Source organism: Ischnura elegans, chromosome 11 (genome assembly GCF_921293095.1).
Source record: "Ischnura elegans chromosome 11, ioIscEleg1.1, whole genome shotgun sequence".
In the NCBI taxonomy this organism is placed as follows: Eukaryota; Metazoa; Arthropoda; class Insecta; order Odonata; family Coenagrionidae; genus Ischnura; species Ischnura elegans.
The window spans coordinates 65,310,969-65,383,057 of NC_060256.1; positions in this window are offsets into that span (position 1 = coordinate 65,310,969).

Sequence of the window (72,089 nt, forward strand, 5' to 3'; positions counted from 1 at the left end):
CATACATTCGGCAGGAATTTGATTCACTTTAAAAAAAAACACACTGGTATTTCTGTACGTTTTCGGTAACGGTAAAACGGCGTGTTTTGCTGTCTATTTTTATAAGTTTGGCTTTTACAAAAGTATTCATATATATTTGTTTGTTCTTTTTTTAAAGGAACATGGACACCAACGCATTCGTCAGTTTGTATTGATTTCTTAAAGACTGCAATGATGTCCCGTATCATATGCCGTATACGTTTCAAATGAAATAATAACTACCCGGGGTAACGGAATGGGACAAAATTGTATTGAAGGATATTTCTATCGGAGATATCATCTCCCCCCAGTGAAACCTGGATCCTTTTTTTTCAAAGAGACGAAGGAATTATTGGCAAATGAAAAGAAAACCTCAAACCGTATATTTCTTCTACCCTTCGCCTCAACTCGTATCGTCGTGAATCACGCATGCTTCATCTCACAAATGCGTCGAGAAAACAGAGGAGAAATATCGGCAGGGATTCTCAGCCAAGCGGTTCTGAGAACATGCTGGTCTGGTCCAGAGTCGTTGCTCGTTCCGTTTTGATTGCTCCCGTGCCAAAGCGTCCACTAAAAATTCTCCGAATCCCATCGGTGCGATAAGAAATCACTTCAAATTGAATCAGACTGGCTGCTCTCAAAGCCATTAGGTACTTTCGGTGTTACTCTATTTTTCGATATCTCTACCTCTTCCAAATTGTGGATATATTCTGGTGGTTCTCGGGCGTATAATTCTATGAAGCCATTAGTTCTTCCCGTCTGGTTAATTGGTTATAACTACCGTTGTCGCTGACGTCTCTATGCACCAATCCATTATCGTCATCTCGAAGGCATGCTCCTAGACATTGCGTCGGCAACAATTGAGTATCCGATGGGTTATTTGAACAACTTTCAAAGAGAAGATATCGGACTGTAATCCTTGAAAATTTTGATGACAAAAGAAGATATCGTAATGCCTACACAGTTTGCTATATCAGCTTAATAGGTACATTGGTGCTTTGACTGTTAAACAATCATCATCAGATACTAATGACGAGTGTGTAACGGGTATTTTATAACATTAGAAATACGTACAGTAAACTGTAATAATATTAATTGAGGGCGATGAAACATCTTCGTATATCATTTCATATGTTTTTGCAGGACATACTCGCGCAAAAAATGGATTTTAATTGAAAATTTTGCTTTTTCCGAACTTGGCGAATTTTGAGCCGGATTTGGTCAAGGAACGTTGTACATATGGACATGAAAATTATCTTGACGCACGAAGGTCATCCTTTAGGCTTCGGCAACTCCTAGTAGCCATTCTTTGTACGCATGATTAGATTGGTTGCGTCTGGAAGGCCCTTCTAAATTCTCCATTCTTGAAATATGTTTTCATGTTTCAATTTATTTATCTAATTCAATTCATTTATGGCTTAGGAATTTAGTCATTATTGGGGACAACGAAACTCAAGTTCCATGGTGCACGTGTTATGACTCAGGATGAATATGTATACAGTAACTTTATCGGTGGTTAAAAAAATTTGTCGCTGGTGATACTGTTCATACAGATTATTCATCTTTAAGGAAAACCTTTTATAATCTCATGTAAACCTCTTGCATCAAGCCATTTATAATCTTATTTTAACATAAGTCCACCACTCCAAGGGTTATTGAACTAAATCATTTTTCTTTTCCAAATCCTGCGAAATATTTTGTCAAAACAAAGGAATTTTCATATTCCATATTGATAGGCTCTGTATTTTGTTATCAAATTTGTTCCCTTACAGTGTTATCTGACAAACGACTTTTTTAATTATAGATAATTGATAGCGATGCGGCCATTCCGGAATACACATATATATAATTTAAATACCGTGCTGAAACATAATCAAAGGTACACTTGTTTTGATGAAAAACCTAATTTTCAAAAGGGATTGTTTTGAAAACCTCTCATCATATTGCTGCAGCATCAGAAATAGGGAACTTTTGATATGGATTTTATGATATATATATAGATGCCACGTAAATTATTAGCTTCGGTTTGAGGGAGGTAATTGAGAGGGTTATCTTCATTGTTTTCTGATGAACCGGGAAGTTTCATGACAAATGTACTTGATTATGCTTGATGAACAACATTCCCACGTGTATGGTGGCAGTAAGCATCCCTTAACTTGCAGTAAAACGTTATGGGGTATATGAATGGCAACATGTAAATTTCATTAAAAAAGTTAGCAAGTAATATGGAGTTGAACTGGAGAACTTGGATTGTATTCAACAGTGAAGGGGTTGGTGAATGTTTGAGTGATGGCTCAAAAGTATGAGTGAAAGTCGCCGAATCCGAAACATTTTTGACGGAGTGTGCTACTTGATTAGTCGGTACCTACTTCCAGTATAACGCGTTATACGTGGAATGGAGCGTTTGCTTATAATTCTCTGGGCACATTCTTTTTAAAGAAATTACGAGTTCAATTTCCTGTGAAGTAAATCTAAAAATCCCACCCCGATAGGCTTGACCCCTGATTGTGAATGCTGCTCTTGAAAGATATAGTTATAGGCCTGAGGGGGTATTATTTTGTAATGTCAGACGATTGTTGTTTTCCGAAAACATCTTTCTTTCCTTCAAATTAAAGATTTTTTATTATATTGCTCCTTCAAGCAAATTGCACCTTTCCTCTATTTCGCAACAATCTCTTATCCTTTAACAGCCAATACCAAATATCAGAATATAAATATCAAACGTTACCATTGATATATTAAACAAATTATGTGGTTCCCGTGGGAACTATGTGGAATTTTCCGTTAGTGGTAAACGAGGAAGTATTTGAATTTTTTGCTACATTTTATTTTTTTATTACAGCCGGTTTCCTATAGGCTCAATAATATTCAGGCTGACCGTGCAGTTAATAAGTTACATTAAAGTAATATTTACATAAATAGTTGTTTTACGATTTAAACGCTTACTTCGAGGAATTCAGGCATCGCTTGGTATTTATTCACCTGTGTACTAAGGCTTTTATATCTCTCGTCCTGTTCAGCATGTTTGCGTACCCTGTTAGACCGTGGAAAATGGCGCATGCGCTTTAAGACTGGTAATGAGCAATTACTTTTTTCGTGAATTGAAATATTGAGCAATTAATTAAGAATATTATTTATCGACCAATTTTGATACCTATTTATCCTCAACTAGTCTATCGAGAAAGTTTCTTGCGAAATATTTCAGGCTTTCACGGCGGATGGAATGGTTGAAATATTCTCGGGTTTTACACCCGGTCACGTGGTTCTTGTTGATTGAATTTCCTATTATCTGAGTTTTCTTCTAGTATCCTAAGGACTGAGGTAAAAATTCTCCTTGATAAGGCTCTTACCTCAGTTCTGAGGATCTTGATAAGGACTCAAAAATAAAAAGTGCTAAAATTTTGCCAATTAAGACAATTAGACCCGGTGAAATACCGCTTTACTCCATGGCTCGTGCGTTTAAGGCCGGTCATGATATCTTTAACCCTTGGGCTGCGGGAGTTAACGGTTTTAGCTGCCAGCCAGTGCGGAAGAAAACCCCTGTGCAGAAGGCACACTCAGCCAAGAAGGCTGGTGTAGTAGAATTGGTGATCCTTATTGTGAGGGAGAGTGTCCAAGTGCATGATACCCAGGTAGCAATCACACTATGGGGTATATTTCGCAGCGAGCGTACTAAACGTATTAAAAAATTCCCGCACTCTTAAGGGTTAAATCCTCGCGGAATGTACCCCAATTTCACTTCAAACGTACCTATGTGCCACAAGGGTGCCTCGTTTTCCCCTTTTTTTAGGGGTGAATCGTATCCACCTCAACAAATTTAGATATATTTTTATTAATTATTTTTCAGACACGTTTTATTATTATTTTTAGACACATTTATATTAAAAGACATTCCTATTTCGCGCCATTTATCGCATGTATAGCGTAAAATGAGGCGGGGTTGCCTACCCCTTAAACCTGCTTTCGGTGATACGATAAAAGATAATTTTCTCGATAGTTAAAAGCAATAGAGCTCACGTATTTTGTATAATATATCAAGGAAAGACAAATTTTATACCCCATTGGAAAAATGAGTGCTTGCTGAATCCAAATTTAAATTATTTACATTTTTAACGTTTTTCGCAAAAATTTCGGAATTTTAGGACAAAATGGCGAGCAGAATATATTAACCGATTTTGAAAAAAAATATCTGTAATACCCACCTGAGTACGCAACATTTGTCGGGTATTACGAATCACTTCTGAAAAAAAGTGGGATAACGAGGCACCCTAGTGCCCACATGTGTGTCCGTATGTGGATATACCCCTGATCAGGAACCACTCTCGTGACTAATCGATGAGTAAGGACTGAATTAATCCGCTAAGTATCGGCCTTCTCAATCTCACCGTAGGTCCATTCATATCCTCAACCCTTTCCTATCATCCCAACCCCCTTCCTCGACCCCATCGGCCCACCATCTGTTACGAGATGAGTCGACGTCTTTCTATCTGAATAGGACTCATCCTTCTGTCCTACTCTTCTCTCTCCCTCCCTGCTCAAATCATCCTGGGGACTCTCCTACTTAATACCATTCTTGAGGAGACAAAACGCCTTCCAACCGCCCCTCTATAGATCGTCCCCAATGCCTTCCCAGACTCCTCGACGGCCCCCCTCCTTCCTCCTCCTGCCAGAGATCTAACCCTCATGCCCTTCATCTTCCCCCTCCAGCTGAAAATCTCTCCAATCCACTCCTGGAACGACTCCAGCGTCCTTTCCAATCCACCCACTAGACCCACCCATTAAAATCCCTCACTCCATTCATCCTGCTTAATACGATTGAGCCGATATCCGATTCCTTGCGAGGGATCGCAGTTTTTTTTCCCCGTCCCACTCCCTGTTATTATTTCTTTAAGAATGTTCTGACGTGACTGCATGGCTCAAAACAAGTGCAATTTTCATCAGAAAAGATTTTACTGCTATTTTAATCGCGTGTTTTAAATACAAATTGCGGTGTGACCCAAAAAGAATGACTCCAATTTAATTAAGATTATTTGTTAGAAAGAAGGGCCAAACATAAAAAATATGCATACTAAATTACTCAAAAAAGACAAAAGTTTATAAAAATCCATCATAAATGCTCAATATGTCCTCCATTGGCTGCGCGGACGACATCTAGCCGGTATCTGAAATCATCCCAAAATATTAAATTATATTTTCTATTGGTAAAGTTAAAGTTACATGTTCTATGAGTTATGAAAAAGTAACATTTTATAAAATCTATGGTTTGCAAGTTTACTTTGTGGAATTGAAATATGACAGATTAAAAAGTAAACTTTACCATCTTTTACACAGTATTTATCAATAGTAAAATACTCAACCGGTTTCAACCTTTTCCGGTCATTATGAAGAGGTGGCCTGTAAAGATCGATACAGGTTGATTATTTTATTTAAATTTACACTCATGCAATATTTCCTCACGATATTTATGATGAATACTGTGACGAATACAAAAAACTTCATTTGTTAATCTATCAAATACCATTCATAAGGTTTTTACTGCCATTATAATCGCAAGGGTTAAATCAATATTGTATAAAATTTTCATTTCATTAATGATCAATTTTTTTAAAAATTCGTATTATGGACATATATATTATGAAGTCGAGTACATGGATATCTATTGACAAATTAGGATTAAACAGTGCTTGAAATTTTAACCAGAATGAACATGACAATAATTGACCTTACCTTTCTCTGTCCTCCCAATAATTCAATCATACAGTCATTGGGATCAAAGATTTATTTGAGCAGTCAAGCATGAACTGGTATCAATATAAATTATTTATATTTTTACTTGACATATTTTTTACTTGCAATTATGAATGCAAATTTTTTAATAGTTCACAGCAATAATGTTTTTTTACAGTAACACAGTAAAGAATGAATAAATAAAGAACTCAAGAAAACGTTAGCACTACAAATATTCACTGATGTAATATGAAATACACGAGAAATCACAATGATGATAAGTACCTACTCAGCAAGAGGAACGCCAAAACTGATGAAATTTAAGATTTTTAATGTACATTTGGTTGCTTTCTGCGATGAGGATATATCTATTTTAATTCACAATAATAAATTCTATTTTAACACTCTTTTAGAACTTCTTAAACCGCACTGATCGCATGAACAGAATAGTATATATCTTCAACTTGCTTTGCGTTGTTTTCTTTCATTAGCATTATTGATTTTTAATGCAAGTCTGTTTCTAAAGTTTTCTCGGAGGATAAACGCTGAGTATGTAGGTATACTCTGCCTTTTAGTCCCGTGGACTTTTGCATGTGGAAAGAGTGAAAAGTTATCTCCGGTTTCGTCCCCCTTGTAGTCTTGATACCGATAAGGACGCTAACTGGATGAGATCCAAAGGATTTTATCGGAGTCGGGGATCACCCTCCTTCCCTTATGCCAATGCAAGCACGTTTTATGCGGGAATGGAGTCGTCGAGACAGTTTGAAAACTTCGTCTCATTGCAAAAACGAGGCTCGGAATGGGAGGGAGGTCTACCCGGTGAAAGATACCTCCTTTCTTAATTTGTTACAGCTATTTCGTGGGATCGATGTCAACGATATGTGCCCATGCATTTTGAGCAGTACTTTAATACATTTTTTTTACATTACAGTTACGCCATTAGTGGAACGATTGACTTCAATATTCTATGTTCTTCTTGAAATAAAAGCATCTGCTCAGAAAACTCTGGTTATTAATTTTGTCTCAAAATTATCAAGCCTTTGAATTTGAGGCCAGTTTTAACAATTCCTTACGAAAATTATTTGTTTTCGTACAAAATGCTTAAATTTGATGTTATATGAGCTTACGTTTAATTTTATTCTAAGTGCTTCTATTCCATTTATATAAATGTAATTCCGCTTTGAAGGTGACACTAGGCTTTCTTGTGCAGTCCTTTTGAATAAGGGCTTTAAAGAATAAAAAATGAAGTAGTTTTTGTTCTGTTTAGTCCTTTTATGAAACAAAATTTAACAAGTAGGTTGAAGAAAGCATTAAATATTATATTCTGAGATAATCTCATATTAAATATCGATAAAAGTGGCAACAAATGTACGTTTCTCTACGGCTCGTTGGTTATTATGCTATTCCGATGCGACGCTTAAAACAGGAATAGAAATTCTCATTTACATTTTTTAAGTAATCAAATGCATTAGTGTGTATTTGTGAGTAATGTTAGACTTGCAGGCGTAATAAAATCAAAATCAAACTTTTTGAGTGTTACGTAGGTATCTAAAATGAAATCGTACTTCAAACCTTTTGCAATAATATTGTGGTAGAAGGGATTAATTATATGCTGCAACGTATCATCTGTTAAATTTTATCGTTTTTTTAGTGCTATCTGTCCAGCCATGGAATGATTTTTCATTTTACTCCCCAAATAAACGTGAATAGATGATTTTTCAATCGCGCAATTTTGGGTGGATTGCGTTGCATCGACGAACAAATTAATTTTCTGGGAAATTAATCCTGGGAAAGCCAATGCTTTTCGCGTCTTTTCTTTACCCCCATCCTCCTCGCTTCCTCCTCCATCGTCTAAATACCTTGAATATCGAGTCGAATATCAGGGCCAAAGGGATGGGAGGTCGCTCCTTAGGAGGGCGCATGGATCACCCAACCGTGAGAATCGCAATTTACCCTTCAATCGCTCCACGCCCTACAGGCCAAGTCACATCCACCTCGGCGAAGCTTTCCCCCTTTAGCCGAAGCCCGCCGTGGTCGCTCGCCTGGAAGCAAAGCACAATTAAGTGGTTCCCTAAGAAGGTCGTCCGATGCGTAGCTAGTCCTCTGAGGTCCTTAAACCGGAATCCTCTCCAACGGCCGTTACCACGCTCTTCCTCGACAAGGGAGTTTCGTTCACCTCTTTTTGCTGCATAGCTTCCAAGTTCCTGTGAGTTTTTCCCTAGTTAAAAGAGTTTAAAAAAGCGAAAAAGTATATGGAAATTTTTATCAAGAAAACCGTATATATTTATTTCGGTTATTTAAAAATTCGTAAAGAGGCAATTATTTCCATTCTTCTATTCTATTCATGTTCATCATAAGTCAATAACGTAAAAAGATAGGTTTTTCGCAGCTCTCGATTCCAATATCCTATCTGTCACTCTTTTTACGTTGACGTTTTCTGCTATTTTACATCCATGCAAAATATATCCATTTATTTTTTTCGTCAGGTTATCATGCCTCGTGATGTGGCCAATTTAGTTGTCCCGACTTTTTGTTATCGTTTTTGGAAGATCCTTCTTTTTTTGCTCTATCCTTATCAATTCAATTATTTTTTTGCAATATTTGCGTTTGCAAATGCTAAAACCTTACGTGTCTCAATATGTTTTCCTGGTCAAAAGAGGATGTTTCAATGGGAACAAAATTTACCGTAATAAGGCATCTCCGTTTATTACTACTGAGCAGAAATGCTGTACTCTCTACCTTGGTCATGTTAGCGTCCATTTGATTTGCAATCAATTCGAACTGATTTTTTTATTCCAATTAGAGAATTTAATTATTAAAGTTTGGAAAAACGTAAATTTACGAAATGCTAACGTAAGATCTGACAATCATCTTTACCAAAATAGAAACTTTTCACTCCCACGTATAGTGGTATGCTCCTTGTATTTTTTACTATTCGACATTTATATATAGTATACACTGACTCTGATACACTGAGTCATTTTTCAATCAAATAAAATGATGCTCTAATGATTTTAGCATGGATTATTGTGGGTTAGTTCTGGTATAATTTATTATTCTATAAAGCATTTTCATAAGGTTTCACAAAAGTTGCAGGCTGCTCAAAAGCCGAATTCAAGTAGGTTTGAGGTAAGAGAAACAAATATTATTAAAACGTTTGGCCCTGAATGGAGAATTTAATTATAGCATGTAAAAGGATTTTAAAGTAAACATTGATTTGAATTTCATTGACATGCCAATGCCTTTTGTGAATTTTTTCTTAAGTAGATACTAAATGCTTTGTAAGTTTCCTCTTCTTAAGCGCCAAATATATCTTCCAATTTGAGAGAGATTCGCAACTTTCAAAGACAAAAGCTTTTAATTCATTCCTTTGTCATGTCCATGTCCATGTCCATTTGATTTGCAATTAATTCCACCTGGTTTTGCAATTCCATTTGGAACATTTAATTTTATTAATTGATTTTCACGCCGCTTTGCTGAGGCTTCCAGAACAAGACCCATTGCCTAAGAATATCCTTGAAAGTTTCAAGACGCTGAAGTTGGAGAAGAGTAGAAACTGAACTTTCCTTAATGACCTCCTTCCTGAAATATATCCCCTAAGGACACCGTCGCTAAAGGTCATCAGGTGCCTGATTTCACGCGAATGAGGCATTCAGTATAGAATGGCATTTTCTTGTTTATCTTAGGTATATAAATACATTTCTATAGAGAAGGACACATTTTAGATTACGCCTGTATGTGAACAGTATCATAAACATATTCCATTTTCACCTGCAAGTAAATCAACTATTGTCTATGGGCAATTATTCTGGATTTTTTTCAGTCATAGACTGCGTAAGGTATTCCTAAAAATACATGTACGAGTCAAGTGTGTAGTAGTCTTTGAAGGAAAAAAGGAAAAGGATAGAATCGATGAATTGTTTAAGTGAGATAACTTTTCTATTTGCACATAAAAAACTAAGATGCCAAAGAAATATTTCGCAATTTATGTGAGACCGCAGCTGATACTGCGAAAAACGGAAAATTATTCATTTGAACAAAAAATATTAAGGGAAGTGCAATATTAACGACAAATATTGTGGGCTTCCGGTACCGTCACTGTGAAAAAAAAGATCGTGTCCAAAAATAATCAAGGATAAATTCATGCATTGAAACAAAAATAGGCTACACTTCTTTGAAAACATTATTTCGTCTTCAAATTCTTATCTCAGTAATTATTTAACGAATTTCGTGCGGTCGAAATTTTTTCAAAAATTCGTGTTTTGAAGGGGTAAAAAATCTCTGTCGTATATTACCATTTAACAAAGACTTTCACCCTGGATAATTAGGCCTTTGATGACGGTAAATACCTTCCGATTAGTGTTTTGAATGACCCATGAGGGGAAAAAATCTTCTGCGTGCCAGATTATCTATGTAATTGAGACGGTAACCGCTGCAATCAAATTTTAACGACGTTATCAGGATTTTGAAAAAATCATTCATCTTGATGTTCTCGTTTCTGTAAAGTATTAATCCGGAAAATTCTTAAATGGGAGACAAGAGAAAATTATCCAATTCTTTTGGAATTTGCATGTTTGTAAGCATTAGGCCTATATAATTGGATGCAAATGATGCCGATTATACGCATACAAGGAGGAGAAAAATTTTTGTCAAATTATTGATAAATAATAATTTGGTGTGCATATTATTAACCACTATGGAACGGAATGGATGCCATAACATTACTGATTCACTAATTCTTAAATATTGTTCGTTATCCATGACGAAGAAAACAAATGGTAATTTCCTCACTTTTTAATTCAACAATCAACAACCGACCATGGTTTCTACACATTACGTCATTTTCAAGTGTTGAAATTACATTTTTTGCTATTCATCATGGTTATAGCGAACTTCCACAAAATCAAGCCTGAAACTATTTTATTTTGCTGGAATTTTTCCGCATTTGTAAACGTTATGTATATTTTGGGAGTAAGCGGCCATGCTAATTTAAACAGTTGATTATGAAGTTATGCTACTATTGTTGTCATCGCTATATATTTTGGCTAAATTCATGCTGATGCATATATGAGGATTGATTGCGCACATTTACCTCTTTGAATATATACGATAGAAATATTAATCAATGCATAATCCATCTTCGATTTAGCTGAAAATGGCATGCAATTCCTTCCGCTTATTTTTGTTATTATAAGCAGTCATCAATCTTCTGATTGGTTTGAAACAGCTCTGCATTGATCTCCTATTGGCTAGTCTGTTAAGACCAAATGATTTTTCTGCTTTATATCCCTAATCACCTGCTCATTAAATTACATCTTTGCTCTACCTCCGGCAATCTTTCCTTCCCCCTTCCTTCAGCGATAGGCCATCTTTCATTATGTAGAGTCTTATTTTTAAAGTTGTTCGATTTATTTCTTTGGGGTGAGTATATGCATTAAGGTCACAGCATCGGTTCAAAACTAATCATCCTGTTGACTATACCATTCCCTTACCTTCGTTTGACAATTTATTAATTCCACTGCGGCCGCTGCTTGACATACCTCCTGTGGAAATGGAAGAAATAAAGACCTCGAGACTCACTCTCAGTACCTAGGTTCATGAGTCAATATATATATTTCACGAATAAACTAAGTAAGTATCAAACATGGTTCCTCCAAAGCTCAATATTACTCGTATTCATTCCAAATATCGCGCTAATTATTTTGAAAATGTGGGAAATTTTATCTTCTCCCATACATTGTTTCCTTTGGGACTGTAAATGTGTAGATCATCTTATAATTCTAAATATTAGGAAAATATAATCAAATTATAATGAGGATCTTTATGTCCTGGAAATATCTCAATGATATATACATTTAAATTTCATTTCCAATCACCTTGCACCTTTGCATTATATCATGGTAAATGCATAAAAAGTTGTCTTCCGTTTTGAATGCCACTTATTTCAGTATATTTATGTGGCTGAATAAATACAAAAAAGAAATAATCTTTTCCTGTTATTTAAAAAATAATTTCATTTCTCCCTTTTGTTTGACCATCCACATATTTGCTACTAACCAGTACTACAAGCCACGCAACGCCGACTTCTTACGTCATCATCATGTTGACCGCCATCCCTTTCCCCTAGGCTCGCAAATCTTTATTCTGTTGTGACCACTGCCTCGTTCACTTCCAGTGAAAAGAAGGAAATAAAGACCTTTAGCCTCAAAACGTAGTCTCTGGGGTTCAAAGCGAGACGAATGGATGGACCGTGGAGAAGGTATAAGGAGGATGGACGTCGGATTAATTCCAACCCCTTTTATATACCCAAGTAATAACCTCGCCACCCCCTTAGCGACATGGCCTCCGTTTCCAATTTTTACCTGGCCTTGTCGCTTATTGTCTTTGCTGCTCCCTTAGGACTGGCACACCGTTGGACCATATCCTCAAAACGTGGTGAGAAGTTTCTTTCACTATTGGAAGCATTATTCCTCAGAAAGATAAAATCTTTATCTTTCTGAAAGTAAAATCTTTTTCTTTCCTCAGAAAGATAAATGCAATAAGGAACGCCTGCATTTCTATGCTATACAGCACCGAGATATGCACTCGATCGACACACATTGATTGTAATGGATGTTATTACACGAGGGTGGCCAGCGACGTAGCCACACTTTGGCAACTAACTAGTTACCGAGCCCCGTCGCCATTCCGGTCGCCACTGGCTACCCGTACTGGCAACCCTGCGTTGTAGCATGCGGAGCTTATTACAATAGGTCGCCAGTCTCACGTCGCCACTCGGTCAGCACACATCGCTGGGTATTGAGAAGAAACGGAAATAATTCTGGCAACTAAAATGAATACATAGCTGACTACTACGTTTTGTTAGCCGGTATGTCGCCAACTACTGTCAGCTACTAAGGGCCGGGGGCCCTTATTAGACGAGGCATACGGAGCTAATTACACTAGGTCGCCAGTCTCACGTCGTCAATCGGTCAGATTGCACGACAAATATTTTTATCAATACGAAAAAAATTCTGGCTACTGAACTGGCTACATAATTGGCAACTAGATTTGGTGGCCAGTGCGTCGCCAGCTACTGCCGCTGGCGACGTCGTCTGGCTACCTCGTCTAATGAGGGCCAGGTTCATTATCATCATAATTATAAGTCAACAATTTGGAAACTGTTTAGACGCCGCTCTCTTATTTTGCTTCCCTATTTGCCAGCCTTTTCATAGCGACGTATTCCTTATCTTTTTCATCCTACCGCTGTTCTATATAACTAATTCGGGGCCGTCCCTTGCCCTTCTTCCCATCCACCAGTGCTTCTAGGATGTATGACCTAGCCTCCTCTCTATTGCTGCATACTAACATCTGTATGCTTATGAAACAAAACTCAGGTACATAATGTGTTTTATAATGAAATTTCTGAAATTAATCATATAAAAACAGCAACAATTACCTTAGGTATGAAAAATCTTACCACATTTGATTGCAATGCACGATGATAAAATTTAGGAGAAAATAGTATTATGGTTCGGTAGGGTAGGTTGTAGGGTGTTATGATTATAATAATGAAAATCTATTTAATGTTACAAGGTTAAACATGGACGATAAACATGTGAAACTACCCATGCCCTGAATCCGGAACTCAAACCTGAAACCTATGAATAGGCAGTGGAGTGCTTAAACATTGTTTTCAATATCGAGATGAAATTTTAACGGTATAAAATTAGCCATTTGTGGACAATAGTTAAATTTTCATCTCGATATTGAAGACAATATTTATGTTCACGACTGCCAATTCAAAGGTCGTGGATTTGAGTTCCGGGCCATGCCCGGATTTCCAGATAATTTCATTATAGGATGTAATTCATGTAGTAAACGAGTCCACGTAATAAGAATAGTATCAAGTATTGGCATTCCAACTAATATTTTTACGCGTTGAAATAGTCATTATGAATAAATTTTGATGAAAACCTTTAGGTTTTGGATCTTAAGAATTGGACTATTATGGGCTAATTGAGTTGCGGTAAGGTGGGAGGTAGGAATGTGTGTGGATTGAGGTATAGAAGGGATGGAGAGAGATGTGGGTGCAAAGCCGGAGGTAGAGTGATGTTATGCATGTACGTCGTATCTATGAGGGACATTCGACGTGTTTAGCCATCGACGGTAGCAAGAGACGCCGAGGGAGTGAGGTTGTGTCATTGCTTCCCTGGGACGGTGTTGGAAAGGTGGGCGGGCTAAGGGCAGTGAGGTTCCGTCGTGTTATGGGGGAAGGAAGAGAGAGGAGACCTTAGATGCAATTAAGGGGCTATGGGACCCGGTGGTCTGGAGGATTGTCGTTCACTCTAAGAAATCCCCAAAAGACGATGAAGAAGGAAAGAAGGAGGAAGGAGGAAAAAAAAAAGCTTTAAAGGTCAGCCCACGATGAGAGAGTAAAACTCCCGCTGGAATTGGCTCTGTAGTCAGGTCACAGAGGGCAATGGGGGAGGGTTGGGTATGGGGGTGGTATGGGATATTCCCCAACCCCCCCGCTCATCCCTGTTGGCCTCTCCGCAAGTTCTCTTTCCGCACCCGAGAAGAAGAACCCAATACCTTTCTCATGCCGACCTATTCCCTCCTCTCTCTCTCCCTCAATATTTCCACCCTGTTCTACCCCTTCCTTAATTTCGGAATTCTTCCCTGAGCGGAGGAATCCCGACGTTGACGTAATATATATCCGTATACATTTGATATTGTTGGCGGGCAATTAATTAAATTTCGAATGTTTTCCTACGAATTCTTGAGCTTATTTCTTAGAGCATTTATTTATGTCAATTAAATACGTTTCATTAAATGAAAATTAATTATGTTAACCTTGAAGTGCATCATCGATAAGGGCTGAAGAGATATCTTAAGTTAAAATTTCTTGATTTCTCCTCATATTTACTCATCGGCGTAGGTGTTGGTGGGATTAGAATTATAGCACTCGATAAAATTATTTCATAAGATATTCATTCATATCCCATAAAATACGCTTAAATACATTAAAATTCATTATGTTTTAATAGTATATCAGATCACCATCGATAAGAGCTGAAGAGATATCTCATGACATAATTTCTTGATTACTCCTCGTCATTACTCTTTGACGTCGGTGTCTGTAGGACTAGAGGTATAGCACACGTTAAAAATGTATCCTTAATTATTACTGATATCCATTTACAGACATTCTCATAAAATTAAAATTGATTCTGTTTAAATATTCTTGCAAAACATCATCGTTAACAGCTGAATAGATATCTCCAGGAAAAAATTCTTGCTTTATCCTTGTCATTACTCTTTGGCGCTAGTGTTTGCAAGGTTATAAGTATAGAACACGTTAAAACTATTTAATTAAAGATTTATATACAAACGTATGCAATAAATATGTTTCATAAAATGAAAATTAATTGTGCTTTAATAGTCTACCATATCGTTATTGATTAGAGCTGAAGTTATATCTCGAGGTAAAATTTTCTTGCTTTCTCATTGCTCTCAAGCCTCGGTATTGTTGGCGTTTGAAGTATGGAAAGTCTTAAATGTATATATTTAAATATTTTTAATCCAATAAAAATATTACTTAAGATATTGTTCCAGATCAGAAAATATTTATAGAACAGAAGTATCTGCTTTATCCTTGCCAAAATTCAGGCGGTGTGGCCCAATGCCCGCCTTACAGCCTGGAGGAAGAGGCTCGAACCCTGCTTTGATTGGATTATCTTAAACAATGATGTGCTAGTTGGCGAATTATTACCTGACTAAATTCCTGAAATTTATCCTTAGTTACCCTTAGTCCTAAAATGTATACTGTTCTCATAATTTTAGATGCTAGTTAAATTGAAATCATTCAGACTTTTTGCTCTCCTTTCATAATTATTGATTAATGAAGATTCAAAAAAGTCGATGTATTAAAAAGCTAATTTATGTGAGCCAGTGTAATTAGAAATGTTGATTAATGAAAACCAAGAAAAAATTGCAATGATGAACTAAGGTAAAGAAGGGAATTAAGTCCTTATGCACCACAAAATCTTGGGTCAGAATGTATCTCTTGCCATTGCTTCAGTAAAAACAGGAAGTCAAGTTTCATTACTTCAGAATTACGCCCGACGAGAATTTTTTGGTCGCAATATTGAAGAGATTAGGAGGAGAATTTGGTTGATGGAAGAAGTGTTTTTGCATCAAGAGAGGATTGGAATCATGGAAATAATATAAAAATTTTACTGTTACTGTTAGAAATTCTGGAATAAAAGAAGTTTAATAAAAACTATTATACATGACATTCCACTCAATCTGTGCCATGTCTTCATCTAAAATAATGTAAGAAAATAATGATTTTGGATTTGGCTACAATGGTTGATTCGTGCAATGTAGATAGTAGTACTATCAATTTACAATTTGCAATACATGTAGTATTAAGTGTTTCCAAAGTGTTACTTTGCGTATTTCATTCAATAAATCATGACAAAAATTGTATTTTGTACCAAAAATAGAAGGTCATATGACATTAATCACTCATATGAGGATTAATTAATCCCTCTATTTTACCACGTCGATGCATTTAGTATCTCATTTGTTTGAGCCAGCATTAGTTGATTTATTGCTTACTGAATATCAAGAAAAATATTCCAAAAATAATAAAGTATTAAAGCTAAAGTATGGAATTAAATCCTTGTGCATACGGTATTAGCCCGCTTGCTCAAAGTTATGCTTGGGTTAGGATGTATATCTTTCCACAGGTAAAGTTAAAACAGAAAATCAAGTTTAATTACTTGAGTATCACGCACGATTAGAATTTTGTTGCCGCAAAACAATAAATAATGCAGAGGAGAATTCATGACTTATACTACACTGTATCTACTACAAAAACTAGTAGGCTCTAGTAGGGTGGCTTACAAGGCTAACGGAAGTTTTCAGTATCCGTATTATCTCTAAGATGATTTTTTACATAATTTACTAATTATAAATGAATTTTTGCAAATATTTCATGATTCTTAGGCCTAAAAGTGGTTGGTTCAGTATGAAGGTGTGGTGATTCAGTGGCGAGTTAAGTAACGAAGGCATTACTAAGGCTTGTATTAATGAGTGGGACTTTTCTAAAGAACAGCATTTATAACACGCACAATAATGGTAGAACGCTAATGGACAATGTGTGGGAATTCTCAATATCCCAAAAAATAACCTTCACAACTTTCCAAGTCCTTCTTTAGGGCCCAAGACTTGCCTCGCACGAAACTTCTCCGGAAATCCTTCTACCAACTTCCTCCAATTTCACCCCGATTCACCCATTTTCCATCCTCGTCCCCCTCCTAAACTCATTACCAATCGAACCCTCTGCTCTCTTTCGATTTCTTATCACCGTCGATCTCTTCTTTGTTCGATCCGCGCACATTCAACTATGCTCAACTACAGCGAGCGCTTGTATAATGCTTTTTTTACCTTTTGCTTAGTGGACCAGGGTTCAAATCCCGGCGGTGGCGGAGATTTTGGAGATTGCCACATATTTGCTTGAGTGCTTCGTAGAGGGCACTTGAAGTTCAGCACTCCGTCCGTTGAATGGGAATAGTGATGTAAAAATTTCGTTCAAAATCGATTTTCCGAGCAATCGATTGTTAATCGAAATGAAGCGCTCAATATTATTTGGTTAAGTATCTGTTGTTATCCAATAAATACTTTCATATAATGCAAACTTATTCTGTTTTAATAGTCCGTCAGAGCAGCATCGATAAGAACTGAAAAAATATCTCAAGGCATATTCCTCTTGCTATCTCCTCATAACTCTCTAGCCTCGGTATTGGTGGTTGATAGAACGCGTAAATGTATTTGATTAAATATTTATTTTAATCAAATAAAATAAGTTTCATTAAATTATTCTGATTTAATAAGTGGTGAGCGACCCTGCGATTTTCCAATCACTTCGTTACTTGTGACTGCTACTCATCAGTAACGGTGATTCTTAACTGTGATTGCGATCACCGACGAAAATCACTCATAAAATCAGTCGTGATTTGTGAAGCTGCTATTTCTGCTATTTTGTCCAATTCCAGTGAATGAGCTCTCCGCAAAAGGAAGAAATAAACTTATTGAAAATTGGAAAATTAGGCAAAATATTTTTTTTATTGAGACAATAGTTCTGATTATGAGTTTATATTACGATCATAAAGTAAATTTGATATGGTGAAGGAATTGATAAGTGGCAAAAGTTAAGTTACCGTCGGCATTTTTCAATATATTTTATATTCAAATCAGTGGCTGCATATTACGTGAAGAATATCTTATTCATCATAAAGTATGAATAAGACTGCTTTTATTACACATAAAATTGCTGTAGTTAGCAGCAGGCGAGGATATCATAACCGTATTCACAGTCGCAGTGATTTCGAGTATTTATAGTGATTTAGTCACTGGCAGTGATGGCTACTTCTCATCAATAATGTGTAGCGATATATCGCACATCACTTGGTAGCGGCCAGTTCCCGAATCCACAATCACAGTCATTTCGAATATTAAGTCACCGGCAGTGTCTGATACTTTTCAGTAACGGTGGTTTAATAGCGATATATCACTCATCACTGGTTTTAATAATCGTTCAGAGCATGGATGCCGACTTACAAAATATATTGGGGGGCCCAAACCGGGGATCATGCCCCGGGACATTTTATAAGTAGTGAGTTTTATGTTTTTTTAAGCATTTTAGAAGAGTCATGTGATCAATTAGAACCCTGATAACTCGAATCTCGATATCTGGACACTCCGGGGAAAATCAACTAGCCTGACACATTTTTCGTCACACTCATAACAAATTTTTGAGGGGGCCCGGGCCCTCTCAGACCCCATGGAATCGGCGCCACTAATTCAGAGCATCATCGAAAAGAGTTGAAGAGATGTCTTAGGATAAAATTTCCTTCTTTTTTCTCATTATTACTCTCCGGCTTCGGCAAACGCAACAAAAATCGAAACCAAAAGATCGATTAATCGTAAAAAATAGACGGTTCTTTTAACGGAGACCTTTGAACCGAGCGCTCTAGGGTGAAGATATAAACACAGGTAGGATTCTTTTTGGGCACACCCAGTATTCTGGGAAGAGACAAAAATTATTGGGAGATCAAAAATAAATTAACATCGTATCCTCTTATTTTCTAATTATTATTTTTTAGAGCCCATTTCGATCCAAAGTCACATAAATTCAAAATATTCATCCCAGGGAAATGAAACTCAAATATATGATAAACTCTGCATCGTTCTATCAGCGGAAAATTTTATGAAAATAAACAGTTTTTAATATGGTTATCACAATTAGTCAATGTAATAACACAATCCTCACTTTTAGGCGTATAAATTTTCTTATTCATCCTCGTGTAGTATTTTTTTTACCTTGAGCGCATGTACTTCAATTTCATTGCTCATGAATTAAAGAGAAAGATTTTTTTAGGAACGATATTTCGGGCTTAATTAGGATTCAAAAATTTATTCTTGGCGTCACATCCCTAAAGAGGGGTATTTTTATATCCCATACCTTAACAATCTGATATTTTTTTCGAATTCATTTAAAAAAGTGAAGTTAAAAGAAGATAAGTCAATGAAAAAAATTAAATGAAGAAAATATTGGTGGCATTGGAAATAATTTATCTGGGAGTAAAGTTAATAGTTGTAAGGATGAATAAATTTTAGAGTTTGGCAGGTACTCAGTGGCGCATTGTGTCTTATCTATCTAAGGAGAACTCTATTGCACTTAAATTTAACTCCTTTGAGAATTTCCCGATTCGAGACGGCTTGGGTTACTTCGCTTAGGGTATGTCTTCTTTACCTGGCAATGTATGCATGCATAAATTTGAAATCCCCACCTTATCCAGAGTGAATTTTAGCTACTTACTACTGATCGCGTATTACCAATGCATAATAAGAATATGAGTCCCTTAATAAGCCTTGAATAATTCATCGTAATATTATTGCCAAGCCATTTTAAATTTCCGCGTGATAATATTCACAAGTTGCGTACCGGGGTATTTTAATTCCTAAGAACGCCGATTCTGGGTGTAGGTGCTGAGATTGGAAATATGCCTTTGGTTTAAACATAGTTAAAAAGCTAATGTTTAGAATATAACTTTACCCAATCAAACGCTATGATGCATCAATTCATTATAAATAACGAGCAACAACTGAAAACGTACTAATGAATACGTATTGTACGCTTTAAAATTGTTTAGGTTGACGCGCCTAAATGACGAGATTCTTCGTCATCCGTCCGGAAAGTTCGGGAAAAAAATGACGAGTATTCCCGCCATCCGTACGCATTGAGTTCATTTTGACATATTAGGCATGGAGTTCTATTTCACAGTGAGTAACCATGCAATATTTGCAATTTAATATGCTTTGAGAATTAATTTTTTCATGAAATCATTAAAGCTAATGGAAAAAACACTTTGCTAAAATAACTTTAATCGTTTGCTAAAAATTAGCTTCACATGTTCTGCCATCAACAGGGAATATTTGAGCACTTGTAGTGATACTCCCAATTTATCATTACTTAATTCATATCCACCCATACCGGACCAAAGTTATTTTTACAAAATAGAATTTAGTTTATCATTACTGATCTGCCTTGCACTGGAAAAATGTTTTGCATTACCTATACAACGATAGAATTTCATACTATAAATGCAATTGTATAACCTAAAAAAATTGGCTCAAAGTCCTATCGATTTTGCTCGAAAATATTTTAGAGTATCCGTGAGCATTTTCTGTGAGCATCGAAATAATTTATTCTAGTTCAAATGGAAAACACTGTTGTCAAAGAGTTATTTATTTTATCTTCTACTCTTTCGACGTGAAAATTTTGTTTTTCCCGTAATTTAAAAATGTCGATATTCTTATCGTCCATTTGTATTATGTTTTCGTAGAGGAAATATAACGCTTTGTGACGGAAACTAATTTTGAAAATAGGCCACCTGTTCTCAAATTTGCTATCGAGGAAAAATTGGCCAATTTACATTATTTACTCCTTACATTTGATTGCGCTCGGTATCGATTGTTTTTTGCGCAATTTAGAACAATTTTCCTTTGAAATATTTCCAATAGGGGAGGACCTCAATTCTTTACAAGAAGTAATTTCCCAAATTGTGTCTTGATTTGGAATTTTTTTATCTGGTGTGACTGACGAGATTATATAAATATTTTATCATCGCTGGATCCTGGCTACTGGAAATAATCTCGCAGTTTTTCGACGATATTTTCCCGTATTTCTCATTCATTTTATCTTTATTGAATAATAAATCTGCCGGGGCATGCTTATGAGCAGTAGGCATGAGATACTTGCTATGTAATTATTTTTATGCCAATTTGTGAATAGAATAACCCTAAAATATTTTTGGGCAAAGCTACCTTGCTGATTATTTAGAGAGTTGCATGCAAAAGTTTGAATGTTATAAAATGAATGTTTTGAATTTTCGAAAGTTATTAAGTTTTGAATAAATTAGTTCGTTGATATTGTTTTTATTAATTTCTAAACTTCTTGGATGCAGGCCAGCTAATTAATTATCGTGGCTTCTTAAATCTTGGTTACGTTTGTAAGTCTGGTTACAGAAAATTCACCAATAACTTTTAAAAGGGGAACTGACCACTGTTTTAGCAGTTACCCATATCTTCATTTTTTGACAAAAAAGCGTAAGACTTATGTGCACTAGATGCATAAGCTATTGCATTTGGTAATAGTGGAATTATAAAACAGCGACTGTTGTATATGAGTGTTATCTAAGTATCATACTAGTTTAATCTTGCACTTAACGCGGTGCTTCGCGCACATATTTTTGCATTCTTTATCGGTCATTTTTTATTACTCCTAGTGATCTATCCATATTGATATTCAACCAAGGTGTATCAACGACGCTATGGGATTCTTTTTTGTTTTCTTTTACCATTTTTGTACTATAGCACTTTTATATTCTTTTATCGAGCGTTAATTGTGCCTGAGGAGCACAGAAGTTAAATTTTTGTTTAAAATCCCTCATGTAATTATCGAGAAAATTGTTTTTGCTTCTAAACGATTCTCCTGTAATGATTCAGAGGTCTGAGTGGAGAGCGATAGTGAAAGTTTTTAAATGTCCTTTGAAAATTACTTTCAATCGCAGTTTATCAGCAATGGGTATGCAATATGAGTCGTTTACCTCCTGGTAGTCCACTACATTAGTCAGAAAATTCCATCTTTCCTATCGCTCGGAAACCTTGCACCGCTATTGAGAATAAATTTAGCATATTTATCCAATGGTACCCGCTCTGCTTCACGGATAATTAATTTTTTGCTGCTTTGTTGTATAGTTGACGGATGAATTCACACAGCTATTTTTAAATCATCAGGGTATAGCTTCATAAAATTCTTTTTCATTACATGCTGCCGGCGTGAACACAGAATGTTATTAAACTCAACAATAGAACTTTGGACGTCGTCAATTTTTGGTAACAACATTTAAAATTTTTACAATTTTTAGGTTGCAAGCATTTATGTACACGATAGTTACAGATTTGAGGTTGCGAGAGAAATGGCTATGAGATTTTCTGGCGTATTAAAAATAAAATACCGGTCCTCTTTTTTCTCGGGAGCATTTAATAGAGAAACGAAATAGTGATTTTTTTCTGTAATAAAGTGGAATAATTACAATATTTAGCTACAAATTTTCCTTCGTTCATATCAATTGTTTTGACCTTTTGCTAAAATTCATCCATATATGGGTCATATATGTATTTAAGTGTAGAAATATACTTTTTAATTTACATAAAAAAGTACCGTAGTCTTAAGACCGTTAGGTCAAAAGTCAATTTAAGTTTCTTTAAGTTCAACATTTTAAATCTAATTCATTTTCAAGTAACTTTGTCCATTTCCACCTATTTCAATTATGTACTCAGCAGTAGTTCAGTTATGATTTTTTTTCTATGAATATGATTTTAATCCGTAAAATATCATAAGTCGTGGATGTGGTATAGTAGATATTATTCACATTCGTCATCATTATAAACCCCGAAAGGAATTAGTTGGATATTCTCTAGTTGGTAATAATGATGCATAGGGCGTTTAGCCAAACCAAATTAAAACATACTAAACCATCCCAATATATGCAGAGTTTTGTTTACACTCCGAATCTTCCTTTGAGTCCTCTTGGTATTGATAGCTAAAAAAACGTGGCAACTCATGATAATTCCAAAATATGATACCGAAATACGGATTTATGCCGAAAGACGCCGAAAGTTATGTTCGATTATTATTTTTGTGACCCATCAGTTCATATTCATAGCCTATCGGAAGTAAAATATCTTCAAAAAGAATAATATTACTTCGAAGAAATAAATAAAACGCGAATGTGGAGGGAAAATATTCCTTTGGGATTGAGTAAAGGGAAGAGTACGTCAATATCCTTGTATGTGGGCTCAAGCTTTGGCCCCCGAGAGAGAATCCGTCAGGGAATTCCATGGAAACTGTTTGTGGGGCGATAAAACGATCAAGCAAATATTCGCTAATCTAGATGGCGATAAAATATATATCTTTCGGAGGCGCAGAGTTCGCGCGGAATTGCTTCTAGGACCGAAAAGTTCTTATGGCTTCCTCGGTCATGCTCCTCCGAAAACTGCCTCCATCCCGCCCAACATGTTCACTGAGTCGTACATCGTTCTCCAGACCCATTTCCACGCCTCCTAAATAGCGCAAACTCCTCCCGTTGCTTCCAAATAGCAGAGGGGCCCGTCCTCGCCCAAAAACCCTGTTACCACACTCGACGAAAGCGTGGAGGCTTGCCCGCGATTCCTTCCGCTCCATTTTTCTCCCTTCTCTTCCCTCATCTCACGAGCCGTGCGTCATATGACCTCTTTCACCGCCCCCGGGAACCGATTACCCCTTTTCCCAGCTAGAAATCATCTTCACCCTTTTGCACCTACTTGTCTCCGTCGTAAGACTTCGTCTTTTCCTCCAACGCGTGCCTTCATATGCTCCTTATCTTATGATCTTCTACTATCCCTCACACCTCCTGCTATTCCGTCCTTTTAAAAAGCTTTTCAATTTTTATCCTTTTAAGAAATTCTTTTTCTTAATGTCCAAATTCACTTGTAGATCCGTTTTTTTTGTTCCGCTTAAATTGTCTAGTTGGAATATCCTCAAGATAAAATGTCTGGTAGAAATGTACTGTCTGTACAAATGCGTACCCTTTAACGTATGTCGGTATGGAGCTATGCCATATTTAAGGCATGCTTTTCTGCAGCGGCGGATCCAGGATTGGGATCCTGGGGGGGGGGGGGGGGTAAATAGGGGTAAACCACCAAGTAGTAGTGGGGGTCCGAACAAAATTACCATTCTATCTAGTGTTATTTGGGTATCCAAGGGGGAATCCCCCATAGATCCGACACTGCTTTTCTGTCATTAATGAATAGGTCATCTAGTGCTTCATGAATTACTATAACAGGTTTTAGACAAACTGGCGCCAGGCAAATTTTCTTTTATCATGATTACAAAATGTTTTCCACAGTATTAATTCTTAAGGATAAATAAAGTAATATTGCGCCCCAAGGACCCGAGTACCCGACCCGAGAGGAAAAAAATATTTCCACGATATTAGCTCTTAGGAATAAGTAACTGCAAATAGCGCTCCATGGACCCGATTACCCCTTCTCCCAGCCAGAAGTCCTTTTCACCCTTTTGCACCGACTTGTCTCCGTCGTAAGACTTCGTCTTTGCTCCGAACGCATGCCATCATATGCTCCGTATCTTATGATCTTCCACTATCTCCCACTCTCACCCACATCTCTCATGCTATCCCATCCTTCTACATAGCACTTTAATACCTCACCTTCGTAGAGATTCTTTTTTAATGTCAGAATTCACTTTTAGCTGCTTTTTTCATTGTTTCTCAGGTATTTCCTCAAGATAAAATGTCTATTAAAACTGTTCAGACCTGTACGTATGCTAAAAACCGTCAGGACCTAAACGTATGCTTACCGTGCGTTCGTATGGCTAGAATGTGGCAAGTATGTCTAGACTATGGTCCGTCAGACTAGCTAATTAATTATCGTTGCTTCTTTTAGCTTGGTTACGTTGGTAAGTTTGATCACAGAAAATTAATGATTATTTGTAAAAATAACTGTCTGAACCTAAACGTACGCTTACCGCACGTCCTGATGGAGGTCTACCATTTTTAAGGCAAGAATCTCGGTCATTAATGAGTAGGTCATTTATACGTTATTCTAACAGGTTTTACAGAAACTGACGACAGACTAACTCACCTACTTATCTTTGATGTAAGAATTCGTCTTTGCCCCGAACGAATGCCTTCATATGCTCCGTCTCTTATGACCTCCCACTGTTTCAATTCCTGTTCTTTTTTCATATACCCTAGGTGCTATTTGTGGCTGGAGTGGATTCTTACGAGGGAACTTATAGTAGCCTTAACGGAATGGATACAGGAGAAAACTCAGAGCTGGCAGAGCTGGCAAATATAATTTGATAAAAAATAATATGGACTGTCGTTAAACATTTGGAGCTGTTTTGGTGGCTCAAGATTTATTTTGATACAGCAACACACTCATGTTTGAAAAATAGTTAAATCATGCGATATAAACATACCATATAGTTAAAATATTCAAGAATACATCCTTTTATCGTACATAGAAATTCTATCTGTATGTCTATGATACTGATGTGTTACGATTATTCTCTTTATGCACAGGAAAAGTTCACCACTCATTGTTAATGATAGAAAAATTGAATGGCAATCCATATGAAAATAAACCAATTGAAACATCCTATCGTGCTCTATATTCCCATTTATCCATGGTGATTGCAAGTTTTCAGGTAAGGATTATGAAGTGCTATAGCTTTACCCATGTTTAAAATAGCCAATGCAAAATGTATCCCTCCCTGCCTCATGCATCTACCGTGCTTCAACATTTCTTTGCATAAATCCTTTTCTGCCATCTTTTGTGACTTAGCATCGGTTCTAATTACTCTGCATACATCTTAGACTCAGCCACGGTGCAGTTTGTAGGTGGTGTATTCCTTCAGAACGGTTGTACATATACTTGTGTGCTCTACACTATTTTCACTTAATTTTATGTATTATTGTCTTGTTTCATGTTTACCTATTTTCACTCAATACCCACCATAGCAAAGTAGTTTTGGGTAACTCAGTATAGATCTCACCCTGATATCAGCTATTGGAGCACAATTTAAGATTTACTACTGAATGCTAGGGTGAGCCAGTTGATTCCCCTTATCCATCTGTACAACTTTATACCTTATCCCAAAATATTGTGTCACATAACCGAGTCATAATTTCATATCCGACTACTCTCCTTTGCCATTTCGGCATGAATGTTTTCGGAATATTTTTAGCTACAGCTGCGCATATTTTCCAACTTTATTGCTTGTCTCATTCATTCAGTTTACAGATCATACATCCAACGTCTCAGGAACCCTCGGGGAATACCTCTGAAACCTATTACTTACCGTCACCACCCCCTACACCTCCGACGTCACTTCGACTTTTCCTCAACGCGTGCCGCCATCATCATATACGCCCTCCATCTCTTATGACCTCCCATCCTTCGTCATCCCAATGGCTTCACCCTTTTTCCTTCCGTTCCCTTTTCCTCGTCCCTTTTTGAGCAAAAGGGTTCCCTTCTTACCCGCTCCATCATCTCCCAAATAACATCACCCATATCCGAATACACTAGGAGCGAGGAGGCGGATGTCAGATGCTGTTTATTCTTTTTTTTCCTGTCTTCCGACCCGTGCGTTTCTCGAGGTTATCGGCTCCTCTTTTTCCTTTAGATCACAAGGAAGTTCTACCCATAGCCCCGTGCTGCTTAACATCCCTATCATAGAGAGTCAAGTCTCCTGTGATACTGGAATTGACTCCGCGTCTATCCTTCTGATTTTTAGTTCCTATTCGGCGCCGGGGCTTTCTCTTTACATATGCGGTAACATTTGCGTTTTGTAAACATAGAAGGTGCAAAATATATCTTGTCATTATTTGCATCATATTTGATTTTATATTTCCTTCCAATACGTGGAAATCTTAACGGAGCTGCCTAAGAATGAAAATCAATAACTACAACGGACTCCTTTCATTGTAAGATTGAATAATTAATTGATCTTTTAATAATATCTATATATATTTTATTTTTATAAAAGGTAGTTATGAGCCTAAAGTTAAATAATGCTATAGCTGAGGTTTTACTTAATTTATTTTTTTAATCTTCAAGACAGGTGTTCCTTTATCGATTTGCACATATATGTATTACCTCACTTGGAAAGCTGCGTTTCTCGAGGTAAAGGTTTCCCCTTTTTCCTTTAGATCACGAGGAAGTTATATCCATAGCTCCGTGCTGTTAAATATCCCTATCCTAAGGAGTTAAGTCTTCCATTCAGTCCATGATACTCGCTAGGAATTGACTCCGAGCCTATCCTTCTGATTTTAGTTCCTGTTTGGCGTCGTCACTTATTATTTGCTTTTACGGTAATATTGCCATTTTATAGTCCTCTTTGTTGCGATATTTATCCTTCACCATCAATCACAACACCGTTGGTTCTTTATTCCCTTTTAACGAGTAAAAACCTTATTTGGGATGCATAAGAATGTAAATCAATGATTACAACGGAATGCTTTCATTGCAAAATCAAATAATTTCTAGGCCTTTTCATCATACATATTCTTTTAGTTTTAGGAAAAAGGAAATTTTAGGTGCAAAGTCAAACAATCCTATTGCTAAGGTTTCACCTCATTGCTTTTTTCACCTTATGGACAGGTGTTTCTTTTTATCGATATACAATTACATGTAAAACTCTTTGATTTCATTACCTCACTTGGAAAGCTGCGTTTCTCTTGGTTATTGATTCAGCTTCTCCTTTAGATGACAAGAAAGTTTTACCAATAGACCGGTACTACATTCACTGTATAACACGAAAATATTCCAGGTTGGGTACACACAGTAAAAGACACAATTAAAGAAAAAAAACCACAAAACTAAATTTTCGGGGAACCTTCCACCTTCCCCAGGGTTAGGAAAAAGACTGTTGGTAAAGGATAAGTAAAAAATTAAATGGGGTTGAATCTCAGCAATAGCATTATTTATATTTAGATTCATAACTTTCTTTTACTACTTTAAAAGCATGAGAATAGATACATTTTTTTTTGGAAAAAGTAAGTTATGAGTCTAAAGTTAAATAATGATATTGCCGATATTTAACCACATTTATTTCGTTATTTCTAGGATAGGAGTTTTTTTATTAATTATCACCGATCTGACGCTACTTGCACTTGTTATCAAACTTGACAATGTGCTTTTTCGAATTCATCGGGTCTACTTTTTCCTATAAGTCCCAAAGAAATTTAAGCCCTCTCCAAGTGTTATTTATCATCTCTATCGTAGGGAGTCAGTCTCCCATCCAAACCCCGATGCTCGAATGCAGTGCATTACTTCCTGGAATTGACTGTGTACATAGGTATCCTTTCAATTTGCATGACTGTTTAGGGCCTGAACTTCCTGCTGTCCCTTTCCTTTCAGATACCAATGGCTTTTTTTAGTCCTAGGTACTACGAAAGTTACCTTTCCTACAATTGCATACTATATCGTTCTTTATAATTCTCTAACATATATATTTTAGCTTACAAAGATGTCTTAGGATGGAAACTGTTAACCAGAACTAAGTCCTTTCATTTTTATGGTAAATTCTTCTTGGCATTTTTCAATTGATATTGAATTTGAGACGAAAATATTAGGAAAAGAGTAAAAAAAAAGATATAGAATTTTAAATAAAATAATGCCTCTAATTAAGACGATTTTACAAATTTTCAGAAATTAACGATTCGCAGCTAAACATGAGAAAAAATGAGGCACCCGAATGTGCGCCCTTATAAATTTGTGTAACTGAATACTTTAATTTAAAATATACTTCATACAACCTTACATAAATATGAACTAAGGAGGTTTTTCCCAATGTCCCTCACGTTGTTGTTAAACAACCGAGTACAGCTATGAGATGACGAATCCTTGACACGTGTACTTGAAGTGGCACACGGATTAATTAATAACTTTGGCACGTGAAGCTGAGTGGGCTCAACGAACAATTCCAATGCGAGGAGTGACGCTACTGGGTCGATACAACGCAGTCTAATTAGATCTGACAAAGTTGCAGGTGTGAGAAAAAGATGAGTGTCGCATGTGTTAACGGCCTGCACCATCGGAATATTCCCTTTGATTTAGAGTCTTACTCTATTTTCGGCAGCGGGTACCACCTTTCCATTCGTTAACTCGTATCTTTTTTTGAGCTTTGAAAAATATTTATGCTTGGAATGATGTTCATATAAATTACCACTAAAACATTAGTTAAGCACATACTGGCCATTTTCGCCCCCTCATACTCCAAGGTAAGCAAAATTAAGAATTTACCACACCCCTCTTTACCAATGGCTTGTGTAGGAGTGTTAGTGATTTTATTATTAGGGGTACATTGACTAACCCTCTTGTTAACTAACTTTTTTGTAGTCTATCCGTCACATTATCACTATAAGAAAATTGCTCAGAGTGCTATTAAGTATTTTAGCAGTATTATTTCAGCGCATTAAATTAATTAAAGCATTTATTAGATACAATGGGTCGTGGTAGTAAGTAGTGAGGAAGTGCTGATCCATTTCTTCTAACATTTAATAGCGAATAAGCTATTAAATCACTATCCGTAAAATTTGATACCTTTATTTAGCATAATATTTTTTCTCCTGCGCGACGATTCAGCTTCTCCATTGAAAACACATACTACATGTAGACACACATTCAGGAAATAGAATGGGCCAATTACTTAAGACGGTAGTGATTTGAACTATTACTCAAATTATAAACTACCAACCCCGCCAATATTTGTGATTATAATAATTGTAAAAAAAACTTCCGAAGAAAATAATCCGATACCCAAACTTAAAAAAGTTGCAAATCAGGTTACTATGATATTATATTTGAATCGATTAATACCATTATGGATAAATAAACTATAAATTACCGTATTAATAGATGAGGACATGTATTTAAACTAATAACATCCGAGTTTTGTACCACAGTTAATATTTCCATTCCTTGTAGCTGCAGACTCAATTTTGTTCAAGTGACATTTGTTATTCATAGTTTCCGACTGTCTTTTCCTCTTGTGGAAATTACCAGCCCTTCGCTTCACGTTAATTGAACCCCAGTACGTACTAACAGAGAGGTATCTCTTCTTTGGTAGTAACTTTTAACTATCTTGCCCTCAACTCCACCTCTCTTTGCTTTTAACCACATTGCACAGTGCGAGTGAACATGGTCATATCCTCTGCTCCACTGATTCCATATCTGCAAGGGATGTCTCGAGTCATGCCTTCTTCGTTAACCTCCGAATGCTCTTTGAATGATCGTTAAATGGATGGCGTGGAAAAGTTCATTTCCTCTTTCAGCGCATCGTGAAGTTGTTATGCCATTAATATGTCCGCTGAAACTCTGTCAATGTTGTGTGCATTTTGCATTTTCCTCTAGCTTGTCTTCTGTGCGAACGAAGCTTCCCGGAATTGACCTACAGTGGAAACAAGGAAATCATTATCTTATCTTTTTGAGCAAGTATCTTTATAGGAAACTAGCAGACCACCTAGCGTTTCTCGGGAAGGATAGTTCACAGAGAAGTTTGAAAAATTGAGCTTGGGTTTCATGATCATAAAGGATTTTTATTTTTATGTTTTCTTTTTGAAAGTGTCTAGAGGTGTGCTTACATTGCAGGATGTCTAACTGTAGACGGGTTATGACATTACATAACAAACGGTAATGAGAAAACAACGCAAAGGATGCATTAAACGCAACCGAAAATTGCACTACGATGTTCAGGAGCTCGAGATACACCTATGGACTAACTTCGGTCGCAATCCTTACAGCCGCATGGAAACGCATAGCCGACAGACAAACGGACATTCTCAATATAATAATAATACTCAAATCTTAAATGAATGACATTTTCTTTTTTATTTAATAGTAACACTCAAATTGAATTAATTATCCAATTTATTTCTTGTTACCTCCTTCTACCATATTGGACTGTGGGGTCATGCTGTGAATTAGTGCCAATTTGATAATTAACTTTATTCGACAACATAATCTAAATTTCACTCTTTCTTCGTTCTCATTTGCTTATTATGATCGCATAGTTAACCAATGCATCCAAAGATTTATATAATTCGTCTGCATTACTCATATACAACACACAAATAAAGAATTTGTTGTCTAGAACTCAAATCTAATTTTTGAGATTAGTAAATGCAAGGTACATGCTCTTTTAGATCGATTCTCACGCTTTTGATAACTTCTTTTTCTCTGACCTGATGCGGTTTGATGTTTTTGACTTGAAAATATCTGAACTTTGAGGGCCATAGAAGCTTGGAACACATGTAAAAGAACTTTTTGATTCTGATTAAAACCCTTTTTATTAGCCATGAGGGAAATATATGTTCACCTATTTTCTTTAACTATTCCATGTTATTTTTTTCTATTTTTGCTACCCCGCTTTTTTCGCCTGCATTGTTTGCGATGATGTGACTTGTTGTCACGGAGACATGAAAGGCTGCCGTATTTCATTAGTGGGATTCTTTACAGCTTAGCGTGCAGCTCATTCGTAACTATCCCCTCGTTTTTTATTACTTTTTTTCTGTGACTATCATGATTCCCTTCCTGTTGGTCTCAAAGGCTTCCGCCTAGACCATCTTCATTTACTCTTGTGCTACGCTGCTTTATGTCACAGCGCTGAAAAGAATTTAGGCTAGTTTTATTTGTTAACTTTAATGGAAGCACTGACTCAACCTGAAGGTTTGTTTGGATAGGTGAGGGTAGAGGTGAACTCAGACTGAGCCATAGATGTGTGAATTTTCACACATGTCGGGGAGGAGGATTAGCTTCTATCCCTGGGCAACCGTTCACCTCATGGGTTTATATTTAGTGCAGGTGCAGTTTATTGACAGGCTAGGTTAGGTGGCATAAAAATTTCAGGGGGGAGGCTGTCCCTACCATTTTATATTTCATACTTTTATGGTCCAGTAAAAATAGACCTGATGATGCTACTATGCAAAAAAAAAACGCGCAGCTTGCATTTAAAATATGAACGTGGAATGAATTTGTGTTTCATATGTTTATAAAATATGTGTTTTTTTCTATTTATTTGACGATGGATACATTGCACATAGACATGGTGAAAACTATTACAATCGTTTACAAGATAATGGTGTTATACTTCAGTTCGTTTAAAGAAAGCCTTCTCAGGCGTTACCTTACCCACATTTTTCTTATTCAGCGGCGATTCCCTTATTTTGAGTTCGACTGGAAAATACAAACTCCATTCGTCCTACCAAAGCCTCCAATCAGTCAACCAATTTTAAGGGTAACAACACAAACAATGATCAATAAATAAAAATGGACATTTCAGTAGTGTTCTTATAGACCTGTCCTTCACGGCTTGTGAGAAATGCTAATTAACGTTGGTATTAGTCAGAAAATCTATCTCGTATCGTACTCATTGTCATATTACTTTCAATTCGGCGTCTTTTAAGTGATATTTGGTTAGTCAATCACACCGAAGCTCGTCAAAATAATTTTATAATGCCGAGGCAATATACACCCCGCCCTGTATAGTCTCTTACTTACAAATAGAATTTAACTTAACCTTCTGAAATATGCAAATATGTCTATTGACAATTATTGTGGGACCTTTTCTAAGGAACAAGCTACTCTCTTTGTATCTGATTATTATACGGCGTTAATATCTCTCTACATTTTGGTTACCAGGGAAAAGGAAGCCTACCGCCTCATAAATTTCCGACCAAATGCACTTTTGAAATATCTAGTTGTTGTAAAGGCAGTGCCTTCAATTTCTCTTGTTAGTACATTCTACTTTATGAAGGAGGTTACGGTATTTCCCAGATAACTGATATCATGTTTTTTTCATCTATATGGAAGGACCTTCACCCCCCAAAATGAAGGCTAAAAGTACATAGTTCTTTGTACATTGTAAAGTACATACATACAAAAGTACATTGACTGCGTCGTCAATGTATCTTAGGAGAGTTTACTTCTTTATAGCAGTGGTTACGATATTTCCTTAACATTTGCCTTCATTGACCCGTTTATGTTAGCTCCAACTGGTCGGTCTGTATGGTCGTGGCCATTCGAATTTTGCATGAAGAGCTCTGTTACCATCACAAGGCTTTGCTTCCTAGGACTTGTCTCCCTCCTAGATCCCCGTGAAATCCTATGCAATCGCACGCAAGCCGGAACACATCGCAATACGCCAGAAGACTCCAAGCTGTAATGGGGTCGTCGCAAGTACCGGAAGCGGCACAGTATTTCCTTTACCGCGAAGCAATATGACTTACTCAGTCCCCAGTACCCTGTGATGTGACCAATTCCAACCTCTTACCGTGAAGCATTCCTGACAGACGTTGTCGTACTGGCAATTCCCGTTTTATCGCACGAATGGAATCGATATTTCTTCCCTGTAGTTATCTCCTCTTTCTACGGGAGACCTTGTCCGTTATCGTGAGCTACCTGAAGGCTATTTGTCCGTTGCTGAATATGATTACCCAACAACGCAATGGGCGAATGTTGCATATACATGGTAATGAACAGGATATTTAACCCATAAGTTAATTTAAACATAACTCTGAGAGACCGCTGCGTTTCTAGAACTATGAATATTTTTAAAATTAAGATTTCAAAATATCTATAATTCTCTTTAGATTCATATTTTTGCCTAACAAGGACATCCCACTCTTAAAATTTAACGTTCCTTTTATTAATTTCTGTTTTGCAATTGAACTCGATTAGCGGTCTGTGAGACCGCACGTCACTTACTAAGAATGCATCAAGAAAAGGAATAAGCGGGATAAATTTCACGGCTACTTACTACTTAGCCTTCCAAATTTAACATTTAAGGCCTTTTTTGAATCTGGCGAAATATTGATGCATATATATAATAATTATAACTCAAGCGTTTTTGGCATCAGTTTTTTGATCCTGCTTCAAATCACAATTTTTTATGACAAATTGGTTCGTATTGGGAGTGTAAAATTTTAATATATGTTTTGAAATAGTTAAGCATTCAAAGAAAAATTAAACAAAACAATAAAAATGGCGTAGCAATATTTTATGAATTTTTTATTTATTGCGGTCTCCCAGACCGCACGTCACTGGTAGTGCAACAAGAATTACACGTCACCGGTTAAGGGTTAATATAAAATGAAGTGAGATCTTACGGCTGGTTAAATAAAATAAAAAAATCAGTGGTAGCTATTTGTAACTTAACAAAAAAGATATCCACTCAGAGGAAGCATGAACGATTGAGGGAGCGTCATTTCCGCAGGACAAAAACCTTAATGGTTTTCAGATGTATTGGAAGTCAGCCTTCAGTTGATAACTATCACATAAAATTTAATGTAACAGACCAATATTCCGTTACATTTTGTGTCAACTTAAAAACCATGTGATTCTTTGCTATGTTTCAAGAATTGTTTTTTATTCATTTATTCATTACCACACAAAAGATAACAGCGCTTCTCACCCTTTACTTCTGATAAAATTTAATAATTAAGCGTTCACTAAAGGTCATGTCTTGGATAGAGGCAACCTACCCTGATGGGACTCGAACCCGTGACCTTTGATTTTGAATGCTAAGATTTACCCAACGAGGCCACTCTCGAAACTTTGCATTTGTAAATCTATTGTTAATGGTACGCATCACTACTCCATTTCTCTTCCTTTGTAATATGTGATTGAGAGGAATTACTCGCTTAAATTTTACACTTTCTTCTTGAAATATAATAATTACATAGACTAGATCATAGTCTTTATCGTGAAATTGAGAATTTTACTGTGTTATTCTATTGGATATATAATAATAATAATAATAATTATTATTATTAAGGAACGGATTAATTTCGGCAGTAGTCAACTCTGTGTCTAATGAAAATTTCAAGACTAAAACGCATGTTTTAACTAAACGATTCATTGCGGAAAAAGACAAAATGTGACCATATCAGGAAAGATGATGAGTCTTTTCAATGCTTTTTGGCCCCCCATAAAGCTCTTTTTGACGAATTCCTGAAGCACGCACAAATTGGGTCAAGCGCATGGTGAAATAATATTCCCAGTCTTGGCTGAAAAAAAAGGGTTCGACGCGGATCCGCCAAAAAAAAAATCCACCTCAATTTCTTACCGTGCTCATCTCCTGTGTCGTGGTATAGGGCCTCCGCATCCCCTGAAGGCCTGCTGCTCATCCGTTTTCAGCGCCCTTATCCCAGCCACCACATTACGCCCTTTTGATTTTTCTAGTCGCCACCACCCTCTCCACTGACACATGGCTACCTTTTTTCGCCGCCCCCCCTACTTCTCCCACTCCGACCACTCAGTCACTTGGCGTCGCAAAGGGCCCTCCAGGGCTTTTTCAAATCGCTACCAACCCATAAACTCACACACGTGCGTTTAAGCACATACAAGCGACGCGATGTGATACCAGATTTGTTTAATCTTATTTCGATACCGATATAATGTTATGGAATAATCTTAACCTTTCAACTTGGAACTCATCATCATTGGCATCTTTTAAGAGGAGGCTACACAAAGCACTTTTCACTTCACAACTAGCTGGTAAATATACATGACACTGAGCAGTGCCTACGGCAAAGTGATATGTATCACTGCATGCTTGTTTATATGTGTTATATTTTATATCTTAATTGCATGTGTAATATTTTTGTATACTTTGTACCTCATTGATTACGTTGTATTTTACAAATAACACGACTTTAGATTTCACACAGTAGGTTTTCGCAGGTTTTTAACGCCCCCCTTCTTGTGCGGGCGTTTTCCTGCAGTGATTTTTTTCACTGAAGGATACTACACCCTTATCCTCAGGTTTTTTCCCACAAAGAGAAATCTTTTTTCCACAAAATTTTCACGTATAGTTATTCATATTTTTGACATCTCACAAATATTGTATATTGTACTTATAACCTTTGTATTGTAAACGCTTGTCTATTATTTTTAATATGTTTGCATTGACGCTATGGAGGGGTTAGGTAGAAGAGGGGACTTCTTAGTCTCAACCTCGCCCGAATAAAGAGATTTTATTATTATTATATACTTCCTACCGAATTCGCTGGTTTTAACAGAAGCGTGGTATTTTTTGCATGCGTGGATGCATGTTGCGTGGCTACCTCTGCCATAGAAACTTTGGCCTACAATCAACTCACTCGGTAGAAACCCGAGAAGATTTCACCAGCACGGTTCACCTTATTCAACTTATAGGCCCGTTGTATTGTAACGAGTTTTTTTTTCATTTCCATGTTTAATTTCGTTATTATAGATTCCACTGTTTTCATAATACATATTTATTAATTGAATCATTCAAAAACAGCCAAAATGGCGCTTACACTGAATATAAAACTTTAAATCTGTAGCTTTAGCAAATATAAAATATAAAAAGAACTACAAAAAGGATATTTAAAAAAATATTCAGAACATGGCTTTTTGAAGCTGCCTCTTGAATGATATGATGGGTATTGATCCAGGGAGGGGTAAGTAGTCGAAATGGTATTGAAAAAGGTAGGGAATCTGTAAAAAATTGATCTTTGGGGGAGAGAAAGACGAAATTTAGATTCGTGTAGTGGGTGATTATAACGACAGGAGCGGGTGGGAATGTGGAGTGAAAATAAAGGGATTATTTCTGAGGATCGAAAATTGTCATTTAAGTCATTGTAAATAAAGGAAGTATCATGAATATTCCTAGGAGTGGATAGTGGGATCAATGAAAGGGCAAACGTTACTTCAGAGAGAATATTATAGTTAGATATGCGAATATATTTTTTTATATGGGACACAATGTGGTCGACGTTCTTAATATTTCTGTGGAAATATTGCAAAGTTTCTTTCAACTAATAATATGTTCCTTATGTAGGAATTTATATTACAAACTGTTCTTCTCATGTTTTATCGTTGAAAGGCAAATGGGGAAGAGCTAGTTTTTACAATTCTAGATTGTGGTTGTGTGTGAAAAATGAAGAGGTAAGTTTTTTTCAGTTTGTTTATCCGTCTAACAGCTATTCCCAACCCAAAATCAACCACCAAAACGAACGCTGATGACATCATCAACTCATGCCGAGCGGGCCACTTCTCCGTTAATTCTCACCATTGTGCATGGACCACGGGAAATTTGTTGATATGTACTCGTTTTTGATGTTTTGTTGTTGGTGAATCAAAGACGTTGTTTTGTTGGGAAAGTTTATGATTTTCCACAGCCTCTTTTTGGCATGCAATCTCTCTCAGAGAAATTGCGTTTGGAGTCAGATTCACTTTGGCAAGGGTCTTTAAAATATCCATCAGACATTTTTGGTGACGTTATTACAGCTTTGGTTCATTTGATCGTTCTATAAGAACCTTTCACTTAGTGAAACAAATATTAAAAACGTGTAAATATCAACAAATTTCTCGTAGTCCGTACACAATGCTGAGAATTAGCGGAGAAGTGGCCCGCTCGGCATGAGTTGATGATGTCATCAGCGTTCGTTTTGGTGGTTGACTTTGGTGTCGCGAATAGCTGTACGACAGATAAACAAACTGAAAAACACTAACCTCTTTATTTTTCTCACACAACCACAATCTAAATTTTAAAAAACTAGTGTGAGACCCAGAATAGGATGGGATTGAACACCTTTGAGCAATAATAAGTCTGCGGTATGATATGCGGGCACAGATATTTTGTACATTTGTTCATTCAATTACTTTCAGATCGATTCAGATCAGAATTTTCGGAAACACGTTTTTTTTTTAAATGGTGAAATGAAAACATTCATGGAGAATCTTTAATAGGGTGGTTTCCTATTATTTTTTTATTGCCTAAATCGAAAGATTATTTCTCCTGGAGTACGTATTTCACGCTTTTAGATTTTTAAACGACGATACCTATTTTTCGCGATTAAATGAAAAGTGAAAATTTTCAAGCGCGCGAAAACGCGACGCGTAAGTAGGAATGATGGGAAAAAGTCCGTGCGACGCATTTCTGGTTCCCCCTCCCGCCTTGTGAGGTGACCTTGATCGAGGCTCTGAGCGCTGATAGGACGCAGGATGCTAGCGGGTAGCTGAGTACCTTGCTGGCTGGTAGCGCTTGGCTTAAAAAAGGTTTATTAATACCTAATCAAACGAAGAAAACTTTCCGACCTTAGCCAGTTTTAATAGGTGATTATTAAGACATGTTTCCCTGAGCTCTGTGCCTCAAGCATGCATTGGTAACCTCAGACGATGTATAACTCCTATCCTCTCGTGTAGAAACTAGGTCCCTGTCACCTGGAGTGGAATCGCATGGGCGCCAATCTGGCCTTTTTCAAATGAGGATAAAATTTGACCCTTGCCATTCGTCTAAACCGGTATTTCAAAAACCAAATAATTTGTGTATTATGAATACACTAATGGTGGGTAACGAATCGCAATCAATGCCTTTCGTTTTCTTTGATGGAGGAAACTACCCTATTCAAGATTGCCATCTCTTCAATTTTTCCAGTAATTAAGGGGCTCGCCCACCCCTCTTAACCCGCCACTGCAGATGAGGCGTCGGAGAACATTGAACCCAAGTGGTTGAAAAATGAACTTCAGCCACGGATCAGTGACCGGGGGCAGTCTCCCCTCCAATCCGAAGAGCAGTGATTATAATATGGATGACCAAGGGAGAGAAGATTGCAAGCAGGGGTTCAAACGCTTAGGGCGCCTACTGCCCCAGGCGCAAACGATGGAAAAATATCTTTCCTGACATTTAATGTTCTAGTGAAGTCTTTTTGGCATTTACACCGGTTTCAGTCATTATGTCACCAAGGTTTCCACGGGTGAATCACCCAAATTCATCATGGCGACTGAACTAGTTCGAGTTCATTGAAATCGTTGAAATGAATTCATAAACCATTTCTGGATTTGTTCGTTTATGTATGCATCGCACCGCTTTTAACTAAAATTGATTTAGACATAAGAAGTAGCCCCAAGAGTAAAAAAAAGTTTCTTTGAAAACAAATTTCAATAAATCTGGAGATTTACGTCATACGCATTAAGTGTGCGTACTTCAGTACGATGACTGATAGGCGTCAGGGAGTTATAATGACTTAGTGAAAGATTTTGTCCTGTTGAAAATTCTGAAATTCTCTTCAAAGTAGGTATTTTATTAAATTAGAAAGTATCTTTAAAATAAAAAAAATCCATAAGCTTTATTTACAAGGTAAGCGGAGCAAATATTTTGTTAGAAAAACCCTTCAAAATTTTATTTCATTGAACACAGAAATTATGAAAAATCATGAGTTACCACAGCGCAAAAATTTGCATGGAAAAACGCTGAGCCACTACCCCTTTCTATTTAAGCCAAATGATTTTTCCAAGGCAAAGCGCACCCTTGTGTGAATACATCATCGGAATAATTTATTGGGAAAAAGTATGCGAAGCATAATTAGGTCCACTATATTATCTATGCTAGCATGTTCCTATGCTAAAGAGACAACTTGAAATTTCAGATGGAATGGCTTCCTCGAAGTTTTATAGATATAGTTTTATGCTACTTGGCTTGAACACTACTGTAACGAACTCCTCTGCATACCGAATCTATGGAACTTTTCCGCGCTGAAAACCTAAAAAACTTTGGTTTCAGTGCATTCAGTAATATCGTAAGGAATAATTAAAGTTAACATAAACGACCCAAAGCTGGAGATTCAATTGCAGGTTTAAAGTATATATTCACCATTATAGTTGTTAAATTCACAAAGATCGAGTGCTCCGATATCTGTTATAATCGCAGGCATCATTCTCAGCCGATACCACCTAACCCATGTGATTTAACCACATACGTGTGTGTATGTGGCTTATGAGCGACTTGAGGTCTTCGCTTTCCGCTCTTCAACTTTTTATTCCGTCTTTTTTTCGTCGATCACTCCCGCGCCATTTTCTGCGTGCTCCACCCGCCGTTCGGGTGGATATTTTTCTTCCCTACTTCCGGCCATTCTCCCCTTTTCAATCTATCGCTTACCGAAGACGTCAGCTCAGGCCCCAAGCCGCAAAGTGGTTTACTTATCTTGACGTATCACGGATCCGTTTTTACCCCTTCCCCCACCCTCTCATGTCACCCACGCCTCCACCGTGGGAACCCTGAAACCCTTTCATGACCCCACCATCCACTCACCCTCTCTGCCACTTTTATTTTTTTATCCCACCCTTACTGGATGCGAACGCATTAAATGAATTTCGAATTAAAGCTGGTTCACCTCCACGACCAACCAATTTCAAACAAATACGCATTCTTATCTGTAATGGTGAAGTTATATTACGATGGCTAAGTCCTAACAGCACGTATCTCAAATTCGACCGGTTTGAGACAGGTATCTTAAACAAAGTTTTTATAACATTAAAAAATAAAATACAAGCAAAGAACAACTCTTTATTTGCAAATGAATGCTTCACTTTCAGTTTTATGAACTTTTGGCTTTTGATTTCAGTGTGCATGTAAAAGAAATTAATCGTTTTATTGCTCTTCTGAAAAGTTGCTATTTTTGAGATACGTGTTGTTAGAACTTAGCCATCGATTATATTTGCATGTATATATACACACTGAAAGTCACGATCACACAGAGACATAGACACAGAAAAAGAAAAACTTTCACGAGAAAAATTAAACTCGGTAGCTTTCGAAGTTGTTTTTTCTCAGCCTTTAGAGTTACCTCAAGAGTTACCAAAGAGTCTCTTAAGACTGAGAAAGAAGTTACATCTTCGAAAGATCCCGAGTTTTATTTTTCCGGTGTTAGTTTTATGTGTCTATGTTTTAGCGATAGTGACTTGCATCATTAATATTGTGTGCTACCTGCAACATTTTTCCATATCATTGCATGTATATGTACAATGATGTGGAAATAAACATACTTTACTTTTGAAAAGGTAGCAATACCAGTTGTGAGGAACTAACTCCGAGGAATGTGGAATTGCCCACGAAAATTTAGTCGTGTGTGTGTGTTTTTTAGTGTATCATCCATTGTTTTTTATACTGTTTCTTACCGAACCTGAATTATATTTGTGTTAAATACCTCATTGAGAAATATCAAGAAGTATATATGTAAAAGAGGATGTCTGTTTGTCTGTCCGCTATGCATTGCCTTACGGTTGCAAAGATTGCAACTAAAGTTAGTCTATAGGTGCATATCATGTTCCCAAAGTTTTTAGTGCTGTTCTTGATTTTGTCCAACACATATTTTTTGTCGTTTTTACATTATCGCTTATTATGCTACGTTATATGGACAACACAACTTGGACATCCTGCCGGATAGGCACACATCTTGACACGGTAAAAGAAAAATATAAAAATCCGTAATGATCATGAAACCCAAGTACCTCTCAGGGTACTACCTTTCCCAAGCAACGCCGGGTGGTCTGCTAGATATTTATAAAAGTTTTTCTCAAGAATAACGTGTCTCAATATCTTAAAGCAGAGTAGTGATCCCTACCATGAAGATTATTAGAAGATCATACCTTTTTTTATAATTAAGTGACGTTTTCAGAATTGTTTTTGGGTATTTTCTTTATTTGGGAACGGAATTTTTATAATCGGTTAATTTCGAGGGTTGGCCGTGCGATAAGAAAAGTGGTAAGTATTTGCAAATTTTCATTTATATTACTTCGTCGTCGTCGGTAAGGAAAATTGCAGGCACACCAAGTTCCAATTGTGGTGAAAATAAATTGAAACCATAAGTTGCTGATACAAAAATGTTGAAGTTATTTCCATCGGTGTCAATTACACCCCCATTGAATTTCAGTGTGGTGACACAACTTTGATTTGAGGTGTTTTTGAGGTGTTTTTGCCGGCCTCGGTGGCGGCGGGGTAGATTCCTCGCCTGCCAAGCATGAGGTCGATGGTTCGAGTCCCGCCTGGGTTAGTTTCCCTTATATAGGGCATGGTTATTCGTGTACGTGTCATTACTGAATTTATTGTACCGCTTATTAGTCAAAATATTATTTTTAAACTTAATACATTCCTTCAATAAAATTCAAATTATGCAATGCGAATAGGGATGCGTTAGCTATGCATTAGCTTGCGGTACTCACGTTGGCTCTCCGAATGCCAATCATCAAACTTCGTAATGGGACTTAAGGGGGCTTTAATATTATCATGTATGGAAATGTCACACGAGGGACCGGGATACAATGAGGTTAATCAAAATTTACTTTGTCATGGCTAGACATTTTACGGCGTGTACTCCAGAGTAACGTGAGCAGAGGACTGTAGTAAATATTATATATTAGTAAGACGGATAGTTTTATGGGGAATAGGCTAGTGCCAATTGAGAAAGTTTTATATCATACAAAGTCACTATTTTCTGTCAAATAACGTACTCTTCGACCGTCTTAATTTCTATATTTCTCCTTTTGCATTCATAGTTTCTAGCCTAAAATCCACAATTTAATTCCTTTTTTTCTGCTATTATTCTTTATCCCTTGTCCAGTTTTTTCTTTCTTCTTGTGAGGATATAACAATCCATATACCCGATTTTTTTGCTTTTCACCCCTTTATGTTTTACATGCGGTATTTCTGCGGCTTTTCCATACTATCAGTGGGTAGATGAGAGTGATTAGAGGTGAAAAATTATCCAATTATTTGGGAACAGGCAATGTTAGAAAGCAAGAAATTGACACTTCTCCTGGTTTATAGCCCCAACCTGATCTTGTTTCTAAATAACTTCAGTAATGTATTACTTTCGCCTATTTCATTGACTCAATACACAGTAAAAATGTGTTACAGATATGTTCGTATCCTGTATCAATTATATTTTATGGGGGTAAACTGGAAAATGGAAAATAAGCTTGAGAAGATTCAAAGCAAAATAACAGAAGAATATTCACAGAAGTAGACTTTTCATAGTTGGTTAGTACCAATAACGTTTATGCTGTACTTAAGGCATTTTATTGAGAACAGGAGAATTCAAAACGTTTATGACTGCATTTTCGTACGATGTAAAATTGCTTCCATTTGTTATAATTTCCATTTTAGAAGGCCTAAATCACGACGTACACAGTAAACCCCATAGAAAATACGTGGTACTTCAGCTTTCTACGCAGTAGCAAAAGTAGATGCGAACATTGGAATCCTAGATAAAACATTAGGACGCGAGATGGAAAAAGTCAGGAAATAGAATACTTATCAATGTGCATACAAAGCTTCTGAAAAAATTTGCTTCATAGAGAGAATTAAATTCATAGAAACTAAATTTTCAAGCAAAATAGCATGAAAACATAAGCAATCACCCTAGACAGATAGTCCGGCCTAGCAGACACATCAAGGGATATTGGATTGTGCAATTTCAATCTTGGTCCGTAACGCAACTGCCTAAAATAGCCATTTTGTATGATTAATTAGGGTATAAATGCTTAATTTTGATATAATTTCAGTCTTACCGGAGAGATAGAGAAATGTGTGTGTGGTTGGTTTTATTGCTAAGCAATCGAATACGGGTATTAGTGGTTGCGTTTGGACTCCTTTATCTGGACTCGTTTACTCTACTTACTCTGCCTTCGATCCCAGAGTGAAATGCCGGCATGATTAATAGGTGAGGATGAGGCTCGTTCATGACTGCTGACTTTTGGCACTGAATCACTGGGAGCTATACCATTTGACCTGCGGGGCAGCTTGTTCCGTGGAAAACAGGAAATCCGAACGGAGGAACATCGCAGAAAGATTCGCGAATAATTAAGTTTTTTCTGCATGGCCACATTCATTCACTTAATTGAGACTAGTATTGCAACGTGATATGATATTCCTACTAAGATATGTATTTTGCACCTGTGACAGATAAATAAGGCGAAGGGTTGAGGAAAATGTTGTTAGAATATCGAATGATTTGTATAACTTCTTGCCTATTATCCTTATTTGGGGGATTTTGTGTTACACTAGTTTTTCACGTGAACAACGCTGTAAAATTACTCTTGGGTTTTTTCTATTGCGAGTACATTGTTTTTTTTTGCATTTTGTGCAGTAGTTTTTGCTAGTTACTTTTTTTATTGTTTCACACCCTTAAAAATTTTGTGTAATACTAATAATGATGAGTAATGGTGAGGAAATTGAGTATAATGTTCCCTGACCCATTTACAGTTTTTTATTACTTGTTTCTTACATTTAATGGATATAAATTATTATATATTTATACCAGAAGAATGAAGTTGCTTTCCATAAATGCTTTCATTATGGCATCATGTTAAAACTGTGGCTTCATATTGTGTGCAATTTTGTGAGGGAATATCATAATTCATTTATACTACTTGCAATTAGAATGAGGATGATCGAAGAAAATTCTATAGCCTATTTATCATTAAGTGAAATAAGGAAGAAAAGATATCTGCCTTCAACGTACCAACGCTGATAATTTTCCGCCTCCCCATGCCGCCCACGGCTAGGCAGAGTTGAAAATCTCGAGAATTGAATATCTTTGAATGTTGAGCTGGAAATGATAAATTCGATAGCAATTGTTTAAACAACATGTTGATTCTTTTCGGCTAGATTTTCTAAATTATTTTTGTTCACGTTTCCGTGGTAGAAAATAGTAGTTCTTGCTAAACATGATATATCAGCCGAATCACAATTTTATTTGACACCTCATTTAAAGGCCATTATACTCTTCGGAATAATAACTAACTTGGTCCCGATAGGAATACCGACTTGATCTTCTGTGTATATACTCTACAAGAGTTTGAGAAATACTTATTTTTGTCGACTAAGAAAACGTGTTTCCCCACAATGATGTCCGGAAACTATTTCTTTTAACGCGTGGATATAAATCAGGCGAAATCTTCTCATGCCTTTTCATTTATTGTATCAGGTAATGTATTTCTATCAATAAGGTCATTATGTGCAGTATGCGTAACTTAGAACTCCACTTCCGAAAGTATATTCTGGTAATGTAATTTCTTGGCACAGACAAGATTTTATTTGATCGGGGAAAATCTGTAGAGATGGTTAGCATCTCTTAAATTCGGTACTTTTTTACAATATAATTTCATTGGAATATACAAAGCAATTACTTTTATTCCGAGCACATCGTAAATTCACTATGTTGCCAAGAGAACATCGACTTTAATCCATGCCAATCTTATTTTTCCTCCTCTTATATTCCCTGGTTTCTTTCCTGAACAAACTGGTTCTTCTTTCTCCCCCTTTCAATGCTTAGCCTCTAGCTTTTCTATTATCTCTGACTTTTCCCCTTTATTCCAACCTACCTTTTCTTACGCGACGGTTTAAAAATTGAATGCCTGGGGAGAGAAGATTTCCGCTCCGTTTGCTCCCTGTTGGGAAAAATACTAACTAATAAAGGAAAGAGGAAGAATCGATGGTCGTGCGGTCGTTTTCGTTGGGGAGTGAAAGCAATTAGGTGTCCTCTGCGTTTTCCCAATGCTACCCTCAGCAAACTCCCACTTTAAAAAATATAAATGCCACCCATTACATTTTTCCTTTTTATTCCGTCTCTGTATTTTTCCCCTAGACATTGATTCTTTTTAAAGCCGAAAACGTTACGCAGGTTGTTTTGCCACCCTATTTTCAAGAGACATTTTTCGAGTGGACTTAAGTTTTTCAGAAATAATCCATAAACAACATCTCAAAGTAGTGCGGCTGTAACCTTATCCCGGCCATTGAAATATTGGTCACTTAATACTCGAATAAATAAATGCATCTAGAACTTTTTAGACAGTAGATTTGATAAAAAGCTTACTTGTGGAATATACTAAGAATATACGGTAGATGAGCCAATACCAAGACTTTGTCGTGAGTAACAATAAGAGACAAATTGAATGGACCGTATTGATTTCATTTTACAGCAAACTGATTCATTGCGTTTTATTGCATGTGGCAACATTTTGTTCAATATATGGTTGAAAATTGGCGCGATGATAGGATCTTGGGAATTGCAAAATGAATAATAATGTTCATTTATTGTGTAGCGCAGGCGGTATATCAGGATTGGCTGATATCATTCATCCGGTAGAATTTGATAACATTTCTTTTGCCGTCTGGAATTGCAGTTAATGCCTGGGCTTAAAAAAGCATATTCTAAATATTTTAACCTCTCCATGGCATGACAATAAAGGTTATTTTTGTAATGCTAACTGGTTCATTTAGTTACTCGCAATAAGAGAAAAACGAAAGAATGCATGTAGATTGATTATTCGGTTTGTAGTCTCTATTTCACTACGCATCACCATCAGATATTATATAATTTTTACCTTGAAGTTGCATGATTGTGATTAGATGTGCTTTGTACTGCTATTCTGCCATGCTTTTGCACGCCCTAAAATAAAAGTTTCATATTGGCTGTAAAAATAATTATCAGAATTATGGCAATCTTTTGAAAATTTGTATAGATTAAGGGAAAATTCACCCTGAATAAATTTCATACCTTTTATGGTTAAATTTATGGTTTTGTGATAATTTTATTCCAATAGTGGTTTGCTTTTTCATATTTTGGTTGAAAATATTGCGGTCCCTGAGATTCTATGCACTGTACTGCAATATTTCACCTGTTTTCCTTTTAAAAACTCACTAACATGGATAATGTTTTGACTCATGTCGACAAGATTTATTATTATTGTGCATCCAAGTGAAACTAGTGTTTAGCTACCACAATATATGATACGAGAGTGCTTTGATTTCATTCTTAAAAGTCGACGGAAAAATCCTCAAAGCATCGTCTTTCTTTCCCTTCCATGCCAGGTCCTTTCCAACCCCACCTCCTCCTTCTTTTATTTCCTCGTTCGCAATCAACCACCCTTCGCAGCACAATCTATTCTTCCCACACCCGCTCCACAACCCAAAACCAACCCCGTCGGCACGGGCCTCCGTTTGAAGACCACGGATCATGTGAAGCTCAATCGCCAGAATAACACGCTCAGTTGAGCGTTCAGCCGTCAGGGGCACTGCCGTAATGCCTACCTACGAGACCCCCTCTCCCCAAAGTCTGCACGGAGATCGAACGACCCAGTAGCTGGAAGAGGACGTATCCCTTAATTTCTTCGCGTTTTTTGTGAAACCTTTCACCATTTCTCCAGGTCCCGGGGTAAGTATCGGGTACAAAAAATAAAATTACTCTGAAGATCAGTTTCACTTTTTCTTCCGACGATTCCCTTGGGTATCTAAGTGAGGTGGATTTTCATTCCGATTCACCTGGTAGGATTGCGTCATGCAAAATCGGAGCGTTGATTTCTTTCGGTTTTCCGGCTAAGTTAGACTGTCCATCTTAGCACAATTATTTCCTAAAATATTATTTTCCGTTGCTCGCAGGGCCCATGATAATGCGGCTAATATATTCCACACGAACTGCTGACTCAATTTGAGAGTATTGAAGTCGAAACAAGGCGAAGATAGAATAGAAAAAATCGGTCAAAAATCAATCTGATTTTAGTCCATGAAACATACCCTGGCATGTCGTCAAACAGTTCGTATTTTTGTCCATATTACGTTTCAAGCCGGCGTGGGTATACTTGGAATGGGCTTCTGGAAGATTTTGTGGTGATTTAAGAATGAACCACGGGGTTGCAATACTATGAAGGTTTTAACAGTCAACGGCAATAGAGGAATCAAGTTCATAAGTCTGCTATTTTGGTTTGACAATTTCTGTCTTTACAGATTTCTTAACAGATAGCCTTTCTCATCGATGCTGATCGCTAGGACCGTTTTTGCTTTCATTTTTTGTGACCCGAGTTAGGCAGCGGTGCTCTTTCAAATCCTTACTTAGCGAATGAATTACGGAAATCAACTTAATGGAGCTGTCTCTTTCAGTGCAGAGTTGAAAAAAACCCGTAATGTTCCGGTCAGCTTGGGCGTGACATAAACATCATTGAGCACCCCTAGTCATGTCCAGATAGCTTGACCCCAACTTTTCCTGCCGTCTCAAATATATTTTTATCTCCTTTTGCTTGGATGGAAGACGTCTTGCAATGGCCTGCAATTAAAGTTCTTTTACCATGTGTTATTGCTTATTGAACCTATCACTGTATTTCTCTAGCTGCTCACGACTCCCACAAACTACTTTTGGTGCTCTTTCTACGACACACAAGAGCAGTGTTTTTATTGAGCATAAATCCATTTATTATTAAACGATGACCCGGTACTTTTGTTTTCGAAAAATACCTCGCCTATTCTTTACATGACTATGCCCGGTAGACCTCCAGTTATAAGAATTTTGTCACCTGCGCTCTCATCTGTAGCGCGGAAGACCCTTTAAACTCATACTGCCGTCGGGCTTTACAGGCACCAATACTTTATGCAAAGAGGAGATTTTTATGCATATCATGGTGTCTAGAAAGGACTAATTAAATCTCTTAGCTATTGTTTTTAGGCATAAAAAATATTGCTTAATCGTAAAAATTTCTATCAATTTCTTTTCTTTTACCAAGAGCACGGAACTGTTAGAAGAATTGTATTACAAGGATTTATTTCCCAACCTTGCTTAGCCAGAATAACAATATTGTTAAAATAGTGTTGTGAATTATAATACGAGGAAGAGGGACTGATATGGTATCCTTTATCACTCACTATAGAGAACATATTTTCTGAGAGTAATTCTTATTATTTGACTTTCTTTCAAATTCAGAATATTTTTAAACAAATTCTTAACAATTGAGGACGTCTTCATTTTCCTCAAATCCTGTAGAAACTACGAGAAAACGCTCAAAAAAGGAGCTGAACTTTACATTTTACGTCCATATGCCAACCATGGTGTCCTTTTTTCAAGCGGATATCCTGCAGCTTGCATTAAATTACCCTCGAATTCATCATTTTGATCTTAGAACAATACTCGTCGAGTTGATCGTGGAAAGAGACTGGCGTTGAACATTTTCCCCCATGGGATTTCGGTAATTCTTTCTCCGTATTCCGTCAGGTGGTACAGCGTTTGTACACGTGCGCCAACATCGGGATCTGTGTATTCGCACTCGCGCAAAAAATAAGGCCCTCTCTCTTGTTTATCACGGCGCTGTGTGCCAAGTCGTGCTCAGCGTGAGCATTTTCCCGGGCAGCCTTGTTTGTACTTACTTGTTTTCATCGTGCTCCACCAAGTGCAGTTTGTTCTCCCTGTATCTCTGAATAAACGTGTCCCGTTCATTTTATTTCCGACTGCCTAACGTGAATCGGACGGCGTCAAATTGTGATCTGCATTAGGCACATGGACGGAGGATATCTCATCTCGCACAGGACACTGCTTTTCCCTCGTTGACCTATACTGTACACTAAATGCATTATTTCAACTGCGTTGAGATTAAAGAATCCACCTCCAGAATACCATTGAATGGGTCACGCTCCTACACCCGCTTCTCTGAGATAACGTATAACAACTACCCTAACAACTTTTATGAAATGTGGCACGATGTGGTGGAAGTTCTTAATTAATTCAAAGTCGAAATTTCAATAGTGGAAATATTGAAATGTCTGATTTAAGCCATGTTACCCTAACGGTCGTATATTGTATGAATGTTTTAAAAAATATATACTTGCCTTTAAGTTGGTTCTCCCGTAAATTTGCCTTTCTAAAGAATTGTTTCTGAATTGCAATTCCTTTAGAAAGGGAAAATTTACGGAAGAGGGAAGGGGCAACTTAAAGGCAAGTATGTATTTTTAAAAACATTCATACAATATACTACCGTTACGGTAACATGGCTTAAATTAGACATTTCAATATTTCCACTATTGCAATTTCGACTCTAAATTAATTAAGAACTTGCTGAATGATCATGCGAATGAAATTTATTCGACGTGTATAGCGGCCTTAAGGGTCAGTTTGGTTGCTAAAACGTAAGGCGCTCGGCTGTTGATCGAAAGATACATGGTTGATATCCCAGGTGAAGCCTTCGAAAGCCGCTGAATAAAAATCTAGATGTAGGAGGCTGTAAAGGGAAAGTAGATGGTCACCTTCTCTGATTACGTTAAATTCGCAACATCGTGGTGTAGTCTGGGGTGAGATCCACCCTATCCAATTCAATTAGAGTTGAACCATTAGCAGTGAGTGAGATTGGGGTCCCTGATAAACTGCATTTGAGCGAACTTGTTCTAAAATCAAACATTTTTAGTTTCGCTAAACAACATATATGTTTCCACGGATTTGACGGAAATTAATTATATTGAAATTGCCAGGTTATAAAACAGTCATGCTCGGAGTAAACTTCAATACTTAACCGCAGTATTTTATTTATTATTATAGTAGTAGTATTATATTTATGCTTTAAAAAGGTATACCTACGCTTCCAAAATCGACTAAAAATTCTGGGATTATTGCTTTATTTTCCAGCAGCTGATCAAACAAGTTCCTAATTTCTCAGAAAATATTCCGGTTGAACAGGTGTATTGACTCTCTCTCTCTCATGAGCTGAATCGGGATAATTTGAACGCTGCCTTGGGATATAGAATTCCCCAAATAGCCTTGTGGTCGTCCCTGTGGTTTATCCTCAATACGTGATTCAGATAATTCGTAATTTCCCGCCCCTAATGGGAAAATTTTCATCCTTATTTCGGTCAGTGGTAATGATTTTGTGATCAGGTCCCAGGAGAAAACCGTCGAACTCTCTTAAGGGCGAAAAGTCATTTTCACCTGCTTCTCATCACAGTTCATGACATTTCTGTAATTCTCAACGGTCTAATATTGTGTCATCAATATGTTTAACAGCAATTATTTACTCGTTCTTTGCAGATTTACCCTATAAAAAAGTTAATTTACGTGAAATTCCGTTAACAATTAACTGCAATGAAAAATACTCAATGTTGAACGTATGTGTGATGTGCAATGTTGAACTGCTGTGAATTTTAATGTTAACAAATTATTTCCCTCGTTTAATCTACTCAGTAATTTTTTTATCTCTTTTTTGACCGTGCGGTGAATTATGGTAAAGTTTATTTTAGCTTCCAACATAAATGGAAAAAATGGAATTACTTACTCTCAGCCATCGTAATTCGTAGCCATATAAGTATTTTCGGTGTAATTCTGGGGGAGCAAGAGCAGTGGTGGTGACCTAATTATAAAAATCCATACAAATCGCCTCGAATCTGTAATAAATCAGGAATACTTTATTGGCTAGCATTGTTTTTGAAAAATTTTGGAAAGCAGGAATTGTTTCTGGTTGTCAAAATCGTGCAATTAATTTAAAGTAGGTATAACATGATTGAAAAGATTACCTCCGCACATTTAAATTAGGCATTTTTATCAATAAATGAATTATCTAAGACTCAAAATTATTCTTTTTTATAAAACGAAGTACATATTAGATGCTAAAGGCCTTAATTTAGTCGCAATTAGACAAAGTAATGAATATTAAGTGGAGCTATGCTTAAAATAACGTGTATTTAACTTTAAATCAGCAACGTGTGTAGAATGAAGAGTCCTAAAAAAGAAATTAAATTATATTTTATGCTCTCTACAAGTCACTTATGCTAATTTTAATTGAGTTCCATCCACAAGCCTTGTTTCTTAGCCAATCAGTTGATAATAATTGCATTATCGATTTAAACTCGCAAATACACTGAATTTACTGCAATTTTTTCTGTAATGGATGTTTTGATGCGTACTATGAATACAGCTGTGAGTGATAAACTCTCGTTCAATCGATATCTGCTAGTTTTTCCCACCTTTTTTTTGCAGAAGTAAGCAATTTCATATTTATAATATTCTTAAATTTCTCATATATTCCCACCTTTCTGTGAAAACTAGCCTCAAAACTTGGAGGATGGGGAGTGTACGCGATGGGTACGAAGATAAATGTTTCGAAGAACCAGGCGGATCTCGATCATTGAAAATGCAATACTTCAGTTTGATGATATATTACGAAAAAGGAGAACTCTCCAGTTCAACCGTTCTACATGGTGACCAAAAGCTGACTGCATGCCCATGGCACTGGAACACGTGGGGACAGTTACACAATTTGACTTACTTATTCAACAAACATTTGACTTACTCTGAAACAAGAGAATAACGAATAACCTTAGGTGGGAATTCAAACTGGAATACAAAGACTTCAAACAGGGAGTGTGATAGCACAGTAATTTGAGCGCATGGTTGTTGAGCAAAGGGTCTTGAGTTCAAATGCCGTGTGAGTTCTTCTGAAATCTCCAAAAATTCGCAAATTGCGAGGTGGCTCAGGGAATGCAAATGGCCCCCCTACAATGAATTTGTGACATCCCCACGTCTGTTGCTAAGGCTGGAGGAAAATGAGGCTTAATCTATCCAAAGCCACCTTCGGGATAAATTACTGAATGGGCGAGTGATTTAGATAATCCGCTTTATATTACGCTTACTATTAATTCCCACTTTAAATTTTAGAGTAATTCCATAAAGCATCATTTAATTATTAAAATTAAACTCGACCTCTGACTATCCCAAATTCCTTTCTCTGGTCAATATTAATTAACCTACTTGACCCACCCACTCGCTCTCCCTACTCCATCTGCCTATACCCTAGCGCCCACTTTTATATCCTATCTCCTCCCTTCTAAATTCACTCCTTTTTTCCATGCATCCTTTTTACCTGTCATGCAGAAATTTCGTCGTACATGCTTTGTCCTACCGTTCAGCAACTTTTTTTCTCTCTACACTGGTTTATTCTTTATAAGTTTTTATATTTTTACTGTATTTTGTCTCACTCATGCTTTGTGAAAATTTTCACGATGAATTTGCGCCACGGCTGTGTAGTAATTTGAGTGTACCATCTATCTATCTTATGCACAGAATATCATTATATGATACCAAGTATGGTATTGTTATTGGGCTTTATTTCATTATTTCTTTATTATTTCTTTTTTAACCATTGGAGACGTTTTCATTTTACTCCAATCCTGTAGCAGCTACGAAAGAAAAGGTAAAAAAGTGCAGTATTTCACGTTTCATGTCCATATACCTACCGTGTTGTCCTTTTTCAGCAATGTACTCTAACGGATTTTCGCTTGCACGAAATTACACTCAAATTCATCATTTTGATCTTGTAACAATATACGTCGAGTTGGACGTAGAATGATTATTTAAATAAATAACTAAATATATAGGATAACTAATATCAATTCGAGGAATGTGATTTTGTATGAATGGCGCAATTTCCGTTTCAGACGGTCTGATTAAAAGTCATGGAGACGTATACCTCGCTTCCTCTCGGTACCCTAGGTGAATTTTGCTTCCAAGAGCTCAGTAGTAAGCCGATCGAGTGTCCACGACACGGCGGCTTTAATCCATTGATTAAGTTCTCTTGGCTGCGCAACCGTTTCCCCCTTCAACACAGTGATGAGCGATATCGTGGATTCTTTCCTGTGTAGACGACGGGGTAGAGCGACGATGGCCAAAACACGCGACACTATGGGGCCTGTGGCTGAGGCAAAGTGTGCGGGCAGCCGTCCAGGGTGGGATGGGTCGGAGAGAGAAAAGGGTCGATGCTCAGGAAAGTTTCCCCGAATGAGTTATTACCCCTCGGGACGCGCCAAACAACAGATTACAATCGTTCCCATATGCCAATGTCTGAGCACTGCGAAATGCGGTCGCAATTTGGCGTCGATTAAAAAGGTTTTCATTCCGGACGTTCGATTTAATTTCCCAAGTGTCGTTCCCCAAGTTAAATATGCGGCCGGAATAATAAAAGTGGGAATGAGTTTTCTTCGTTCCCATCAGTAATTTTTTTTTGCAATTTAGACAGATGTTTTAGTCGGATCTGTTTTGCATGTTTGGACAGCGTACACGGACATAATTGCGTTGAATTCATGACACACCGAAGTTCGGGCGTTCGATGCTCGGAAATTTTATTTCTTTCTGCCTAAAAAATACCCACGTCTTCAGAAGTTCTGGTCGTTGACTATGCCACTTCTTCGCTGACGCTGTGAAATACGATTGGAGCCATGAACATCATATCATAACTCAGTAATTTTTTCAGCCATACTCTTTTACCTTCAATTTTATTGCAATTTAGTCAGACGTTTATCTCTTTTGCATGTTTGGACAGCGTGTAGGGACATAATTGCATTAAATTCAAGACAAACCATAGCACGGACGTCTAATTCCTGCGACTTTTATTTCCTTCTGCCAAGAAAATATATTCAAAAGTCCTTTTCCGTTTACTCAATCCAATTCTTTGCCAACGGTGTGAAATAAGATTGGAGCTAAGAACTCAACATCAGTACTAGTAAATTCCACATTTTTTCAGCCGTATTAATTGCATTGTATCTCTTGTATACCGCGGAAGACTGTGCTTTGATTTTTCCCTTATTCAACAATCTTTAAATTGGTGTGTAAATCAATTCAACAATCTTTAAATTGGTGTGATACAACTCTCCATTTCGCTCTTCTATCTTCTAGCCTGTTTTTTTGCCCTATTTCTTCTGCATTTTATCCTTTGTAAACTGCCCCTAAAGGAATAGGGTAATCTAACGCCGGGTCTCTCTCCACCTTTCATTTCCTATGTTTTGCACTTGACGCTGCTTGCTTCCCTTAGCTGTTGGTCAGCTCCTCTAAATACCATAGCATAACTTGAAACTTTCATTCGGGGATCGGTGTAGTGTGGTGGCTAGAGTGTTGGATTCCCACCCTGTGGGCGCGGGTTAAAATCCCGGCGGTGGCAGAGATTTATCAGAGACCTCTAACGCCGATGCCGAGCAGGCTAATGCCGACGCCGGGATTATATCCACCCTTCCTTACCTACCTTTCCTTCACAGCGCAAATTACCTAAGCTGTCGGTCGCCTCCTCCAAATACCGTACTATATTTCTATTCATGGAAAAAAATCGGAATAACAGTTCAGTTTATTTTGATTAGTTTAAATTTATCTTGTTATTGCACGGAAACCACCAAATAATAATTCTATAAGTGCATGATTGCGCTGGGAACGACTTTGGTCCCTGCCTTTGGTCCCGGAGTATGTACGTTCCGTGTGTTTGTTGCTAAGTCTGGGCGAGCTCTACTATGTTAGGAATCTATATTTGGCGTTGGATCTATCCCCTGCTATTTAAACCAACCTTCGAGTTGTATCAATGATCAATGTAAGTGGAGTATTCAAATTTTTTTACATGCAATCATTATGGTATTCGTATTTTAGTCGGTCGATAACACTCGTATCCATTTTTGCTCTGCATGCGTCTTACGTGAAATCGTTGTAATGATAGTGTGAAATAAATCACGAAGTAATTTTTCACACAAACATTCATTGTTTCGACTAGTATATAGTCATATAATAAAGTTCATAATATAATAATATAGCATATAGTTATGAAGTCCTAGTCAAAATCATGGTTGAACAATAAGGGTTTATGTGGAAAATTACTATGGGATTTATTTCGCATTATAGTAATATGGCTCCATCAAGTGAAGCCTGAAAATTTGATATATATTTATAATGATTTTTGTATAAAATATTTTACCGCGTTTATCTCCACAGTAGCATAAATAGAATAAATATTCAACAGTTTATCGGATGATTATTTTGAAGGGACAGGGCGACGTTCGCCTTACACTATGCTTACGGTGGTGTCTTCTCATTAAGCTAATGTATTATGATTAATGCTAATTAAACTTATGCTACGTGAAACAAATCTTGATCCGACCCACCGTTGTGAAAAAATGGAATCATTCCGTTGAGAAAGTTGTCATGACAATGGGCACTAATTTTGTTGATAGGTTTGCAGCTAAAGTTTATTTTAACTACGCTTCATACGAAAAGAGAATTATTCGGTGCGGCAGTAAATTTGGAATTTTTCATTTCTGAAGTCACATAGCTTAAATGTGGATATTGATGACGTAATTTCAATTTTCTTGTGAATCCCGAATTGTGGTTATCACCGATGGGATTAGGAATTAGGAGACAATTGAAGATAATTACATCTGAGTTAACTGATCAAGTGGCTTCATATCGCATAAAAGTTGCAGAATATCAATGGCTAAGAAGACGAGATGCTTGCACCCGGGCTGGTATCTGTAGGCCGCAGTCAATGGAGTCTCTGACGGAATAATATTTTTCAAGGAAGCATGAAGAGCAAGACTTATGCGAAAGCGGATTTCTCCCTGTGCTATCATATGAGTATGCTAGATAGGTATGCCAATATCAGCATTACATCCGAACAATCTGTTGGTAAACTGGGGTATATGAGAGGTCTTCATATCAAAAAAGGAGTACTTAATTGAATGATATTGACTGTGTGGATATATAAACCCATGGTGAGTAGTAACTGGATTTTGGCTGAATACTAAAGCAACGGGTGCTTTAGTGGGAGCACGTTGGAGAGGTCTTACCTACTATGAATTGCCATCCAAATTTATTTATCGACTAAATTGCATAAAATTTCATAAAATATCATACCTATAATGGAATTCAACAACATCAATCATATCAGCCTCAAAAATATCATGATAAAAATTAACTTATTCAATACCATGAAAATTGTAGGTGATGACGAGATGATTACTAGTCTACTATAGCAAAGGTGATTGATTGATGCTGAGTAATTATGTTTGTCTTTCCCGAGAGGGAGCACGTTAGCCTATAGGGGGCTATCTCGCTTCGTCGAATATGTGGAATTACACGCCTGTTGCTTAAAAACACGACTTAAAAATTATAAAAAAACCTTTACTTTTATTAGCATGCTAATAGCTCTACCCTCGCCAACCCGTTCGGTTGAATTTATGAGTTACTAAGCGTCAATCGACTGATAACTTTATGCTGTCCTCAACTCCCATTATTTTTAGCCCTTGATTCGATAGGTGTGCTAATTTTGACCACAAAAAATGGAGGAAAGGTATTTCATACCCTCTGGTAACTTGGACAGCTTTTATAAAAGAGGACCAACAAGCGAATAAAATGTTTGAAGCCTCAAGAAGCACACAAGCTATATAAACACGGACCTTGGACGTACTAAAACGGCTTCGATGCGAAAATTATAAAGATCAGGGAGACGATGAATGAATATGAATAATGACATTCTAAGCAGGCGACAGAATGAGCAAATTATTGTAAATAGGAAACTCGCAACGCAATTTCCAACTTTTAGTGGGAAGCTAAGCAAATCAAGCGCAATAATACCGGCGGGAAGTAGGAGAAAAAGTCCTTCTTCGGCTTTCCGGACTTCACCTGCTAAATTATTAATCCACCAATGATTTGAGAAAAGTTTGGGCCTTGAACGGACAATCGATGATCCTGTTTATTTAATTTTCAATCCATAAAAGCTATATTTCTAAGCCCTTTCCATTTGGGCCAAGGACCTTTGAATGGGCAATCGATAAAATCAACATTAATGGAAAACTTGTGAATAGAACGAATGCTCGAGGAATCATTAGTTATTCATTTCCCGAGCTAAAAATGCCAAAATCAAAGAAGTTTACCACGCAGGTAACAAATTATGGAAAAAAATACTGGCCATTCGGAATTATAAACATAACATATGTGGAATAAAGGAGTAACCCCTATCTAACATGAACAGTTATATCGATCTTCTACTCGGAAAATCAATTTACTTGCGAATTCATGTCATCACCTAATACTACTTCACCTTAAAAATATTCATTCATTCAGACACATACATATTTGGGAGAATAGAAATTTAGTAAAAGAATGTGAAATGTAAAATAAAAACGTTTGGGCTATGCCGCCGCGTCGATTTTTGGGTGGCCCCAACGTTTCCCGACCGATGCTGGTCGCTTTCGCAAGGGATTAAGAATTTGAGGCGGCGACATAGCCCAAAAGCCACACTATATTTCCAGGTTCGATAGAAGCGATAAATTAGGAGAGATGTTTTACCGAACGGATAGATATGGGAATTAGTTTTTCCCCCGAGCCATAAAGGACTTTAAAAAATGCTAGTCCCAACTTCGTAGAGCACTTCATTTTTAATGCGTAGACGGCTGGTGTCCTAACACCCCCTACCACACGCCTTTTAGGCGGCTTGCAGGGTATCATGTAGATGTAGAAAAGTTATTATTTAACATGACTGGTAACCGCGAAAGTTTAACGAAAAATGTGAAATATTAAAAAAATATAATTGTTAAACAGTTCTTTAACCCCATCGGATGCTAAAGTCTGCCGTTAAGTTTGCGAGGACGTAATAACGACCCCTAGTTCATCAAGGGAAATAGAATAAGGCAAATATATCCGATGCCGAAGATGCCTCATCAATAATTTTCAATTCACTTTCAGTTATCGTCTCCTAGAATGCGACCCGTCAAAAGCAACCACACTCAAAGCTTTTGATTGCTTGCTTTAATCTTGGCCTTTCGTCAACTCAGGTGACCTAGTTTTCAAGTATACCTTCACAAATTACCAATGAAAGCGCAGCATTAATTGGAAAATATTAATTAAAAGCTTCATGAGAGCACTTCACCGAAATTATCGCTAAATTTGAAACAGGAGAGTAGTAAAATATGCCGAGAATCCGTAAATATTTGAGCCATACTCTCGAACGTGCTTATTTTGAACATCTCGAATTCTTATTTCAAACCAATTAGATTGAATTGGAAATTAGTTTTCAACTTCCATGCAGTATTTATTTTTGGGTATGAAGCGCTATACCCATTCAGAATAATCACTCTTTGCGTGAGAGCAAAATAATAAATAATTGGCGAATAAATTTAAAATATTAGAGGTAAGCCATTAAGTTAGCCTTTGCAACTGAAGGCTCCTGAGTTCAATACCAGACATGTGAATTATTGACATTTCGAACACAAGCATACTTGGTTGATTCTATGGGCAATCTTTACTAGCAATCCATCCATGCTTGATAATGCTACGCGAGGAAATATTTGGTTAGGCATGAAAAAGGTATGAATTAAATGTTATCCAGTTAAACAATCCCTCTCTGCTCTTGAGTTGCCGTAAATATTTTCAGGTAAGGGTTGTACGTATTGGCCGTATCTGTATTGAAAATAACTAGAACAATTACATACATGCGTTTTCAAATAGAGTAGTTTCCTTCATCAAAGAAAACGAAAGGCATTGATTGCGATTTGTTACCCACCATTAGTGTATTCCTAATATACAAATTATTTGGATTTAGAAATCCCAGTTTAGACGAATGGCAATGGTAAATTTTAACCGCATGTGAAAAAGGCCAGATTGCCGCCCATGCGATGCCACTCCACGTGATGTCACAGGGACCTGTTTCTACACGAGTAGATAGGAGTTTTACATCGTCTGAGATTACCAATGCATGCATGAGGCATAGAGCTCAGGGAAACTTGTCTTAATAATCACCTATTAAAATTGCCCAGGGTCGGAAAGTTTCCTCCGTTTGATAGGGTATTAATAATCATTATTTAAGCCACGCGCTACCAGCTAGCAGGGTACTCTGCTACCTGCGGCAGCGGGAACCAGAACGACGTCACGCGGAGTTTTCTCATCATTCATACTTAGCCGTCGTGTTTTCGAGCGCTTGAAAATTTTCACTTTTTCAATTAATCGCGAAAAATACATATGGTCATTAAAAAATCAAAAATCGTGACATACGTACTCCAGGAGTAATAATCTTTCAATTTAGGCAATAAAAAAATAATAGGAAACCACCCTATTGTGTGCAGTTTCATTGGCTACATGGGCCTTCAATTTAATAACGTAGGTAACAAAAGTTTTCGTCACCATATTGTTACATAAATGGTAAAAAAATTTAATATGCCTAGAGAAGGTATTAAATCTATAAAAATTGTAAGTGTAAGAGCCGGAATCAAATAACTAACGAATATTGTCATTCTCCTCTCCTATTGTCATTAATCGGGTTCCGGAATTTTATCTTTACTTTCAGGTATAAATGAAAATATAAATGTGTAAGTCATTGAATATCGAATAATTTAAGGCATTCAGGTGAGGAGGAGAGTAGAAATTATAAATAGAGTGAGAGACAATAGAAGTTTAGAGAATATCATTAGGAGAGATGAGTGATATTCATTTTGGGAGGGATGATTCGCTAAAACACCCAATGTGACTTAACCGGAATCACAAGGAAGTGTGCAATGCCATTGACATATCACGGGATTTGTGCTCCAGAATAAGAACTGATGATGATGATTTGAAATTTTCAGCTAGATCTTCGGTGAGCCTTGTATGATCTGGTTACGTTGCGATGCATAAAATGACCTAGGACTTTAAGGAAAATTTTTCGGGCGATCTACTCGATTCATAAGAACACATCTCGGTATTGAAACTTTCAGACGGATGACTTTCAAGGGTCTATAACTCACATTCATTCTTGATGCGAGACCATATTATTTGGTTCTTGCTCATATTTATCACGGCACAACAGATCCCTTCCGAGAAAACACATTTTTCGTGGAAGAGAAGGCAGCTCAACATTTTAGGCATTCTTGTACTTTCTTCCCAAACTTTGCCTCTTGGAAATGAAGCGGTATGAAACAAGCTTTTTGCCCCTTTCCGCTCTCAAAAATTTTCACAAGCCCACCTACCCCTCCTCTCCTTCACTCTCTGAATACCACTAAGTACTTCAACTTCCCTCATGCACACACTTCCCCGTAGTTTCATTTTTTTAATCCTATCAAAGCGATAAACAACTTAAGTTATAATAACTTTTCCTTGGAAATGGTGTGACGCCAGAAAGGCGGTAAAAAATTCTCGGTGTTCTTTTACCGTTTCTATAAGTGCCGATGATATTAATGAGTACAAATTTATATGCTGGCACCTCTTCAATAGCAAAAACTCAATAGGTCACATCATCCCCCATTATTTGGAAATTTTGTTAGGAGGACAGTAAATATTTATCGGTGTACCGATGATATAAACGAGTAAAAAGGAAGAAGCTAAAACCACTCATGAGTGCTCTAGAACATAACCCATCATTGGCTCGATTGGTCTAATTTTGTGGAAAATAATTGTCTTTTAAATCTTAAAATTGTATTGCTTTGAAATGTTCATGGTGTGCATATATACTTGTACTTTGTATAGTGAGCCTCAACCAACATATACCAGTACCTTATTCGTTGAAAAATTCGAACGCTTGCGTGGAACTACAGGGTACATTAAAGCCCATGAACTATTTTTTTAAGAGGTCAAACGGACAATTTAGAATCAGCTTAAAAGAAAAAGATCACACAATTGAAAATTTTGAAAAAAGCGTTATTTTATGGTTGGAATACTGGATGACCCAATTAAAATTATAAAACGATGAAATGAATAAAATGATGAAATGAACGATGGTCTGGAGCTAGCAGCAAAGAAAGTAAAAAAAATGACAACTGAGAATCTCTCACGTTGAGCCAAAAAGCATCGATAGAAAGCAAATGACAATAATCTACTATCAACAATAGCACAGAAGAGTAGATCTTGGTATTGAAACTTTCAGCAAAAGACAGCAACCAATAAAGCCGCTGTAAAAAATGGAATACTTACCAACTGAAGCCAAGAAATTGAATATCTGGCCATCTCGAGAAATATCTGTAAAATTGCGCTCCATTTGAAATACGAGGAAAATTTCAAGACTTTAATTTTTATCTCAGCTCGGACCTCTTCGGATGAGGTTACGACTAAAAGGATAAATTTCTTGCCATACGACAGTATTTTCATCTCATAGTGCACTATTACTCCAGTTCCAGTTCTGCTCTCGAGCTGAAAGGTTGTCTCCTCAGAGCTCTTGCTTTGCTTTCGCTATGCCTACCTGTAGTGTGTGTAATCAAGGCTCTCGACGTGGTCAAAAGGGCCTAAACTGTGGCGAGTGCAAGTCATTTTTCCATCCGTCTTGTGTTGCTATGTCCGATGGGGACCTGCAAGTTCTGGATGACCTGCAGAAAACCTGGGTGTGTGATTCCTGTACATCTCGGCAACGTGCTTCTCGCTCTGACTCCACGCCCTTAAAACCTGGCATAGGGAAATCTTCCGAAGAGCCTCTTGCTGACCTGGTTAAGGAGCTACTTGATAGAGTAAAGCAACTTCAAGAGGGTTACTCGGACATAAAATCGTCTCTCTCCGACATCCAAAAGTGCATCACTGATCATGCGGATGCCCTCAAAGGTATTTCGGCTTCTCTCACTAGCCTTAACCAACGCCTTGACAACCTATCTGAAGACAACATCCAAATTTCAAATCGTGTTTCGAGTCTTCAAGTTCAGTTCAATAGGGCTGAGCAAGAGTGGCTACGAAATGTTGTTGAATTTCGTGGTGTTCCCTTCGTCGATGGTGAAACCCTTGACTCTATCGTCTGTAACGTAGGGCAAGCGCTTGGTGTGGACATCAGTGTGTCTGACCTTGATTATTGCTATCGCCTTAAATTGCATGGCAAAGGGTCTGATTCACCTAACCCAGTGATAGTCCGTTTTCTTCGGCATTCACTCGCCTCTAAGGTTGTCGCCGCCCGTAGTGGGAAGAGAAATTTCACTACCAAAGATATAGGCTTCAGCCTCTCTCCTGCGGCCCCAGTGTACGTAAATGAATCCCTTACGCCTTTCAATCGTAAACTGTACTCAGTGGTTCGCGACTTGAAGAAAAATGGCAAAATCAAGTATGTTTGGGTGCGCAATGGAAGGATTTACGTTCGCAAAGAAGACGGTTCCGAGCGCCTCACCATTTCTTCGACGGAGGATACTGATTAACTTTCTTCATTGGTGGATTAGCAACCAACTTGTCAACCCAAGGGCTGCCATCTGGTTCAAAGAGTTTTTCAATCTAATTGCATTAAGATATGTTGTGTTAATTGCCAATCTTTTTTTAACACTCAGTCATTGCTTGCTCACAAGAAGATCTCAAGAGATTTAACTCTGTGCCACGTTAATTGTCAATCCCTATTTGGCCATTTTGATGAATTCTGCCTCTTCTTTCAGGAATCAACCTACGACATAATTTGCATGTCCGAAACTTGGCTAAAAGAACGCATACCAGATGAGATGGTTACAATGAATGGTTATAATATATTTAGACATGATAGAATTGGTAAAGGTGGTGGGGGTGTTGGCGTATATGTACGAAAGAATTTGAATGTAAATGTTCTTGCCACTTCCCCCGGCACCTACTCCCATACTTCTGAATTTATTATATCAGAAATACATAGTGAAATTTCCTCGAAATTACTGCTATGTGTCGTGTATCGGCCTCCTAAAACGGCACTCCCCATAGACTTTGAAAATGCATTTTTGCACTATGCCCCTACCTTTAAAAATATTGTTATATTTGGTGATTTCAATGCTGACCTCATACGAAATAATTATGATGGTAAATACATGCATAACTTTGTGCATTGCAACAATCTCCATTTTGTACCATATGCTGCAACGCATCACACAGGAAAAAGTCTTACCCTGTTAGATCTCTGTATCGTCGACGATCTGGAAAAAGTTTCAAAATACTCTCAGACTTCTGTCCCCTTCCTGTCGTCTCATGACTTGATTGAAATTACCTACAACTTCAGTTTATCTATGTCTGTCACACCCACCTCTTTCAGATTCCGTGACTTTCAAAACATTGATTCCCGGTGCCTTCATGATGCGCTTCTAGCGATGGATTGGAATGGTGTTTTTAACTCTAGTTCTATCGATGGAAAACTTGGTTGTTTCACGTCAAACATAGCTAGTTGCTCTGACACTTTTTTTCCCTTACGGGTATGTCGGCCTAAACGCCGAACACCTCCTTGGCTGAATGAGACGATAAAACTCATGATTAAAGAACGCAACCAAGCGCGATGTGCCTTTCGACGCATTGGTTGTTCCACTCTGCGACAAAAATACAAGGAACTTAGAAATCGCGTTAAATCAGCCATCAATGACAGTAAACGCCAGTTTTATTCCTCGAAGCTTTCCTCGCAGAGAGACCCGAAATTGATTTGGCGTGAGCTTCGAAATCTTGGGCTGGTTCGAAGACGGGACTCTTCTCTACCCCCAAATATAACTCTCGATCAGCTAAACTCCTACTTTTTGTCAACTACGATTAGTCATAATGATGCCCCAGCTAACTCCAGACTTGAGCGAGTTATACCATTCAGTGATAACAACTTTTACTTTAAGCACGTAACTCCTGAGACTCTGATCGAAGTATTGGAGTTCTCCAAGTCAAATGCCACTGGAGTTGACGAAATTCCAGTAAAGATTATTCAACTTGCCAAATATGCCCTATTACCTTACATCCTTGAAATTTTCAACCATTCTCTCGATAATTCAGTATTTCCATCGGAGTGGAAAAAAGCACTTATTCGTCCGATAAAGAAGACAAAAAATGCAAAATTACCTTCTGACTTCCGGCCAATCTCTATTCTGTGCGCCCTGTCGAAAATGTTGGAGAGAATTGTTTTCAAGCAAGTTACAGAGTACCTAAATAACAATAACAAACTTGACGCTATGCAATCAGGTTTTCGGCATGGATACAGTACGCAGACGGCACTACTAAAGATAACCGATGACATTCGACTTCATATTGATAAGCGTATGGTTACAATACTAGTTCTTTTTGATTTCAGTAAAGCATTCGATCGAGTTGATCATAATCTACTAATCCATAAGATGGTGAAGCTTGGTTTCTCTTGTTCAGCTTTAAACTGGTTCTGCTCCTACCTAGGCAATAGATTTCAAGCAGTCTTAGGACCTGAAAATAACTTATCCGCATGGGCTCCAGTATCTTTCGGAGTTCCTCAAGGATCTGTCCTGGGACCTCTGCTATTTTCTATATTTGTCAATGACATTTCAATTGCGATTAAAAATTGTAAATATATGATATATGCAGATGACCTTCAAATATACATCCATACTTCGATTAAAAACATAGCTGATAGTATTAATCTAGTGAATCATGACGTGAGAGAAATCACAAAATGGGTGGGTAAAAACCACCTCATACTGAACTGTTTGAAGACGAAAGCAATAATCATCGGTAGCTCAAGGATCCTAAACAAAATAGATTATAATCACCTTCCTCCAGTTGTAGTTGGTGACCATCAAATACCGTTCAGCGACTCTGTTCGCACTCTTGGACTAACCCTCACAAAAAATTTGTCTTGGAACCAACATGTGAACGAAATCTGTAATAAAGTCAATATCACACTGTATCAACTAAAACTGCACAAGCACTTACTTCCTATATCCACCCGAAAAATGTTAATTTCTACCCTGGTATTCCCTTCCTTTGACTATTGTAGTCTTGTTTATAATGACATGCCTAAAGAGCTGGATAAAAAGTTACAAAGGCTACTTAATTCATGTGTAAGATATGTATTCAATTTAAGAAAGGATGTTCATGTATCACAGTACAGAATCAGCCTTGGTTGGCTAAATCTTTGTAATCGAAGGAAATATCTACTCGGTGCTCTTCTTTTTAAGATTTTCAGAGAGAGAATCCCTAATTATCTCCGGGAAATCTTTATGAACAGATCAGTAACCACCCATATGTCATCTCGCAAAAATGACTATTTATGTTATCCTACTCCACGTACTAATATCTACCAGAAATCATTTCTGATAACGGGATCAAAATTCTGGAATTCTCTCCCTGAGGATCTTAGACAGAGGGGCTCCATCCATGCTTTTAAAATTAAATTGTACATGGACTTACTCAGTGGAGAGCTAAAATAAACTCCCACGAAAATACAGCCTATTATGTATCATTATTATGTATTATGTACTATATTCCGTCTGCCTATGATGTCAAATTTCAATCCTTGTTACGTGTTATTTCTTTTTTATAGGTGCGTATCAAACAACTTTACTTGATATTTTTCATGAACTTTTTGCTTTGATGAGCCATTATTTTTGTAAATTGTGTTTTTTGCTCCAAGGGTTTTTTCCCAGAGCATAATAAATATCTATTCTATTCTATTCTATTCTATTACTTCAATCGAGTTTTACGAATTTTCCCTTCAATATTTTTTTCTTAATGGCATGGCAATGAATCATTCTCTTAGAGTCGAAACGGACTTCAGCTTGGATTTTAAGTCTCCAATAGCTGATGCATAGCAACCAATATACCATTGTTTTGAGTTCAGTCACAGCAACGAAAATTCGACTGCTGACGGTTATCGGCAGTTGAAGATAATCAAAAACCATTTTTGACCATTGCTGATTCAAATTCATTGCCAATTAAGTGGCACCTGTATAACAAATGAAGCTCAAAATTTGAAACACAATTATTTACAACTTTTAAAATCAACAAAATACCGGAAAATATTGGATAAAGTACTGTGTAAAAGTATTTACCACCCAGGAGCAAATAGCCTGGGCAACCTCTCGGAACATATGTCATCGAATTACTTCTACTATCATCTCTCATCGATATCAGACCCCGTAATTTTTATCATCGACTAATAACCATGAAATTAGATAACATCTTATTTAAGTTAACTAGGAGGAAGTGTGAAGTAAGAAAGGTATTCGCCTTATTCCGTTCCGCAAATCCCAGAACCCACGAGCATCAGAAGGTAGCGCCTCTTAAATAATTACAGCAGCGCGGATCCGGCCCTAAGATGATTAATGGGGAAGTCTGCGAAGAAAGAAGGATCCGGGCTGATGAAAGAGAAAAGGAGAAATGTGGAGAATAGGGCAAGGAGGTCGAAGTTAAGGGAATGGGTGCTCCACGGAAGATTGGGACGTAAGGAGAGAAAAAAAAAGAAAATCGAAATGAATGGATGAAAAAGGAGATGAAAATGAAAGAGAGTTATTTCCTGGAGAGGAGAAAAAGAAGAGGACAGAAGGACACCCGGAAAAGTAACGAATGATGGACGTAATCCCCTTTCGAGTTACCTTTGTGATTCCACTTGTCGATCAAAAATGTACGTTTCCTTCCTTGCTGTAATTCTTCCTTTCCTCGTAAAGAAGATCTGTGGTATTAGCGTGACGGAAGCTAGTTCAAAACCTCAGGTCCTTTAAGCTGCACTATACAAAACGAATGAAGATTAAGTATTCCGCGAAATAGTACTCACATTTCCATTGGTAGAGAACTACTAACGCTTTTTTTTCATTCGGTCACGTAATTTTAGATTTAAAAGGCCCTCCGTTGTATTATTCTGATTTGGGGAAAATTCTTTTTAGCTTGCTTTGCTATTTCAATTTCCGTTTTAGCGTAATTTATAACATTTAGCCTTTACCTCTCTTAGTTTTATGTAGAGCAAATGGAACCAACTTTAAATTATAAAGCTTATATGCAAAATTTTTAAGGTTTCGACAATGATAAGACCAGCATTTTTTACTTGGTGTTTTCTTTTGAATTATGCAGTTAAAATTTTACAGGCTGTCATATGAATTATTTCAAAGTTTGTATGCAATTTTCAAAAGTATATTTGGATGTAATTTTTATTTGCCACTTTCTCTAAGACATTGGCCTAATAAAAACTTTCTATTTCCTGTACATCAAGGATGTAAGGTTACTAATATACACCAATGCTCTTCCAGCTCCGTGTTTCCCTACTACTGTCAATAGATTCGTGAACTATGCACTTTCTACTGGCTGAACTATGCTTCTTGTCATTCCACGATGTCTTATTTTCATCTAAATCTCTAACCCACCAACTTCAATATCTCTATTTCTTATAAATAAGTCATATTTACCTTATTAAATATGTTTTTGCGTATAAATTTCATATATTTCATTCTTAATATACAAAGCATTGCGAGAAAATAATACTAAACGTCACATACAAAATTTTAAACGCTATATTAAAATTAATAAATCAAATACATCCAGTAAAATTAGAACCTTAAAATCATACTACATGTTAAATAAATTTCAAAATATGGAAAAAACCAAAACAAATCCTATGGGTACAGAACTATGATTCATGACATAAACACAAATTCATTCCCCACATCCCAAAAATAAGGCATAATCAGGAAGGAAATAAAAGTTAAAACCGAAGGAAAAAATCATACAGAAGCCCTGTGATAATGGATAAAACCTACAAACTCTCACCGAACATCGTTCCCTTACACCAAACCCTCTCGACGTTGCTGCAGGCATGAACGCCAAACTGACGAAATTTTGCTAATTTCAATTGATATTCAGAAAATAGCGTGGGTGAAAATGAATAATTGCGGAGCTCATCAAGTGAAAGGTCTAAAGGAAGAGATAGAGTATGGAGTAGTGGAGCAAAGTAGCACGTAAAAACAGAGCTAAAATAATTATTGCTCGGACGGGAAGGGAAGAAGCGCAGGGCCATGTCGAGATGAAAGATAAGGAGGAAAGGGGGTAAAGGTTATAGGGGTAGCGAGGGAATTAGTACTGGTAGGGTGCCCTCGGTGTTTGGGTGAAGGGAGGTCGGAGATTTGTGGCTCTTTAGTTGTCACCCGGGGAAAAGAGGGCGAGCTGAATTGTGAATGGGAAAAGGTACGCTCGGGTCAAGAGAACGCGGGGTTATAAGGCCACTGTTAGTAGTCGTAACAATATAGGGAGGCAAAAAAAGAAATTAGAATATCTAAATTAAAAATTTAATGGAGGAAAATACTCAAAAATTAATTTTTTCATGTTGAAAAAATATTTTAATTTTCCACGTTCATAAACTTTTATTCCCAACCGCGGTTTCGACCAGACTACATCATCTTCAATGTACAAAATGGCTTGTTTCGAACTAAATTGAGCCTTGAAGATAATGTAGTACAAATGAAACCTAGGTCGGGAATAAAAGTTTATAACCGTGGATAATTGCAAGTGTTTAATTCAACATGAAAAATCGACTCCATCACGCTTAGTTCTCCTATTTCACTTTTTTCAAGTGAATTTTTGCCCAAGCTAAGGCGGAGTTTACGGAGAAGACACCGTTGCAACGCTGGAAGAGCATAACACAGAAGATCAGAGAACATTAGGTACGTAAAATCATTCGTGTTGACAATGGCACTCAATGCTTCAGAAGCTTATGCCATTGGAAAATGTGTTCATAAAAGTATAGAGGCCCTTGAGACCTGGTGTTGGAGGAGGATTCCAAAAATAAAAGGGTTGTTTGCGTTCGTTAAAATTGTTAGTGTGTTGAAACGATGTAGAAGGCCATATAGAACTTTTTTCGGTGGTACGGGAATAAATAAAAAATAATAATGAAATAAAAAATTAAAATGAAATGGGAGAATAGTTTGAGAAATTAGGTACATAGACGAATAGGATAGGAAAGGACAGTGTGGATTACTCTACTCCAAAAAGAACACGGTGGAATGGCCACCCAACGATACAGAGCAGTTAAATGGGAGAACTAGCGACAGAACAATAATATGGAAAAGTCCTCGGATGAATACCAAGGGACAACTAACAGAACAGATCAAGAACGATACGAGGAAGAAGAGACTCAAGGAGTTAAATATGCTTCGGAAATGGAGAAATTGAGGGCTGCAGTATACTAATCTTGGGATTGCGCTACAATGTATGTATTCCTGTTAAGTTTCAGCTGCTATTTTTCACCTACATTTTCTCACCGAATCCCTACACCTGCGGCAAACGTACATCTAATAGTGTAGGTACCTCTAACTGCGGGAAAAAGGTTCAAGAACGTTCGATCCTCTTCTCTGACCTACTTTTCCTAGTCCTTCATATCTTTAGGGCCAAAACTCTTTCTTTTATGAATTACAATTGGCAACCCTCCCTTTTTATACAAACTGTCCCGTCTCCCGCTTGTTATCGCCCGCATTCAATTACCTTGAGGTACTTACATTGGCCTCTCAATGCGCTGGATGGAGACTGGATGCAACAATAGAAGAGTTATAACCAATATTGGTAGATATAAGCTGAGTTTCTTTGTGTTTCGTAATCTGTCCCACAGTACTTCCCGCGTGCCCTCCGGGAAAGGTTCCGTAGGAGATTATAAGGGTCTTTCACCTGCTCTACCCCTTCCGGAATAAAAAAAGCTTTAGAAAATTTCCCCGTACGCAGAGATATACTTGCTATTTAGCTACTCCAGTTGAAGGGTCAGCTGTCATTATGCGCTATGAAATGGGGAAAAATTCCGTAATGAAGCAAATAAAACAGTAAATAAATAAATAATTAACTTGCAACAATATGGTATTAGGAAGCTTAATATGATATTCACTACACATGAGAGGCCTAAAAAATAGTTCACTTGTGTTTCCAGCGTCTAGTATACAGCGTCCTGTAAATCTAAGCTTCCTGGTAGCGCAACTAGTTTGAGCACCCCGCAGGCAACCGGGAGATTCTGGGTTCGAGTCCCAGTCAGGTAGCATTTTTACCCTCTTATCAGGCTTTTTCCATGTACCACAGCATCGTCGTACTCATCCTTTTTCTATTATATGTTCCTATCCCTTTCTTTCCTTACCTCTGGATTTATTTGAATGTTTACGCTTAGGACGTCGTGTGAATGAGTGAAGTAGTGTATTAGCCATATGGGCTTATTTCACTTGGGCTCTGCGTGCCCCGAAACGCATGTTCCTGTCCCTTTCCTGCTACCGTGATGATCCGGATTCCCATACACAACTGAGTTTGCTATTCGGTTGACTCGGCTTAAATAATCCGGGCCGTCGAATAACGAGTGATGCCCCTGGAATCAGACTTTTAATTGAATCAAAAGAGCATGGACAGGATTGACCCGGGTTCCGCGATAATCGCGTTGACGTCTCTGGTAATGCGCTTGAAGGATGGGAAATTAACGATGTGAGCCTTTGAATCATGAACACTCTTGTGATTTCTGCAATAGCATTTAATAAACTCCAAGTTTTATGAGCCAACGTCGTCACCTACAACACTTACTTCACACACCCACACGGCTTCTCCTCCAATACCCTCAAAATTATGCGTCGTCTCCTGCAAATACCCTTTCAAAACACTCGCCATCTCCTAAACAAAATACAGTAAGCCACACGCCGTCTTCTAAAAATGCCCTTTACACCAACGGCTTCACCTCAGAATACAATCGGGAAATTTACTGGTTTGATTAAAATTTTTTTTAAATGTTCATTGGTAAAAAAATTGAGAAAATTGTAATTATTGGTGAAATGAACAAGAACACCGTGACTTCAATAATTAGTCTCACAGATTCTGCAGAATTGGTAAAACCACAAAACAGGATAGAACAGAGTTTCTGATTAATGTTGTTCGACACAGGAAATATCGGGGGAGGGGGGGAGTAACACGTGGTGGCAAGGATTCTTATGAGCGTTCTCCAGGCTAAGTCTCTTCCAAGGAAATTAATTCCAGATGCCAAGTTTGGCAAAATTGAGGGCAAATTACTGGAACGCACGCCATCCCATCAGCACCTCGTTGATTTTTGGAAGGACCCATGATGTCAGGCCTCGTTTTCCTTGCGTCGTGGACTCTTATCCTAGTTCCTCCTTTTTTTCCTTCTCGCAGGGCGAACAGTTGATTTCACCTGGCTTTCGTTGCTTACAAATGGTGGTTGGCCAAGTATGGGCTACGAGTAGTGTGGCGGGCAGCACCTCAGCTAACTCGTATCAGCTTAGGTGGCAGACAGCACAGTAAAACTTGATGACATGAGAGATAGAGAGACACTCCTACCCTGAGGCGAGGGTTATATAAACTTATCCCCTACCCACAGTGAACTACTTGACGTGTATGTTATAAATGTAATAGAAAACCCTCATTAACTCTACTCATAAAGTTGTCATGGAAAATTACCAACAATGGGAGTTGTTTTTGTTTGGGGGAACGAGAGAGAGAACACGGAAGTTGATATAATCTTTTGTACTTAAAAAGATAAATAGAAAGATTAAAGAAAGCAAAAAAAACTGTTAGTAGTGATAAGACAATTAATTCCATCGCTACACGCATTACGATATACTTCCATGATCGTCTGCTATTTCGCGATTCATTTGTCGAACCGGGCTATTCGAACGGTTGTATTACACTAGTCACTTTATCTTCACCGGTTTTCTCACTTCACTCATATGCAAACATTATATAATACACTTCTTAATAAAAAATAATAAAACAAGTATAATGAAGTATTTTCATCCAACTTTTTAAATGGCCGATATCACTCCCATCCTTCGAGTGGCGACGAAAAGAAAAAAAAAGCTATGTAATGGCAAGTAAAGTGGTATCGAAAAAAATATTACTAGCAAAAACCTACCACTCTTATTCGATGCAATATATATTTGAAAGTGATTCCACTCACTTTCTAAATTTTAATTTTCCTAATTTTTTTCTAATAAACTAAAATAAAATAATCCCTGAAAATATCTGTTGCTATTATTATTATTTAACAACGCTAAAGAAAAAAAAAATATTATGAGATGTTTGAAACGCGAAACACCAATATTTCAATCCAAGTTTGAGAATACGACGAAATGGTAAGTTTAACTCATTATTTCACTTTATACACTTCATTCACGCTAAATGCATTAAAAACCTGTATAACTCCATACAATTAATATGATTTGAAATTGAACGCAGTTCATA